This window comes from Chanodichthys erythropterus, chromosome 8 (genome assembly GCF_024489055.1).
Source record: "Chanodichthys erythropterus isolate Z2021 chromosome 8, ASM2448905v1, whole genome shotgun sequence".
Lineage (NCBI taxonomy): Eukaryota > Metazoa > Chordata > Actinopteri > Cypriniformes > Xenocyprididae > Chanodichthys > Chanodichthys erythropterus.
This window is the reverse complement of record NC_090228.1, coordinates 35,558,334-35,630,422: the sequence shown is the minus strand read 5'-3', so window position 1 is coordinate 35,630,422 and position 72,089 is coordinate 35,558,334. Positions and strand designations below refer to the sequence as shown.

At 37.6% G+C, this 72,089-nt stretch overlaps 1 protein-coding gene across 17 annotated transcripts; it reads left to right on the top strand.

Annotated features, from left to right (window-relative positions):
* Positions 1-32,922: 32,922 nt before the first annotated feature.
* Positions 32,923-51,242, top strand: LOC137024830 (adhesion G-protein coupled receptor F1-like). Of its 17 annotated transcripts, none has more exons than XM_067392739.1 (15): positions 32,923-32,960; positions 33,108-33,336; positions 36,026-36,084; positions 36,253-36,304; positions 38,876-38,926; positions 42,385-42,560; positions 42,992-43,162; positions 43,248-44,564; positions 44,731-44,772; positions 45,819-45,861; positions 47,706-47,785; positions 48,563-48,705; positions 49,417-49,566; positions 49,723-49,849; positions 50,172-51,242. In XM_067392739.1, the coding sequence occupies exons 2-15, from the start codon at positions 33,324-33,326 to the stop codon at positions 50,334-50,336; spliced, it is 2,589 nt and encodes an 862-aa protein (XP_067248840.1). In that variant the 5' UTR covers positions 32,923-32,960; positions 33,108-33,323; the 3' UTR covers positions 50,337-51,242. The 17 variants fall into 17 exon arrangements, 14 of the variants coding, with proteins under 14 accessions (XP_067248840.1, XP_067248850.1, XP_067248836.1 ...); XM_067392749.1 differs by having other exon boundaries at positions 32,924-32,960; positions 33,224-33,336; positions 43,248-43,634; XM_067392735.1 differs by having other exon boundaries at positions 32,924-32,960; positions 33,224-33,336.
* The last annotated feature ends 20,847 nt before the right edge of the window (positions 51,243-72,089 follow it).

The following is a 72,089-nucleotide window of genomic DNA, read 5'->3' as shown; positions in this document are numbered from 1 at the left end:
TCTCTCCATTACGGACGTGACAGATCTGAAATCGGCACTTGCCTGACTGTGGAAAATCAGATAAAATGCTTTAAAAACTTTAACAGAGACCTATTTGTCGGTCTCTGCTGGATATTTAAACCAACAAACTTTTACCTTTGAGACATCAGTACGGTAAGGATCCACAATTAATCAAATTAACACTGAAATCACTGTGTTATAGATTAGCCTATGTTCACGCGGATCTCTCGTGCTGTTAAATGCGTGTGCATGTTCAAAACTCAATTCGGACATGATACTGCTTGCTAATGTGGTGTTTACTTTAGACCCCGGAACATATAAAATTTCTAAGATACATCAGCAGCTATTAAATATCATATCATTAAGTTCCGGAGATCGCCGGTTTCCTCTCAGTCCACGGTTAGATGAATTGAGACATTGTCCGATTGTATAAGTGTGTAGGCCTGTGTCTATATAGGACAAACCGTGTGGAGAATGGTATGCAAAACACAAACGTGTGTCACAATGATCACAATATTATGTTTTATGTCAAAATGATCGTACTGTTTATACCCATTTTGTGTGGCTGAATGCGCAATCTTGAGTAAAAGCTGCGTTATGTTTGTAAAAATAATTGCAATATTAGCCAATGCATTGTAAGAATAACCGACATGTTCTACATTGTCTCAAAATCAAAATTAATACTTCATTTCATTTATGCATGATTTACCGAGTTTAATAATGGCTGGCATTTGGATGTTATGAAGATTAAGAAGAAGCAGTAAAACTATGTGTGAAGTCCAAAAAAAGGTGAGCATAAAGTGCACTGCACAGAATATTTTAATTTATTGTTTACTGTGAACGTGTTTAATAAATAATTGAAAAAAATAAAATTGACTTTTTTTTTTCTACAAAGGTCAACATTTCTAACTGAATATTACTGACCATTCTGTAGCAACAAGAGCTCTGTAAAACAGATGTCCAGGAAAGGTAAGCATACAGTATATATTAATTGCTTATTATGAACATGAATCATTATGAATAAGATTTATTAAAAAATATGTAAATTAATTGTTTTTCTTTACTTTTTACATGTTACTAAATATTGTAAAGATGTTTAAATTATCAAATATGAATGCAGTTTAAAACATGAATCAAGGGAAAACAACAAACAATGCAAAATATCAAATTAACGAGAACAAATGTGATTAATTAGATGACTTCTGTTTGTTTTTTTTCCTCTCTATTCTGCAAAGACTGCCTCTTCAAAGTGATACCTCCCTCTGTTGTCTACTTTTGGGTTGAAAGTATTAATCACTTGGTCAGGCGTCACCCAAGCTTTATCTTCCATCACAGGTAAGATGTAGACAAATCCAGCACTGTTGTTCCTTCTTAAGAACCTTATTTCCACTGCCTCCTGGTCCCGGTTGTTAACAAGTCCGACAAACTGTCTGAATGATTTGTTTGCCTTGAACTGGACCAAGACACAGTCTCCAGTTTTAATTGATCTCCAGTTGTTCTTTGCAGCTGCTGACTGGAGCTCAGAGGACTGGTGTCCAGAACTTTCAGCAGATGTGATTTCTGGAAGCAGAAATGTATGGACACCTGACTGTTCTGCCTCGGAGTAGATTTTATGTCGCACTTCTCCCCATGAGACTGGCTCAATGTGATGGACTGACTGAGTGCCCGAAACAGGTGTGGTACTGGCCCATCTATCAATCTGCCTATGATGCTCTATAAAATCTGTGATTTCAGTGGATGCAATCAGTTTGATTTTAGTGTTTGAGCAACTTTTCCTTGCAGAATCTACAAATGAAGCAGCATCCGTCACAAGGATAGCCTGTCTGCTGAGGACATCAGTGTTAACAGCACGTTTCACTGTTGCTCCCACACCATCCACTGCACCTTTGCCGTGGCTTGTGGCAAAGAAGTGCCACTGTACTCTTAAAGATGGAAACAGCTCCTTGAATGTGGTTGACAGGAAACACCAGATGAACTTGTTTTTAAATTGAGAGGCAGCTCCATCACTAAATCTGTGCATCACTCTCATTGCAGGATGTTTCTCTTGAATGTCTTCCACAATCTTTGTGAGAAATGCTGCCACAGACCTCTTGTCGTGTTCCAGGCTGTCACTCACTATGGCATATGACTCTGGATCTCCATCAGACCACAGTACAGAGGGAAACACTGTGACCTGCCTTTGATGCCAGTGTGCTGACTGGATCTGATCCTGGTAAGCAGCGGTGTAGTTTTCGGCAAAATCTACCTGCAGCACCACAGTTTCCTTGTCTGATTTTGCTTGTAATTTTTTGGCCTGGAAAAATGTGCTTTGTTTTCTCTTAACAAAACAGTGTAGCAGCTGCCTTGAGAAGACCAAGTACATCACCTAGTGTGCCACTCCTCTGGACCTTATTCGGCAGCCCTCCTGTTGCTTGCCTTGTGTACCAGGTCACATTCATTTGTTTTTCTTCCTCTGGGATATTACGGAGGACATTCATTTCCAGCAGCTTGCCATTCATGCATTCAGCACACTGACCTAACATACAGTGGGGACTGTCTGGATTGCAGGCCACAGCTTCAACAAAATTCTGTGTGCTCTGGAATGCTTGCCTTGGAATAATATGTTGTACACAATCCAGGGCCAACTTAATGTTTTCATGGTAACGGCAAAGACAAACATTTCTTGGAGTATCTGAACACCGGAGTACATGAGATGGTCGAAGCTCAGCAAATTTAGATTTCCCAATTATAGACTCTGGATGTTCAATCTTGAAGCAGCGGTAGGCCTCTAGAATAGACATTGTTAAATGCCGTTTCTGGATTTTCTTTTTTGCTCGTCCCCCTCTGACTGTGACCACATCCCTCATCCCTGGTGCTTGCCTTGAGATGTCATCTCTCTCATAGAACTCCCTGACTTTATCATATGTAGTAGTTGTGCTGGTCATACTATTCATTTTCTTTTTTTCTGGAAGAAGGCACAGTGATGTTGCGTTTTTTTTTGTTTTTTTTTTTATTACTGTAAATTTTTTTCGAGGGGCTGCTAGGTAAAGCTTGAAGTGCTCCTTTTACTGCCTTGTCTTGATTTATATGGTGAATTCTGTGGGGACTCCTGGAAAGCAGGAATCTGTGACTTCTTCAGTAAACGCCTTTTTTTCTGTCTTAGTCTTGCAAGCTTCCTGACTCTTTCTGCTTCTTGTTTTGATTGTGTTTCTTTCTTTCTTTGTCTTTCTGCTTTTTTTCTGTTCCTTTCCTGTTCCTTGAAATTTTCATTATCCCTCTTGCTCTCTCGGAATGCCCTTTGTCTTTCAGCATTATTTTTTGCCATTGCGTACTGTAGGATGAGATGTATATATAAATTAATTTTATTGTTGTTTCTTTGTTATTGTATTTGTTATTACTGGTTATTTTTGTTGTTGTATTGTTAATTACTGTTATTAACATTGATATTTTGTAATAAAAAATGGTTAAAACTGACTAAGCTGATTCTTTCATGGCCATAGTGTGTTCGGTGTAACCAGCATTTATTCAGACACCTTGTAGTTTAAAAATGGTAAAATATGACAAGAATCTTTTCTGTGTCAGAAAAAAATTAATCGTAATTATGTCAGATAACACTTAAGCAAAACATAGTCAGGTCAAAGTGTTTGAATAATTTTTGGTCCCAAATGTTTAACAATTTTACTGGTAGTCCACTGTATGAAGAATTTTTTAGGTGTAATGTGTCACAATTTACTTTATTTTGCTATCCTCACTTACATAAATTAACTATAGTGTCCTGCAATAATTATGTGTATATATATATATATATATATATATATATAGTATTTTATACCCTATTCTCTAAATTAAAGTGTATATACATGTAAATATGAAATTACTTACCAAATAAAGTAGAGATTTCTCCAGAAATAGATCTACAATCACCTCAGAAATAACTCCTCTTGGCCACAGAGGGCGCGCGCGGGAAGGAAAGTGAGGGAAACTCGTCATCACGTTTCTCTTTCTCTCTCTCGCTCTCAGATAATCTTTCAGGTAATAATGCTAACATTATGGTATGTATGTTTTCATGATGTTTTCGTTATTAAAAATTTATTTCTAAAATGTTATTAGAATAATTTGTTTTCTGAAATGTTCCAATATACAGTAATAGAGATCAATGTAATATATGTCAGTAAATTTAACAGCAATATCATGGTGAACAAATATGCGCTGGTCATATCACATGCATGGCCTATATTTATTATGAAACATTCGTAACGGTCACGTCCGTAACGCATCAATAAGTTTGTTTAGAGCAAAAAAGTTAAATGAATTGTAAATCATAATTAGCATTGACATATTTTGTCTTTGCTCAGAAAGTTTCAAATTATTTGAATTAATATTTATTATAGAATATAAACTTAATCTGTAAATCGTTACGGACGTGACACAGCACTGAAGGGTTGTGACTTCCTAAATATAGCCCTTATAAATTTAAAAGGCAGTGTTGTTATAACAAAGTAAGAGTATCTCAGTCATGCCCCCATCTTTCTGCAAAATGCTTACTGTTAACTTTAAGTGTAAAAAAGGGAGTCTTTGATTAATCTTTTGAAAGCATGAAATATGTTTGGTTGAAAATGTAATTTTAGTATCTGTGCACACCTCATTTGTGGTGAATAAACAAAGCACTTTCCTTAAAATTCCCATGACAGCACATCAATAAAATATAATACAGACCTAAATGGATAACTTAACAGGTTTTGATATTTTGGTAAAAACTTTTTTTTTTCATGGCAAGGTTGACATTTGCATGGAATTGCTCAAATCAGTGATGACTTGAGGTCATCATATTCATGTGACGGACTGAAGACATCATCATAACAGAATTAATAATTACGAGCTGAAATGTCTGCGCGGAGTGCAAACTAGCGCTGTTTTGTTCCGCATTTTTTGCGGTTTGATGTGGACGCAACAGAAACTGGCAGTGACACCGCACATGCCAATTAAACAGATTTAACTGGCCGGCATGAAATGAGCTCGCAAAATGCTTAGATGCAATCCGTAACGTTAGCCGTTTTAATAGGTAACTTAGGCGCGCTAAATAATAATAATAATAAAAAATTATAATAATAAATTAAAATAAAAACCCTAAACTGTTCTTTCATTGTTTTAGTTCATCATTTTATTTTCACTATTATCATCACCTAACTAACTGCTGTAAATTAATAAGAGAAAGTAAAAAGCATATAGTCTTACCTTGTAAATTGAGCACTCAGAAGCGTGTTTTACAGGGTTTTTTTTTTTTTTTTTTTTGCACCTTGGCGGGCTCTGCAGGGGGGCACACGGTGATGACGTCATAAACGTTGATTGGATGACGCTGTTGTTGTCTCAGGGTCATCATTAAAAATATTGGTCTCAGGAAAACAACCACTTGGCAAAATCATGACGTGCCTGTTTGTCCCATCTTCCCTCTGTCAGTGAAAAATATATTTTTAAGGACAGTCTGCACTTGGTAACAATGCTACATGTCATTATCCATAGCTATAGCTAGACAGCAGTGTTTCTTATCTTATTCTCCAATGTGCAATCCTGCGATGGAGAGTTTTCAAAGACACACCAAAGTGCTTTATATGTCAAGACAGGGCTGAAACTCTGAGATATGTCACCCATTTGGTGAAATAAATGCTCCACCTCATCGAACTTGGCCCAAACCGTGTCTTCCAATTGCTGGCTTATTTTAATTTTTGGTTGAACTAACCCTTCAAACCTACAGCACTTATTAATATTAAGTTTAAGTTTTTGTACAGTTCAGTTTTATTCATAAGCTATGGAGTCAAAAACATACCATACAGTTTTTACATAAAGAATTGAAAAAATCTATGACAGCTGGAAAATAAGCTTGTGAACTTTGATCCTATTTTATCTCCGCGACAGATATTTTCCATGGTCACACTAATTCATTTGCAACACTCAGTATTTCACAATATTACTGTTTTTGCTGTATTTTGGATCAAATAAATTAAGCCTTGTTGAGAAGAAGAGACTTAAAACATTAAAAAATCTTACCGTCTAAAAACTTCCAGTAGTGTGTATAATATATATAATATATAAAAGCACACCACAAGACAGCATAAACAATAAAATTTAAGACATTTTTAATCTTGTCATGGTTTATGTTCACTATAAAAGCAGAAGAAATGGATTATTGTGTGTCTAATCTAAATTTAAAGGGCTGTAAACTATCTGATTACATCGGCTTCTGTCTCAATTCTTGTTGTGTGTGCTGTTTAGTAATTGTACTGTGGAACCGTTTTAAGGAAGTGTAGTAGAGGTTAATGGACAAGGAAGTGTAGATTACTGTAGTAGTAACTTTGCTTTGAACCCATTAGTCTGAATAAATGACCTGTTTATGGATTTTGGATCTTATAGTTGTCTATTGTGCTTTTAATCAAGGAACTACAGTGACTGCACAAAAAATAATAGAAATTGACAGCCAAAATGATAATATCTGTTGTGTGATTCCTTGTATAATATGCCACTGTAGATACAGTTATATATATATAGCTATCGATAAAGCCTGATGTCTGTTTTAATATAATGCTCTCAGACTCAGAGGACGACCGCCCTGGTACTGTACTTCTGACCATGTTCAACGCAGAACTGGTGCTACAGGATCGTTTGGTTTATTAAATATTTTCTATATGTACTCATACTCAGAATTCATTGACATGTCTGTGAAGTTCTCTGATGATGCTGGCTTGTTGGAAGAGGGTCTTGATACAGGTGGACCAAGAAGGGATCTTCTCACTTTACTAATGATCTGCCTGCCCTTTTTTGATGGACCTCCCAATAGACACTACCTGGTATATAAATCAGCTGGTGTGTATTAAATTTGAAAAGTTGTTTATGTTTTATATGTGAATAAAAGCCATAATTCAGTCTGTTCATCATATAAAGCGATCGAGTCTCTTCAGAATAATGTTATATAGTTTGGCCTAAATTATTGTGATATCATATTTGAGTTCATTATTGAGATATGTATCGAATTTTGACATGAGCGTATCGTTATACCCCTAATTTAGCCTGTATATGTTAGCAACAAAGAAAAGATCTTTTTATTTAATTATTACCTACTGCACCTATTAATATTTGAAAGAGTCAGAGAGAATCATTGAAGCTACAAGAGGATCTGCATACTGTAAGTGTTTTGCTGTCCTTTCTAGTTGATTTTAGTGCTGTATAGTTGCTTTAATGCTTGATTACTGAGGTCACGTGGCAAATCGCGTTTGGTCTCGTTTGCTCTGAGTCAGTAAGGCGTGGTCAAAGCCAGCTTAGTATATAAACAGTTGTTATTTAGCATTCATTGCTATGAGCATGTTACTGACATAACTGTGACTTCACTCAGCACTTACATACTGTTGTTCTCATGTTGATTTGATTGATTCTACTACTCTCATTTGTAAGTCGCTTTGGATAAAAGCGTCTGCTAAATGACTAAATGTAATGTAAATGTAAATGTCTTTACAGTTCAGTTTTATTCATAGGCTGTGGAGTCAAAAGCATGCCATATATTTCTGAAAATAAAGTATCGCAAAAGAAAAATTGAGTATTGATAAAAAAACTGTTTTGCAAACAAAAATAAAGAATTGCAAACAGAGTTGAACTATGCAGGAATGGTGCTACATCATACTTGAACTCTAGATATAGAATGATTCACTTCCTTCATCATCTTTATATCACACCATCTAAACTCCATAAGTTTAATAATAAAAAAATAAAAATTCACCTCTGCTTTAGATGTGGAGTGGATGAAGGAACATTTTTACATTCCACATGGACCTGTCCATTAGTTCATTTATTTTGGCAAAATGTATGCAAAATTATCTCTGATATTCATGGAGTCAATTTTCCAATGGATCCAGAAGAATGCCTATTAGGTAACTATAACAATTCTAATCTTCAACAGGTTTACACCATAAAACTTATATAAATTCTCCTAATAAATGCTAAGAAGTGCATTGCAATGAAGTGGAAATCTGATGCTGCTATCCCCATCAGTTTGTGGCTATCTGAGGTTAACCTATGTATACCCTTGGAATAATTAACATACTGGTTAAGGAAAAAAAGTAAAGTGGTTTATCAAATTTAGCAACCCTTTATCAGCTATATCTGGAAGACACTTCAATAGAACAGATAGTCTCTTTTTGATTTAAATATACCCTGTATGTAACATTACCCTGCAACCATCTTAATAGAATTTTTGTATTTTTGCTTTTGTTTATTTGAGGTAATTTATCATTTCTTTTCCCTTTGTTCTCATCTTGTGTCTCATTATGACATATATAATGTGTTTTATGTTACAGTTCAAAAGCAAGAAAAAAAGAAAAGAATTGCAAACATTAAGATATAATTGATTGGTTTCTACAGTCACTTTTAAAAGAACTCAAGTTCAGAGACCAGTGGCGAGGCTACAGAAGGGCCAGGGCGGCACTGGTCCACCCGGATTGATGGCTGGCCCACCCAATCAAAGGTGCCAGAATGTTTAGTTTATTTCCAGACACTACTTTGGTTACTTCTGGTAAGTATCCAAAAACTACATAGCTTTGAAGAGCTCTGCTTTCAACGCAAGTTTTTCCAGTAAAAAGCTACTTTTCCCCAATGATTAGCTATGCAGCACAGCAGTCTCTGTTTTTAATGTTACATTTCTATACTGACGAGCGAGCTGAGGTAAAACAACCAACTGTTGACTCCATCTCATTTTGCATGTTTTTGTGACAGATTGACTTTTAATAGAAATAAATATTACAATTACTTTAGTTACAATAGTGTTAACTAAGGTACCACTTACCAACATTTTGTCAATGTTGAAACATATGAAACAAAAATATGAAACATATAAACCTTGCTTTTCTAAGGCTGGACCACCAAGATTCAAAGTGCCGATTGCTCATTGACGTACAAAACATCTGACTTCTTGAACCAGCTTGGTACTCTCCATGATGATGATGGAGTGTGTCCCATTTTCGGTTCTACAGTCAGTTCATAGTCTTATGCTGCATTCACATCGAATGCGTATCACGCGTCTAGTTGGATGCTTGAACATTTTGAAGTCAGACGCGCGTCAAATTCGCTCTATTCGCGCATCTAAACAAAGTGTGTTCAGATGCAAATTTGTGTCAATGGAGGGGCTTCCATCTCTTTCTGCACAGATCCTCTGAATAAACACATCATCTCATCTTATTCACCTTATTCCGTCACGCCCATTTTTAATTCTCCGCTCTTCCGCATTTTGTCATCCGACTTCCGCTAAACTGACTCGGCACATCCGGTAGCTAGATCAGTAGTTAAAAGATTGTTTATAGCGAGCTATAACTTTAGAGAAATGACAAATAATGTTAATGCAGTAAATGTTTCAAATTGGGAGCACGGAGAAAACTTTATACAACGATCAGATAGTCTCATATCGTCACTGTTAACAGCCGTAACTGGTAGACGATATGAAGAAGTGGCCAGAGTAAACCATGGGACTGTCAGGAGTTGATGGAGCAGCATGTAGAGGGTGTAGGTGAAGACGACTGGACGACAGTTTTGTTAAAGATATCTTTGATTTGTATTTTAGAAAATGTGTAATTTAATAAGTTGTGATAAAATCAGTCGTAAGAGTGTTTGTTGTTATCGGGAAGCTAGACACCTTTTACTGACCTTCATGTAGAGATAATGTTTCACCATTTAATTTTCATATGCATAAACCAAGATAGAATTAATTTGCAAACTTGACATGACTTATTCTATTTAAATCAGAATACTTCATCCCTTTAAATTGTAAGAGCTCACATTATATGGTTTTATTAAAAAGATACTGACAGCAAACATCCGGCCACATTGTAAAGATAAAAAGAAACCCCATCACATATGGTAAAGGTTTATAGAAATAATTTTAAGATGGACAACATTTGGTCATATTGTAAAGGTTCATAAAAATATCTACATACACTATTTACACTGATTAGTTTAAGTAAAACCACAGCACAGACAAACATACCTAAAATCAACATTTATTCATCCTCTACATCAGTAATCATGTTGCTCAGAAGGGGAAAAATGGGCAAATTCTCTAAATGACCAATTTTAGGGGTGAGGTTAATTTGAACTGTTGTAAGAAAGGATTTTGAAGATTTTCAGTCATATGACCCATGAACATTAGCGATGCGCCTGGTGTTGGTGGTGTCTTCTTCAGAGAGTTGCGTGCGTCTCTTGGTGAATGCTGGAATGACAAGTTTCACCTTCCTTTGATATTCAACAGTGTTTTGATCTGTCTGCATTGACAACATTGTATGCGAACTGAACTTAGCTGGATGATGACATCACTGTTTACTCCAGTGCTGATATAGATAAATTATCATCCTGATATGACCACCCTATACCACCCTAATGATCACCCTGCAATAAATTACCACGCAGCTCCATCAGAGTCGTCAAGAGCTGATCCCAAGTGTGTAGCTGGAAACTGTTGGTGTATATATTGGTAAGGTGCTCCGCGTCTGAATGAATGGTGGTTGTTTCTCAGCAGAGTTGTGTACAATGGCGCCAGCTCAACGCATTGTGTTCCCATGTCAGATGTCATATCAGGCTTCAGATTGAGATGTGATTTTGAAGTGTAGGTGTGGTCAGAGACGGATCCTCCCAGTGTGTTTCTGCATCACAGTTCAGGGTATGTGGATGTGATCATCCTCACAGTTGATCACGCTCATCGATGCATCTGTGGAAATAATATAGCCATACACATTTATTTTACATTAGTAATTATTGTTCATGAGAATTAATATAAGATTGCACTCATACTTTAACAGAACAGTGTGAGAGATGCATTAAAAACTAGACAGTATATACACAATCTCTAACTCTAGTGTTAATAGTTACAGTAGGTCAATATCAATATGAGAGATGTAGCTAGCTGGCCTGCTATCACCTGCAATCTCTGTAACTTACAGGAATAATGTAAGTAACTTAAGCTATTATTAAACTATAATGTACCACAACCCTATCTTAAATATGTACCATTGTACTATCTTACATATGAAATATATAGGTGGCAATTGTAATAATGCAAGATTTGTTGTATTTTGTGAACTGCTCTTTACTGATCTTAACTGTATTCATAGAAGGGACTTCACAAATCTAACGTTAGGTTAACATGTACATGGCTAGCTAAGTTAGCTTACCTGAATCTGACAACCTGTTCAGCATCCACCGTGACTTATTTACCGGAACATCGTTGCCGAGCCATTTCTCGGGGAAAGGGTGTTTATCAGTCGGCCTCCCGTCCATGAAATGGTACAAACACACATAAGGGCACTTGGGTGTTCACTTCAAGTTTAGCGCCTTCAGCCATTGCCTCAGGTGCTCCTCGTCTTAAGGTGGTGGGTGTAAATTGTAAAGTGCACCACAACACTCGGACCGCTTCACATTGTATTCGTAACATCGTTGATGCCGTTTCAACTGTTCTCTCTTCTTAATCTAATTGTTATGACAGCCCCTAACTGAGCATATAATACTCATCTACCGTTACAGCTATGGGATTACCGCTAGCGACTACTAGCTTATGTCCCTCAACCGGAAGTAACATTACAAAACGAACGTAATGGCGCCACCCTTGTTGTCGCGGAAAATAAGGTGAATAAGAGCGGCAATTTAACTCGGTTATGCCGGTCGGCTTTTGCTAGCTAGCAGGTGGGCTAGTATCAATGGCTAAAATCATGCAAAGCGTTTTACAATTTACCAGATTGTCCGTTTTCTTCGCTTATCCTCTTCCAGGCAAGGTCCTTTTTATTCCTGTCTCGATAAAAATATGATGACACATTATACAGCTCAGGGTCCCCGATTGGTTAACGTGCCGCGAACATTTGCCAAAGTTCAGATTTTTCAACTCGGGCATCATTCACGCATCAACGGCCAATTCGCGCCATGCCATTCGCGCCATGCTAGACGCTTTATTCGCGCCGCAGGACGTCTAGACGCGCGTTTACATTGACTTAACATGTAAATCAGACGCTCCAGACACGTTCAGTGTGAACGCAGCATCAGTGGTACAATGCCAAGGCATTGTAAACAGGACGTAAAGTTGAATGCAATAACAGCAGGGTTATTGTTAGTGGGCCCACAAGTTTAGAAAGTTTAGAAAGACCATCAATACATCCGAATATGCTGAACACATGGCTTTAGTTTATCATATCCATCAACATGCCATAGATAGTTTGGTCACATGGGGTGGTAGGTACATTGAACAAATCTACCAAGCATCCTCTGTTTTGTCCCTTGTGGGTTAAGATCTTGCAGCAACCACAGAACATCATCCCGTTTAACATGCAACTTGTTTCTCTGCACAAGTGCTAACCACATCTGTCCTGGTCCACACAGCTCTGCTCTTATTGCATTCCTTACATAGTTTATCAGTGAATAGTTTTTTCACTTTTTAACAGCATATCCACAGTCACGGCTTCACAGTCACAGTTCATATGTACATGAAACAAAAGTTGATCACTCAATTTCTTACTTCCTGTTTAGCTTGAATGACAGATGTCTCGTCCAATCAGTGGTAAGTATATCATTCTCAAATTATGCCTACCTTTTCCATTATTATGACTTTTCATTGTTTTCTGACTTGCTATTTTGTTTTCAGATTTGTCATTGTGTTTTCTAACTTATTTTGTCTTTAGACTTGCCATTGTGTTTATAATTTGTTGTTTTGTTTTTTGGATTTGTTATTTTGTTTTCATAATTAGGCCCCCCTATTTGTTCTCCTAAGGAGATTGATTCTTCTTCTTACAATTATTTATTTTAGTCAAGGTTTTGGGGGCTTCTGGGGCCCTTAATGTGCTCAAAAACTCAGAATCCATGGCCATTAGGGCCGGGCCAAAGCCGGTACATAGGCGTGGCAGGGGGGCTCTACGGCACCACCTTGAATGCAATCTGAAATCATGGGTACATACTAGCACATATATAAACTTGGTACACATCTCATCAGGCCAAACACCTTTCACACTCTATGTCTTCAGCTCCACCTAACAGGAAGTCGGCTATTTAGGGTGCATTGGAAAACGAAAGCTCTGGAATTTTATATACTCCTCCTAGGGGATACATCTGATCACCTCCAAACTTTGTCAGCATTGTTTCATTCTATCCTCTATTGTCAATAGAATGGATGGTTAACGCCAATATAGTTGCGTACACTTTATTGAACACAACAAAACCCGGTCTATACTCTCAGATGCAAACAACATAAGACGACTGGTGTCACACTGATTACAGTCCGTGCTGCAACAACAACTATCCCAACATCCTTTCTTTTTTTTTTCTTCTTTTTTTCTAAGTCACTTAAAACCTGAAAGACAGTTTTATCACAACTCAGATCAGCATGTATACATTCACATATGCTTTGCATTGACTAAAAAAAATACACAATATGAAATTCTTAATGTATTAACATTGCAGTTTCAGTAAGACAGTATTTGTAATGTCTCCTTAATGCATTCTAATACATATTCATTTCAATCAATAAACTCTTGTAACAAAATAAAGCGTTGTCTTTACCTGTTTATCTTTTTTTTTTTTTTTTTTTTTTATAGTTGGCACATATGAATACAAACTGTAACAGCAGGTGAACAACTATACCGACTACTTTCCCGGAGCATGGAGGTAAGTATTAGTGGGTTACTGTGCATAATCTTTAAGGTAGTGAGGTCTAATTACTTTTCTTCCAGACTTTGTGATAGAAACAACAGGACTGTCTGTGTTTGGTTTTGAGCCTGTCACACTGTCTCTATTCACCTCTGCAGGCTGACAAGTCTCTGTTTTTTCCACGACTGTGGTTCTGTCCTTCCTGAGGTGTCGGCGGTTTCTCCTCAGAATGTTCCCTGAGTCGAGCTGGACGTCATAAGACCTATAGTCCACAGGTTTCACAACTGTCGCTTTTCTCCATGTTTTGTTATGTTCCTCAGGCTGGACACGGACTCTGTCTCCTTGTTTTAGAGGATCTAGATCTTTTGCATGTTTGTTATAATATGCAGCCTGACGGCTCTTGTTTTCAATCTGTCCTTGTCGTGTGTGAATTACCTTTGGTTGCAGCAGGTTGTCATGCATGGGTATCAGAGTTCTGGTTCTCCTACTGAACAATCGCTGTGCTGGGCTTGCTTTGATCCCTTGCGATGATGTGTTTCTCTGATCAAGCATAGAAAGGTATGGATTCTTCCCATCAGCTTTTGCTTTTCTCAACAACCGTTTTGCCGTCTTTACAGCTGATTCTGCCATCCCGTTGCTTTGTGGGTAGGCCGGTGATGATGTCTTGTGTTTAAATTCCCACTGTCTGCTGAACCTTTTGAAATCTTCTGATGCATATTGTGGCCCATTATCCGAGATAACAACATCTGGGATACCGTGTCTTGCGAAATGGGATTTCAGCTTATGGATGACAGTGGTGGATCGTGTGTCGGGTAAGTAGTCCATCTCCCAGAAATTAGAGAGGTAATCAACAGTGATCAGGTAGTTTCTGTTGTCTAAAGTGAATATATCTGTCCCCACCTTAGACCATGGGTTACTCGGTAGTTTGTGAGACCACAAAGTCTCCTTCTGCTGTTTCACATCCATAGACCTGCAGATGTCACATTTCTCTATGAATGTCTTTATCTGATTGTTCATCCCCAACCAATAAACACATTCTCTTGCCCTTCTTAGGCATCCCTCTATACCTAATGTGAGGAGTGAATGCGCTGAACAATGTCATCTCTGAGTGTGTCGGGGATTACAACTCTCTCCCCCCTGAAGACAATTCCACTCTGTGCACTCAGTTCCTCCTGAAAAGAGTGGTAATGTGCAATGTCATGTGACAAGTCTTTTTTGTTAATTGGCCAACCTTCTTGGATGAATCTGATCAGTGTCTGCAATTTTCTGTCTTTACTTGTTTCCTCTCTGATGGCTTGGAGTCTTTCTTCTGCTATATGTACATGCTGGACCATGTTTATGCTTTCAATCTCCATTTCTACTGAACTCTCTGATGCATGTTCAGGTAAGTATGAGCAGCTCAGCGTGTCAGCTAGCAACATGTCCTTCCCAGGGATGTAAATGACGTCGATGTGATATCTCTGTAGTCTAAGTAACATTCTTTGCAGGCGTTTTGGGGTGTTCAGCAGGGGTTTTCTTACTATGTTTTCCAGTGACTTATGGTCAGAGTGTACAGTAACTTTTCGCCCATATGTATACTGATGGAATTTTTCCATACTGAAGACAATGGCCAGACATTCTTTCTCTATCTGGGCATAACCCCTCTCTGTCTGAGTCAATGCCCGACTTCCATAAGCAACTGGTGCCCCTTCTTGAAGTAAAGCGGCCCCCAACCCAGTCTCCGACGCATCACACTGGAGTGTCAGTGGTTCATCTGGGTTGTAGTATTTGAGAATTGGGGCTTTTGTGATGGCGTCTTTGAGCCGTGTGAACGCTTGCTCATGCAAATCTGACCATTCCCAGATACTGTCTTTATGAGTTAGCTGCCTCAGTATCTCACAGCCATCTGACAGGTGGTCACAAAATTTCGAGAGATAGTTCACCATGCCCAACAGCCTTTGGACACCCTTGACATCTGTTGGACGTGGCATGTCTCTGACCACTCTTGCCTTTTCAGGATCCACTCTGAGCCCCTCTGCGGTAAGTAAATGTATGGATGTATGGAACCTCGCTTTTTCTCAGTTGGAACTTCTCTACATTCAGTTTGATGTTCTTTTCTCTACATCTAGTCAACAGTGCTCTCAATTTGTCATCATGGTCTTGATTTGCTAATTCGAATGTCTCACCCTCTCCTGTGATGAGAATGTCATCAGCTATGACATATATACCTCGTAATCCTTCCAAAGCTTGGCTGAGTTTTCTTTGAAACACCTCTGGTGCCGGGCTGATGCCCATTGGCATCCTCAGCCATCTATATCTGCCATATGGTGTGGCAAATGTGGTCAAGTAACTCGATTCCTCATCCAGGGTCACATGCCAAAATCCATTTTTGATGTCACACACAGTGAAAACTTTTGCCCTTGACAAATCTGGCAGTATCTCGTCTATTGTCGGTAGAGGAAAATGGCATCTTTTCAGGGCTCTGTTGAGTGGTCTCGGGTCAATGCATATCCTGAGGTTTCCTGATGGCTTCTTAACAATAACGAGACTGCTAATCCACTCTGTGCTACAGTCCACTGGTGTGATGATCCCTCTTCGTTGAAGATCGCTCAGCTCTGCTTTAAGTGGTGACATCATCGCCACAGGGACCCGTCTCTTTGGCAGTTTCACTGGAGTTACTGTGGGGTCTGCTTCTATCTTATATGCACCCTCCAGACATCCATCTCCCTGGAACACATCAGCATAGTCTTTTCTGATATTATCCATGCTCCACATTTCATTTTTCCCGGTCTCCTTGGTGACAATGCTATCCACAGCCATGATGTTTTCATACTGGACTTTCACTAGATTCATGGCTTGTACTGCCCTGCTGCCCAGTAGTGGCACTGCGGAGCCCTCATCTACAACCATGAACTCTAATCGGTACAGTTTCTCGTTTCTGGGATTTCTCAATTTAACTTTACATTTCCCCAATGGCTGCAGTGTGCTTTTATTGTACATCACCAGCACTTGCTCAGTCTTTTCAATTTGTGTGGCTGGGTTTAACAGGTTGACAGGTATAATGTTACAGCTGGCTCCACAATCTAACTGAAACTTTACCTGTTCTTTCCCCAGGAGCATGGCAGCAAAAAGTTTTGTGGGCGGCCTCAGTTTATCATTCGTCACAGTGTTCACTGTCTCTACTGTTACACACAAGATGTCCTCATAACTTTCATCATCTGACTCAGTTATAGTATGCACCGTTTTTTCTTTCTGCATTTTAGTTCTGCACATTGTGGCAAAATGATTGTCTTTCCCACATTTTTTGCACTTTTTCCCATATGCAGGACATTTTTGTTTATTTCTCTCATGAATTTTCCCGCAAAACTTGCAGTTTACAGTGCTCTTACTTTTCTCTTTCCTCACAGCCTGTTTTACAGTGTGCACTTCCTCTGTCACTCATCCTTCAATCGTTCTTTTGTTTTCCTGCGACAGCTCTGTTGCCCTGCAGATTTGCACACATTTTTCCAAAGTCAAATCTTGCTCTCTTAAAAGGCTCTCTCTGAAAACAGAGCTAGATATGCCACAAACAATTCTATCGCGGATCAGAGAGTCTTTGATCTGGCCGAAATTGCACGTACTGGTGGGCATTCTTAAGTCCGTCACATATTTGTCGATGTTCTCATCAGAGCCCTGATTTCTGACAAAAAAAAACGATACCTTTCAACTGTCTCGTTCACTTTCGGACTGCAGTGGTCATCCAATGCACTTATTAATCTGCTTACTGTCCGATCCGGCGACGAGGTGGGGATCAGGGTCTCGCACAGCTCTCTTCCCGTCTCCCCAATGAGATAACTGAAAACTTTCAGTTTCACGGCTTCGGCAGCGTCCGCCAAAGTAAGGTCCATATACAGCGTGAACTCTTCTTTCCACAATTTCCATGATTTCGCCAGATTAGTTGAGTCTAGGCAAAGGGCTTGTGGCGGCCTCAGTCCCAGTGCATTCTCCATCCGCGCTGCACCTGAGCTCTCCGCTCTCTCTACCATACTCAGCCAGTGTCTTTCGTTGTGTCTGCTAATTTGTGTGCTTTTACTGTTCACAAAGCACCGCTGCCACCATGTTTCATTCTATCCTCTATTGTCAATAGAATGGACGGTTAACGCCAATATAGTTGCGTACACTTAACTTTATTGAACACAACAAAACCCGGTCTGTACTCTCAGATGCAAACAACATAAGACGACTGGTGTCACACTGATTACAGTCCGTGCTGCAACAACAACTATCCCAACAAGCATGAAGCCAAGTAATAAAGGATGCTAAATTGCGAGCAAATTTTGATATCTCGAAAGGTTTGGCTGTGCCATTGAAACAAATATATATTTAGTTTAATACTGAGACTTGCTACTGCCAATACATTCACAGACATTGCTGTGAGCATGTAAGACATGCTGCTGCTGCTGCTCATGTAACATGCATGAATTAACCCCCCAACAATGCAGGAAACAGAAAAGAGCAAGGCCTTCTTCAACACAAACATCTAAACAGATCACAACAGGTGTACAGTTAATTCCAATAAAGCTGTGGTGCTATTGTAGAAACCACATCACTATACACTTGTAAAGCACTTTTTACCCTCCACAGGGTAATGGGAATTTAGACAAAAGGTACTATACATGTTCTTTTGAGTGAGAAACAAGCTGCTGCATCGACAGATATGCATGAATCTATACATGATGACAGACAGGAAGGGATAGAACAAACACCCCCCAAAACAAGCAGATCTATCGCCAAAATATGTACTGCGTTTTTTTTTTCATGGAACCATGTTTACTATCTATGTGCACCTTGGCTACCTTGCTGACTAGCTTAACACTTGTGATCTAAGGCTACGTGCCTTAATTATAAGTAATAATTAACAAAGGTAAAAACAGCTCACATTATGGTACAATGAAACAAGTTATTGTAAACTTTATCATAAGTGCAAATCCACTTTCACAAAGTCCAGGGCAGTCTTGCTTGTGAAAAGTTGTAAATCAGGTTAATAATTAATAGTAGTAATAATTAGTACTATTAATAATTAATAATTACAAAATACAAAAATGTATTTTGGTTGAATATTTTAAAGTTGACAAGTTTTGTGCATTTATTCAGTTTTACATCTGCTGATGCAGGATGTTGTTGCATGTGGTGGTGGGGTGGATTCAACACAAGTAAATCAATCATCACAGAAATAAATGTCAACTGGCTCTTAAGTTAAATAAATTGTCGGGCACTTGCAATCAATGTAAATGGGGCAAGCAGTAAACATTAAAATACACACTGTTTCAATAGTATAGCCACAAGGCTTAAACATTATATGTGTACATATCACTTACTAATTTTGTCTGATTTTGTATATTTACATCCAATGTTCTCTCTTTTTTTGTCACAACATAAAGCTGGTAAACCTGATAACTTTTGTAAGATATGAACATTGATACCAGAGAGTGGTGTGACCATCTATAGCAGAGGTCAAAAATATGATTATGATAAACAATTAACTACTTATTTACCTGAAGCAATATAAATCAAGTACAAAGGACAGTAAATCAGGACACTATAAAAGGAACATGTGAGGTTGTGAGGATGACAGAGCAAGAGCTGGAAACAAACATCAGTGAAGAATGAAGGCTTTAGTATGTATACTGCTGCTGTTGGAAACCTTTGTGTTTGTCGTCCAGCAGCAGGTAGATGGAGGACTTAATGAGAATGAGATCAGTCAACAGATCAGCTCTGAAGACGGAAGACAGAATCCACCTCAAACAGACACTTTGAGAGCTGAAGCTTCAACTGACAGCCAACAACACTACAATCTGTGCTTCCCTGACATCTATACAACACTGAGAGAACTGACCGCCACCATTAATGAGCAGCAAGCAAACATGAGAGCTTTAGAGACGCAACTGAGGGACGAGATGAAAAAGAAAGATGAAGGTATCTCATCAGAACATTCACTCTTTTATCAATGATCCTCAAAGTAAAACTCCAATGCAATACATTCTATAGTGTAAATGTTAGTGTAAAGTTGAGTGTATACTGTGTAAATTGTGTTATCTATTACAATAATCAGTGTAAATGTCATTTAACAGAATCTTTATTCCTTCACAGAAATTTCAAGTCAAGTGGAGGAGTTGAGAAAGGAAAATAGAGGTGAAAGTGTGCTTGAATGATGTTAAATTCAGTGTATTCATTCTCAGTGTAATACAGTAATATATCACAATATTGATTATGTTTTTCAATAACAGACAGAGAAATAGCTTTTTCAGCTGGACTGCTGGAATCTGGCAGTGGATATATTGGTCCTTTTACCACTACGACCACGCTAACCTACAAGAACGTCTTCACAAACATAGGGAACGCCTACAACCCAATTACAGGTAATTATCAATGAAATGGAGTCATAAACTCAGTTTATAGTAATGAAAACCTTCTGCTCCATTCAGACCTCTCTGCAGTTGTGTAATGTGTGTAAGAGAATTAAATGATCTGCCATCTTTCAAAACAATTACAGTGTGTTTGGTAATTGAGCAATCATACAGGAAACAGCTGATTCTGTATCTCTTGTTATTTGATTTAGGTATTTTCACAGCCCCACTGAAAGGAGCGTACATGTTCAGAGTCTCTGTATATGGTTTTGGCCCAACTGCAGCATCTGCAGACATTGTTAAGAATGGAAAGATTGTGATTGCAGCATATAATAATCAGGCTAAGAATACGTTAAACTCCTCAAATGGAGTCGTGTTTATTCTGGAGGTTGGAGATGTTGTCTATGTGAGACTTTGGACTGGCAGGAGGATACATGATAGCGAGAATAACCACAACACTTTCAGTGGTTATCTACTGTTTCCCTTAAAATAACAGGAGCTTTGAAGAATGTGATTCCAATAATTCTGAACCTTCAGTGTATGATTTAAGGTTATTTCCAGATTTAAGTAATCATGAAGAATGATTAACATATGAACCTGTATTAATGAGGACTAATATGTGTTTGAAATGTGCAAAAGATTACTGTATAGTCAGTATAATACACTATCATAAGTTCTGATCTGTCTATACATGTAAGTTTGTATAAAGAGTTTCAGCACTGAGGGGGTACTCACACTAGGCTCTCTGAACCGTGCCCGAGCACATTTGACCCCCAAAGCCTGGTTTGTTTGACTAGTGTGATCGCTCCAACCAGTGCCCGGCTGCAGTTCATTTAGCTGGCCCTGGCCCGCTTGGAAGAGGTGTGCCAGAGCGCAGTTCGCATGTAGTGTGAGCACTAACCATGCTGGAGCACGGAACAGCTATTACTTTTGTGTGTACTACTGTCATTATTATGACGGCAAACATCTTTTTTACTACACTGATAGTACACTAAACAATTTGTGTAATTAATTTGAGTGTATTTGGGTTTATAACAGGTCTGCAAATTCCTCCATTAACATCAGCTGGCTTTGTAATCCTCTGATACATGCAAGTGAAAATCGATGCGCGGCATAAATGATAATTAGGCAGTACCTTAGCGAAAGCACATTTCTTCCTGTTTTCTTCCATTCAAAAAGTTGCATCGTATATATCGTAAATGTGCTCCGGCCTGGAACATTAAGTGCAGTGTGAGTGCAGGCCAGCGGGGGAGGGGGGAAATCGCGCTCAGGCTCGGTTCAAGGCAACCATGCCTTGTGTGAGTACACCCCGAGATAGACAGGACCCATGAATATCATGTGACTCGAAAGTGTTTTGTTAAAGTAGTAAATCTAGAATGTTAAATAATACCTTTTTAAGTGTATCTTGTTATTGATCTTTGATCTGTATCTCTTCATCCTACAGAAATAAATAAGAGAATAAAGCTACATTGTGGCATTTTCTTTTCCTCTTATTTTCATGAATATTTGCCCAACAATGATTTCTTTGAAGCACTCATGATATCATATTTATCAGTTCCACCTGGATTTTTTTGTGAAGACTGAAATGCCTGACTTTGTGGTGGCAATTTCCAGAATGGTGGGGATAATTTTCTTAAACCAAAACAGGCTCATTAGGCAAGCCGTTTTGATTCTCTGAGTAATGTGATGTCACATTACTCAAGCCCCGCCCAAGACCGCTTTCTGACAGTCCTGTATTACCATTGTACGCTGTCTGCCATTTTCTCCGCGCTCGAGCAGCTGTAGCGAAATCAATGTCTGTTAAGTAAATGAGAGGTTTTGTTGTTGGATGTAAGAGTGAACATAACAGTCTTCATTTACTGACATCTGAGCTGCTGAACGCAGTGGATTCATTTTATTTTTGAAGGGAATGCGCCACAGATCTAATATACACATACGATTTCTGTAACGTTGCCTGCTATTTACGTTCACAGACATAACTGACTGTGTTTATGTGAACCTTGTGTGTATTTGACTGTGTGTGTTTGCTTCAGATAAGTGCGCTCAGAAAACGATCCATTAGATGTTTAAACCGATATAGCTTTAATAAACTTTAATGATGAAAGAAGAACTATGCTATCAGCCAAGCAGATGTTTTGTTAATATTTGGCAGAGAATCCGATGAGGCAGGAACTGTGATCGTAGAGAGGGGGCGGGGCACAGCAGCTCATTTGCATTTAAAGGCACATGCATGAAAACAGCCTGTTCTTGACTGTAGTCAGAAATGGGTATTTACAACATGGGTTTATAAATGATCTGTGAGGTATTTCAAGCTGAAACTTCACAGACACATTCTGGGGACACATGAGACTTAAATTACATCTTAAAAAATGGACATAATATGGGACCTTTAAAATGGACAATATGACCAAAATCCTATAGACCAATGTTACTCGTTGCGTGGCTCGCCAAGCTTTAATTTGTGTCTCACATGGCAGTAATTAATAGGGTGATATGACCTAACATGAAAATGAGCATGGCAGACAGAATGAGAGCATGCTGCAATTCCATTTTTCACCACAGATTTACGTTGGAGATATGTGGGGCGCTGTAGAGCTAGAGAGGGCTTCACACACCCTCCAAGAGACCGGCTGCCCCACTTAGTATCATGAATACATGCCTGCCGAATCCATGCACTAAATTTGACCATATCCTGCTCACTTTACGAATTAAAATATTCTAGAAAATCCAAAAAAAAAAATCTCAACCATGAACACTATAAAGAGGAAACAAAGAAACCACCTCTCCAATGAACATAATGCCTAACAAGAATTGTTGTTTTTTGTCTTCAAAATTTGAGCAGCCATTCCCAACCATTATAAACCTTGGAGGACTCAGGATATTTTTAAATATAAAAGTATGTGAAGTTCGCGGCTCCATTGTTGCAGTAAACTTGCACAACATTCTTGAAGTAATAATTTATAGATGTATACCGGTCTGTTATTGTAGAGACATCGACTTTACATTTTCACGCCTCTAAACATGACACAAACAAAACAAACAGTGATCGGTTTCGTTACATGTCAGTCAAACGTCCTCTTTGGTGGTCCTTGACCAATGAAAGCTGTGATAGAGTCCAGACCTTCTGCCATCAGTCTGAAGGTCTGGCTACGCGAGACTAGTTTTAAAGTAATCAACAGTTTAATGTTTAACAGTTTGCGAATGACTCATAATTGTATCCTAATTTAGTTTCTTGGTGTTTGGTAACGAAGGGCCTACTTTGCATCAGCAACACTGACTTAATGACAAATTTAATTTATAAGAAGACAACTGATGGCACCTGTATTCATAGCAACTAGTTTATAACTAATTAATCATTTGATTTTTAATCATAAATATAAATGCTGCTGTTTTTAAGAACATTATGTAAATTGGTAAACTATTTAGCCTAAGGTTCTAAAACGAATATCAAAACTTAACATGAACTGTTAAAAATTTATGCAAAAACTGATTTTGTACCTTTTTCTATAAGGATCAATTTTTTCTGTTCTGTTTTCAAGAACAAACTATTGAGGCAAACTATTCTGGGCAAACTATTGAGTACGCACCAATCAGAGGCTGCATTTTTATGATGTCATCATGTAGACTTCTTACAAAGTATTTTACAATATTTTAAAACTACAAAAAAAAAATACAAACACTTAAGTATTTTGATACAAAATATGAAGCCATTTTCATCTACCCTATCAAATACAAATTACAAAATACTATTTTATATTTGAAATACATATTTGAAATACATGTATCATAAATACTGCCCATCCCTGGTCCTCTGCTGTTTTTTTCAACAACTTGTTGCAATCCTTGTTAGGCATTATGTTCATTGGTGAGGCGGTTTCTCTGTTTTCTTCTGCTACCTTGCCTCACTTCAGAGTCATTTTCTATCACGTTCATCGTCATACTACTTCTAGTAGTAACCCCTTTCTCCATTTTTATGCAAATTATTCACTAGGTTTCACAAAACTGAGTTTTTTGGGGGTTATTTCACAAAACTTTTGGGGAGCTCAAAAATTAGGCTGTCATACTCTTGGTGGCATAAACGAAAACCTGCCATTAGAAGTCTTATTAAAATATTAAAAATAAAAAGACAGGTTAATAATAGATCATGACAGAATGTTTACGACCATCTCCGTCAAAATGACGGACAATGAGAAACTCTAACGTGACCTCTGATCATTATTTGTTTTCTACTTCTCTGTATTTTGTTCATTTGACTTGCAACAACTGGACATTAAAGGGCACCTATTATGCCCCTTTTTACAAGATGTAATATTGGTCTTGGGTGTCCCCAGAATGTATTTGTGAAGTTTCAGCACAAAATACCCCACAGTTAATTTATTATAACCATTTGAAAATGTCATTTTTGGGGCCTGTTTTAAAAAGAGCTGTTTTGGTGTGTACCACCTTAAATATAAATGAGCTGCATATCCCCGCCCTGCCTTTGGATGAGGGCGTAACTTGCATACCTATGGCAATAAACAGTCGGTAGAAGCAGAATGGCTGAGAGTGAGAGACCCGCTGTTTTGTATGGCATTCAGCCGTACATGTTTGAACCGGAATCAGACCCAGATGATGAAGAGATTCCGGCAGAAGAAACACAATTGAGAATGGAGCAGGACGTCTCTGAATGGTTATTTGATACATTTATGTACTTATAGAGTTTTAATCGCGTCCCCTTTGCAATTATGGATGTGCAACACACACACACTGTGATAACGTTCGCGCAATTTTTTGAAACTACAAACACAAATACTGTGATAACGTTTGCTAAGTACAAACGAAATTATATTTATGCGAGGGAACGGTTGCGTCATGTTGACATTACTTGTCGTACAGGTGCTTATGTGGCCTTTGTATAAACATAGCAATTTTGATGTCTTGTCTTTACAGAAAACATACACAGTTTTTAATACAATATCTTTAACAAATATATATATACGTGTGGATACACACTATACAAACAAGGTTTAAATTATAGACAGACATTCTACAACGACGACAACAACTTTAGACGCATTTGTTATTGAATTGGCTGACATCGACTGAAATGACTATTTGCTCAAAAAACATTAAATACACTTACTTCTTCTGGAGGTGACGTTGGATCGCAAACAGTAGGCAACGATCCACACTTGAGGATTAACTTTGAAGCAAGACCTGCTTTGAATTGGCCCTCGTTCTCAAAACAGTCAGTCAAAAAATGATTCGCGCAAACATAAACGTATTTTGGAATTTTGAGTGGCGCCTTTCCTTCGTAAATAAAATCCATCCACTGCGTTTTCAGTGGCTCTGATGTCGGAAGTAAGTGAAAACTACTATGTTCGTTATTACATCCCACAACAGAACACTTATGTTTCTTAGGAGACATTACCGGCTGTCGTTGAAACAATGGAGGATGGTTGACAGATCACCGAGGGCGGGGTCTATGCCAAAACCAGATTGTCAATCAAACCACGTGGGTGGGGCTTAGCGCAATTCTACGTCACAGTGAGAGCAATCTTAGAACAGGGCGTTCTGAGACAGTGCTTATGAATTATTGAGATTGTAAAAAAAACACTGGGTGCATTTTCCTCATTCTAGGGTGGTTTTGCTCACACACTGCCAACACACATTTATGGTCAAACACCATGTAAAAGTGAATTTTGCATAATAGGTGCCCTTTAAGAGGAAATGCACAACTCCGCTTCTCTCTCTTGCTTTTGACAGCACAGCGACTGCAGGGTGCTGCCTGTGGGCCTGCCCTGCCCACAACCATGTGCTTGACTAGGAGAGAAAGAACTCTTTCCTACTACAAGAGTCAAATTAATAGCTTAAGTATTTCATATTTCTTCATCCAACGCAGAAGATATTGATTACGACTCTAGACCAAACCATCAAGGATTTCTTCTCAGCCTGCTGATCTGATGCTCCTCACAGCTATAGGCATTTTGCAAGTATCGTACATTTGAACACTAAACAGTGATTTAGTATTGACCTGCATGTATGTTATGTGTTTGTTAGTTTAGTAGAGATGTATAAAGTACTAGAGACCCAGACTTGAGTAAAAGTACAAGTGCTCTATCAAAAAAGTGACTTGAGTAGAAGTACTAAAGTATTCAACATTTTTTGTACTTGAGTATTGCAAGTAGTTTATTTTAAAATTTACTACTCAAGTACTGAAAGTAAAAGTACAAGTATTGTGTTATGTAGTTATTAAAGAAAGTAGTCAAAAGTTTGAACATCATATTGTTTTTATTATTTCAAATGATTAACCTAAAGCACAATCACAATTCCTTTGGCTGTAACTTTTTGTAAACAAAAACAGATACAACCAACCATGCATCATGAGAAACGGGAGTGTGTGAAGACCACTTGAGATGCAGACAAGTTGAGATGCTGTTTGTTGTCAGCACTTTGATTTCATTACCAAAAAGTTTATTTTGACTAATAGTCTAATTTTCTACCATATACAATTGAATAAAATTAACAGCTAGCTAACAACTTGCTTTGCACTTTTTTTCTGTTTTCACCTCACTCCAGTCAGGAGTGAAGAGTCAAGAGGTGTTCTGAGTAAATGATTTGTTTGTTAACTTTACATTAATGTAGCCTATTATACCCCTTTTCCACCAAGGCAGTTTGAGTGCTGGTTTGGAGCCAGAGCCTAGTTTCAAATCAGTTCTTTGTCTTTCGACACACAAAGCACCAGCTCCGAACCAGAAAAAGTGGTTTGTAAGTAGCACCAAAACATTGCTGGGCTAGAAGTAAGAACCGCTTGCGTCAGGAGCTGGGGGCGGGGTTACCGTGACCAACAAGAAACTTGTGACCGCCATTTTTTAAATAGCAGCTAATCGAGCAGCTCGATTGCAATCTCCGTCTATATACAAATTACGGTGAGCCGTGTTTGGATGCCGATGTAGGTTCGCAAAGCCATGAGCATCAACGGTAGTGAAACATCCGTGATTGTTGATAGAAGGCTTGTTCGAGATGCATCGGAGCAGCGCGGACCGATTCGGCGGGTGCCGCGGATCCACGGGAGCGTTTGTAGAGCATACGACTCCTTGTGCTTTCGGATCGTTCTCGTGAAGCTTTGATGTCATGCGCCAATCGCTATGCGAGAAGCCGATGCATCTCAAACAAGCTTGGTGTGTTTGTGTTTGGCGCTGCAGCGCTAGCTTTGCTGTGAAATATGAGACGTATACAGTGCCGTAACACCTGGCTCTGTGCTGGCTCTCAAGCCCGTGGAAAGGCAAACCGGTTCTTAGAAGGCTCGTCAGTTGAACCAACTCCGAACTGGCACTAGCACTAGCTCTGAACTAGCACCTGGTTCGTGCTGGTGGAAAGGGGGTATTAGACTAATAACCAACATGAACTAACCATGATCAATACATTTGTTACTGTATTTATTAATCTTTGTTAATCTTAGTTAATAAAAATACAGCTGTTCATTGTTTGTATATGTTACTTCACAGTGCACATTAACTATGTAAACAAATAGAGAGCAATTTGAGAGCAAGACAGCGCTTGTGTGGTTTTAAAGGCCCTTTCACACAGGACGCGGTATGCGCTGCACTATGAAACCCATTTGTTTCAATGGCTTGCGCCACACGAGGACTGCGTTGACCAAAGCGCACACGCAGCAGAGCGAAGCTTGCGCGCTTTCCTGTGTGAAAGGGCCTGAGACGGTGAATGCGCGCGTGCGGTCAGGTCTCTCTCTCTCTTTCTCTCTCTCTCTCTGCAGCAGTCATTCTATTCTACATCACTCACCAAATAAGGCTTTGGCGGCCGCCTAAAACATTTCAATGCAGGAAAACTCCTGCATTAGTTATGTCATTGTAAATCTATACTACCAATAACCTATAAAACACTACTACACTATAAAAACGGGCGTGTGATTAAGCAGCACCAAAGGAGACATGCTCTACGATTTATTTTTGGCAACAGTAGGCTGTCATAAAATAAGAGAAAGTTGACATTAGTGATGGGTCAGAAATGTCATTCAACGCGCTGCGTGACAGCCTTTATGATAGCCAGCTAGTTAACGTTAAGTGAACACCGCAGTATGTCGCTAGTTAGCAAAAGGGCTTACTGATAGCTCAAGCTGGTGTGATTTGTGATGATATTTGTAACTTACCTTGATATGTTTCTTCAAATTCGACGGTGATTTTTTGAAGGCCATTATTTCACAACCTGTTGGGGATAAACAGTTTAGGACCCTTGAAACCAGATATGTTGAATAAAAGACCCGGAGTCAAAGTTTTAAAAAAAATTAATAAATTGAAGAAAAATTTAATGAAGAATAGTTTGCAGTTTCATCAGCAGAAGCCAGCTTCAAGTCTCACAAGGAGTTCGTAGGCCGCTCTGCGTACATTCACATTTTCACAATAATTATACTCTAATAGAGTCAACTAACTACGTCATTACTTTAGGTTGAATGATTCTGATTGGCTAAGAAAAATAGACAAGATTAGAAATTTTCCACACGTGGACAGATAGTAAGAAGCATATCTCCCTTCGTCACGGTGATGACGAGGGGGACCCTGGATTTAGGTACCGGATGTCCTTTTGGGGTCATGATGTGGCGTCTGCTGGTCTCAAGCAGAATGCCAGTTGTCCAGTACAAAGGGACCTGCACAGAACACTTAGCGCACATACACAGATACATGATTCACAGCTTCTTCAAGGCTGAAGTTGATCTGAGCTCTGCTCCGAGCAGGAAACTTTCCCCAAAACATACTGATAACATGTTCTTTTCTCTCAGTGAGAGGTACAGAGGAAAATAGATGCTTTAACATACATTGAAAAAGTCATTCAATTAATTTAACAGAAATATAAATGTTGATCAATAACTTAAAAGATATATATTGAAGCGGCAGTGGATTCCAGAATCCAATCCTTCAAACCTTTCGGGCGGCAGAGTAAGCACTTCATTCTATATGAATTATCTTTCACTCCGACATATAAGAACATGTACTCTAATTAGGGCCAGGGGTGGTCTACTTCCTCACTCTCACAGCCATGATCACTTGAAGTTGAAGGGGTGGAAGGTGGTGTTTTTGGTTCGTCCATCTTTTTAGCTGATCAAAAGGCAGAACGGGAGCATGCGCAGTCTTCTTAATCGCTTGATTCACTCAATGATGTGCCAGCTTCATCAAACCTGCCATCTACCGTTCTGGCAGTGGTAATGTGGGTTTGGAATGGAATGATTCGTAACATTTTTATAATTGAGTAATGATGCAGCACATAAAAAAAAATATCGGAGTAAAAGTATTAAACAAAATATGTATTGAAGTAAAAGTGGAAGTAGGAGAAAAAAATAATACTCTAGTTAAGTACAGATACCGCCTTTTAGTACTTAAGTACAGTAGTGAAGTAGTTCTACTTCGTTATCTCTGTAGTTTAGTTATGTGTTTGCGATTTAGTTAATAAAGCTTGTGCACAATACATGTTTGGTTATGACTCTCTGTCTGCAATAGATTGTCTCTTAAATGATCAGATCTGAAATGATTTACAAGCTCTGTAAATGCTTATTAAAAAGCACTGTAAATGCTAAGAAAGAATTATTTTTCTGTGGCCATGAAAAATACCATTCTCTTAGAATTAATTTATAATCAATACTGAGTGTTCAGGGGAAGCACAGATTTATTGATTGTAATTTTAATGTAGCTACTTCAAGTTAATCTGAGTGATTCAATATATTCATAATTAATAATGAGTTATGGATAATTATTAGTATGTCCCCTTTGAGTTTGAAAATGATTAACAGTTGAAAAGATTTGTTAAAAATTTAGAAAAGTAATCAAATGTAATCAGTTACATTAGTTCACTTTCAAATTAAATTTTCCTGATAATTTACTCACCCCCATGTCATCCAAGATGTTCATGTCCTTCTCTCTTCAGTCGAAAAGAAATGAAGGTTTTTGATGAAAACATTCCAGGATTTTTCTCCATATAGTGGACTTCAATGGAGTTCAAATGGTTGAAGGTCAAAATGACAGTTTCAGTGCAGCTTCAAAGGGCTTTAAACGATACCAGACGAGGAATAAGAGTCTAATCTAGAGAAACCATCACTCATTTTCTAAAAAAAAATAAAAGAAAAAATAATATATGTATAACCATAAATGCTCCTCTACTAGCTCCTGAACTAGCTCTCTTCTTCTTCTTCTCTATTAGAATTCCAGCAGTGTAGACACTACTAAGTGTATTACTGCCCTCCACAGGTCAAAGTTTGAACTAATTGTTATATACTTGCACTAGCATATTGTATATGACCATTTAGTTCAATTTAATTTCTTTTCGACTGAAGAAAGAAAGACATGAACATCTTGGATGACATGGGGGTGAGTAAATTATCAGGATATTTTCATTTGAAAGTGAACTAATCCTTTAATACAGTAATTGAAATAGTTACACTTCTTATCACATTTTAAATAGGATAATTTGTAATCTGTAATCCCAACACTGATTGCAAGAAGGAGGAAAAGTTATTTTAATTCAAGATTATGAGGGCACATGGATGTTAAATGTGATGTGCATTGATAAATCATTTCCAGAAAAAATAAGAATTGTTGATTTTGATTTCATAGTGACTTATACTAATACTTATTCCGTTGTAATAGTCTGTGGAGAACTTACCGGTTTGCTGGACAAACTGATAGTTTCTCTACATAATTATTAAACCAGAACTAATCATATATGTGATTGATTATAATTTGTTGTAATTAATTCCCCATATATGGTTAATTCCCCCTTGGGTCGGTATGTGCATAATAATTATTCATAAAGCTTTATGAATTATTATATTCATATTCCACCCATAAATTGATTAATAACTGTACAACCGCTACAATGTTTAGAACCATCTGAAAAGTAAATCTATGAAATTCCATAAAAAATTACCATAAAGTATTTAAGCAATACAGATATTTTGATTTTAAACTGTATAATTATAATAACCACCTCACTTTACCACTATATTGTGCAGGTGGGCATGTGAGTGTAAACTGAATGCAAAAATGTATTTATAAAAGTTGTGTACAGAATCTATAGAAACACTGAATAATTTGAAAGATGCTCATACACATTCACCGAATGATGAAGTCAGTCTCATATGCTAGATCAGTGGTCACCAACCTTTTTAAGCCCAAGATCCCTGACCTCGACCTTTATGAAAGACAAGATCTACTTGATAGAAAAAGACAGCCCAGATTGTATTTAGTTTTTTTTTCGTGGCCAATTTAGATTCTGATTTATTTATTTATTTTTACAAGCAAATTGGCCAATTCTCATACTGGTTGCAGATATTTATTATTATTATTATTATTATTATTATTATTATAAACAAAAATACATAGCCATTTCAAATTAGAGGGAACCACTGCTTTTTAATCACAATCCAAACAAAGATGCTATCACATTGCATGAGCAGTTTTTTTTTTTATTTGAATTAATTGAGATTTAATTTCAAGATTTAAAGCAAAAACACAACGGTCTGACTTTATCTTTGTGAAATTATATGCTACACAAAAAAGCTTGAAACAAAAACAGCAGACAGGCTGAATCAGACGCAAATTCACTCTCTGACAGCAGGTGGCGCTTATGGAGCAGCAGTGATGCAGTGTTTCCTTGGTTACCGCTGTGTAAACAAAGCTGAACTGCGCCAAAGTGTTATTCTATAGTCTTTGACTGCGCTAATAATTAGCTACTTTATTCGGAGGTAAGAGGAAAATAAAATGCCATTACCATCGATTTTTTTTTTCTGAAGACAGTAATTCCTTTTAGAGATTTCATTCACATTCATGTAACCCTTCACCCCTAATTCAATATTTATATTTTCTTCCTATATTTCGAGCATCGTGAACAGTGAGCTGCTCTGCCTGTTACTAAGTTACAGAATTTTCTCCTCTTCGCGTCCGTCTTCAGCGTCTCTGGCCTCTTGTTTACGGCCGTTTACAGACTCGGACATGATGTGGGCTATTTACCTTTATCACTGTCCCAGTAGCTCCAGAAAAAAAACAGAAAAATAAATACAAAATACAGTACAAAGACTGGAGAAATGTAATGTATTTTTGCACTCATATTTCTGTTGTTTTCGCGAGCTACTGGAACAGTGATAAAGATCGACCGGTCGATCGCGATCGACGGGTTGGCGACCACTGTGCTAGATGAACAGCAAACACATTGCAACTGTTCTGCAGCTTCCTGAAGTCACTTCCTGAACACGTCAGACTTGATGTTCAGTATGTCTCTGTTCACACAACACAGGACAGATAATTGCAATTTAAGTAGTAAATTACGGCCTTTAAACTATAACCAAAAGATCCAACTTATCTATTGCTAATGTTCAAGGACAATATTAGATGCAGAGAAACATAGAAACGTAGAAACGCCCTAACTAAACTACTCTGTCTAACCCAAAAAGAAGAATCTTTTTCATTCCCACCTGTTGCTTTGTCTGTAGTCGTAGTAGTGTAAAAGTTTTACTGTAGATATTACAATGGATTAAATATGTAGGGTTTCAAATGAATTATGAAATAAAAAATTGTGTACTTTAAGTGACCAAAGCTGTAGAAAATGTTTAACTTCCTTAAGGAACTCGCCATTTAGTTTCACTTCAGCAATTCTGTTTTTCCAATGATAGTGTATTTCTTTATAATAGTATTTTCTGCTGCATAGAGAGGTGTCTAAAGAAGTGTAACAAGTGTAAAATCAGCATTTTGTCACTCAAAATCCTCCTTTTTCTTATTGTATTAAAAACTGATTCTTTTATTTCGAATATATTGTTTGATTTCATTATATTGTCTTTAGTTTTGGAGTTTATACACAATTGGGAATGAAGTGTACTGGCCCTTTAAGAGACGCTTAACTTTAGGCACGTTCTCTTCTCTTTCAGTTCACTTTAAACTGAGCCGAGATGAGGAAGTCTCGTGGGTCATTGAGTTAAAGGTAATAATATTTCTACATATTAGTTGATGTTTATGTTAAAAACTGTTCTTTGGGGTGTTTTAACATGGAATTGCACCATGTCCCATGTTTTTAAAGTTTATATTGAATGTCTGCTCGCTTGGTTTATGTGATGTTGTTCTCCAACAGATGAAGTTATTGAGAGAAGCCACAGAATACACGTTTATTAATATTCATTCGTTTGTCCAGAGAATAAAGAGCCAGCCATAGACCAGTCTTAGAAGTTTGGTGTCCATTTGTTCTAGGCACACACAACGAGTCAACATCCGTTTACATAAGCCACATTTCCTCTTCTGAAACTGAAAGTGAGTGAAGTTATGTTGACTTCGTCCTTGAAGGCAAAACATGGCGAGTAAAGGTACAATAAACTACACTGTTTTTGGTTTTTCTACAGCTATGTTTGTTGCAAATGCAGCACTTTTTGGGGATGTTTTTCTAACCATTGAACCTTTAATATATCTTAGTTTAAATAGTTCTCTCTTCTCTCTAAGGTCATTCTACAGAAATGTCCACTTTTCAGTATGGCAAGATGTCTTAAAATGTATTTCTCTAACATTTAAACTTAGACCACATTATTAAATTACCCATTGATTTTATGATACAGAAATGACAGCTTTATTATTTTTTTTTTATCTTTTATGTGCATTTATTTAAAGACTGCATGTACCATGTCACTGGTGTTACCTTCTTTGGCAATATTAAAGGTTTTTTTTATGAAATATTGTTTCTCAATTTTTTCAGCACATGTAGTCAGAGTTACAGACAGCTATCCATGTCTGTAATTTATAAAGTAAAAATTCCCAAGCAAATGACCTGCCAGATTTCGCCGAACACTGAGTTCCTGTGATAATATTAGTCACGTGTGAATCCCAACCTGGTCTCATTAGAAAAACGTACCCGTGGGCACGTTTTCGCGAGTCGCAAAATATGTAACGATGCGTACGTCTCGCTGCAGTTTCAATGTGAAATGTCCACTGAGCGGCGCTAAAAGCGTGTTCATTTTTTTTTTTTTTTTTTTTTTTTTTCCGGAGCAGATACTAGGGTGAATATGGTGCGTTTTTATGACGTTGCTTTTTAGACGAATAACCGCGGTTCTGATTTGAAATTTTTGCACTCCGTTGCGTTTTAAAATAACTACGCCTAAACCTACCTGATAGTGTTAACAAAAGAAAACATGACATTATAAAAAGCGTCGACGAACGTGCCATTTCAGCTCGTTTAGATCTCTCTTTGAGCTCTCTTTACCGTGATTCACCCTTTCGCGGGATTCGTACCCAGGGACTCCTCGTCGTAAGTCCAACTCCATATCAGCTGAGCTACCAAGCAAGCTGGTTATGGCCAAAAAAAGTGAAACATACCGAGCCGGTCAAGCGATGCAAAGTCAAAAACATATTCGTTTACAAAGCGTGCACTCTGGTAAAAAGTGTTTAAGTCATAACATCATATTGTGCGAGGAGACATGATAAAACGAGTCGATATTAATCCATAATCCGACCCCCGTAATATCAACCGTGTATGAAAACAATCAAAAGCACTTATTGACGTTTTACCGCCTCTAGCGTTCGTTTCTGTTGGAAACTGCAGCGATACGTATGCATCGTTACGTATTTTGGCGACTCGCGAAAACATGCCCACAGGTACGTCTTTGCCATGAGACCAGGTTGGTGAATCCGCATCTCTGTGAGTTGGCGGCATTGTATATAAAAAATTTTTTTTTCAAGTTTTTTGTTTCCTGTGCACCTTTTTATCCATCTTTTGCAAATAGCAGGCGTTGGAGTGCTTTGATAGTATTTTGGGTGCTGGGTCATATACATAATATACACATGGGTTTATACACTGTACAACTATACAATTAGCAGAAAGAGAAAGCTGAAAACCCTGAGAAGAGTGAAAACAAAAAGAATGATTAGATGGAGATGGATGACATGTATAACACCATGCAGTAAGGAACATTCTTCTGTTTATGAAATATCATACAGCTAGACCTATAACATCCTGTGCTTTATCCCGTGTGAAATTTAGATGTGGGGGGTGATTTCTAAATCACACGAGGTCCCCAGATAATACTAATCCCAAGCAAATGGGGCTAAAGAGAAATCTTCGAACTGTCCCCATTTTACATTTCATGGTGCCATTTTTTTACTAAATGAATAACTTTGAATAAAGTGTATCTATAAATGGTGCCACTGGTGTTACTGATCTTCACTGGTTTTGCCCATAAGGAAGGTGACACCTTTGACCAGTGACAATTTTCATGAAAAATGCATTTTACAAAAAATGGCTGCTGCAAGCTATCAAACCACATGTTGTCACTCATGGTATACTCACTAAATTAAATTAAGTAGTTTAATCCATTTGTATTCTAGTTTTTTACAATTCCCAGACAGTAAAGCAGGTCATACGAGTGAGTTCAACTAAAAGCTATGAAAATCATGACATAAATGATAGAATTTCTAATAACTGAAAAGTGACTTTCCATGGGCCTTTCTTCACTGATCTTCAAGAAATAGGAAGAAGAAAGTCAAGTGATGTCATCACTGTGACTTTTTTATTTTTTTTTTATTACAAAATAAGAGATTTTTTTTGTTAAAGGTAACACCAGTGACAACTCCAGGGGACCACTACTTTCATTATATATTTTATAACATTTGGCATTTACATATCATTTACATCATATGTTTGATAGTTAAGTATACATTATTGTATTTGAAATGGTAGAAAAACCTGTTTCTGAGCTCAAAATAAAGCACTTTCCCTCTGGTGCTTGGAATTTTTATAATTAATTAAAAAACAAATATTGCCACATTGATGGCTCAAGAAAGGTTTAATTGTTCAAATAACATTGTTTCATTGTAAAATATAAAGAAATTGTAATCAATGTTTTTCAATATTTCTGTAAAGGCTAGGGACAGAAAACATGGAGTGTTTATATATAATTATATGTATATAATTATTTCCTTATACGGTCAGAATCTGGTAAATATTTTATTTGTTTGACAATGAAATCTAAATATATAATGCAAAATAATATCTTCTTAATTTCTCAGATGCTTGGACAGCATTGAAATACCTCCTAGGACTCCACATAGCTATTCTCCTTACTCACGTAAGATGAAAATGGTTTGAAAAGGCACATTTAGAAATATGATTTTCACTCTGCCATCATAAGACATTTTTATAGTATCCAACAATGAATAATTTTGTTTGGGATAATGAAATACCTCTGACATGGCCATAAGGCATGCAATAAAATGTATACATTATTTTATTCCAGTTCAGCTACAAAGATGGGCCGCTGGATCACTGGATAAGACAAAAAAGCACAGGTCTGATTTGCTCTTTTGCTAATATTCTGTATTTTAACACAATGACATTGACATTCATACTTAAGTGACTTAAAGGGGCTCTATGTAAGAATGTTTATGTATTAAACTACAGTCTCACATAGCCAGATCTGTGTATAGTTTCACATATAGTTTATAATTAAACTTTCATAACAGTGTAATTTTAATTACCTGATCTGTTGACATGATGTCGGTGAATTGCAGAGCTGTTGTCCATGTCACTTTGTTCAGATGCTTTCTGAATCCTTTGGGGTCTAACTGTTTTTTGGGGGGCCCTAGAGAAAGTGCCCTGACTAGATTTCAGATTTTTCACTGCATTGTTAACATGGCCAAAAGAATTCACAATATATTCACAATAACAATGTATTGATTTAAATTTTTGTTACTAAAGGATCTGAAAATCATCCTGCTGACACGTTCACATAAAACAATATATTGATTTAAATTTTGTAAGACACTTTTGGTTTACAAAGGCCATATACAAGGAGGCCTGAATGATCATAATTAATGCTGTGATTCCTATCTAATCTAATCAAATCAAATTAATCGCACATCAAATAGCTTTAAAATCTCTCCGTCTCTTTCTTTTTCCCCTCAGTCTCCTTATTTTTTTTCTCCTTATTTACGGAGCCGTATCGGCGTCCACTTGCACGCAGTGACAGATCCGCAACGAAGGCAGATCGCGGACCCGCCGTGGCTCCGCGCTGCATCCACTCCGCATCCGCGTTTAAAACCTTACCTCCGTTTGGGACCCGCAAATTGATACAACCGCTACAGTAAAGGCGCCTGCGCGTCCGCGGATCCGACATGGGGTCTGCTCAGAATCAGCTGATTGACAGTGGAATTTACAGCGCCGCCCGGAGGCGGAGATGATCCTCTGGGCGGCGCCAAAACGAATGTGAAGGTCACGTGGGTTTGGCGACTTGAATGCGGATCCGCCTAGGAGTCTCCTGCTGTGTGGGAAAGTTCATAGAAACCTTTCTCATGTAGGTCCCAGTACAGAAAGTAGCACATTTGTTCCTTTTTTTTTCTCGCTTGGCTTCTTCCTCCTTTTGTTCCTCTTGTCCTTTTTCAGTCTTTCCACTGATGAATCTTAAGAAGGAATCTTACAAAGTGACATTTCCAACTCTTGGCCTGGCATACATAACATAGTAATGTTTTTTGTAGTTTTTAGTCATTTTTGCTGCACCATGAACAGGGATGGTTTTAACAATGTTGTCATCTGTATGGGAAAACACAAAGGAAAAATGTTCCTTTTTTACCATTTTTAGTACATCATTTTCATGTAAATGTACCCTCAATCTCTGAGCAGAGCTTATTTAACACAGGGGTTTTTGCTGTGTATATCACTGCAGAGGTATTTCCAACATATTCTTTTACTTCTAAATGAAGAACAAACAAGAATTTTCCTGTGAGTACATCGGGGCATTGAATCACGTTCAGTCACTTACGTTATCTGTGCACGAGTGTGAGCACGAGTAATACGTTTCTACCTGCAGTTCACTTAACCAGTGTTGTTAATATCATGGATTTCTGAATTCTACATATAGTCCCTTTAAAGGGATAGTTCACCCAAAAATGAAAATTTGATGTTTATCTGCTTACCCCCAGGGCATCCAAGATGTAGGTGACTTTTTTTCTTCAGTCGAACGCAAATTATGATTTTTAACTGCAACCGCTGCCGTCTGTCAGTCAAATAATAGCAGTGATTGGGAACTTGAACAATAAGAGTCGAAAAAACTTCCATAGACAAATCCAAATTAAACCCTGCGGCTCGTGACGGCACATTGATGTCCTAAGACACGAAACGATCGGTTTGTGCAAGAAACCGAACAGTATTTATATCATTTTTTACCTCTAATACACCACTATGTCCAACTCCGTTCAGCTTCCAGTTGGTGAGGTCTAATCGCGCTCTGACAACGGAAGTGTTGTCTCGCGCTCATTGAAGTATATGGGCGAGACATCACTTCCGTCAGCAGAGCGGGTTTTTTGACCTCACTAACAGGATGCTGAACGAAGTTGGACATAGTGGTGTATTAGAGGTAAAAAATGATATAAATACTGTTCGTTTTCTCACACAAACCGATCGTTTCGTCTCTTAGGACATTAATGTGTCGTCACGAGCCGCAGGGTTTAATTTGGATTTGTCTGTGGAAGTTTTTTCGACTCTTATTGTTCAAGTTCCCAATCACTCCTATTATTTGACTGACAGACGGCAGCGGTTGCAGTTAAAAATCATAATTTGCGTTCGACTGAAGAAACAAATTCACCTACATCTTGGATGTACTGGGGGTAAGCAGATAAACATCAAATTTTCATTTTTGGGTGAACTATCCCTTTAAATGTCTAAATACTTTTAGAGGTCAGTACATGAAAATACATACATCCATTAATTTCAGTATTTGGCTATTGGACAAAGCCTTTTGTTAGACTTTTTATCTAGGACAAAATGTAATATAGTCAATTCATAATATAAACAATTCCTACATACTATTTTCTTTTTTATTTTATCAGCTGTAACATTTAACTTTATCAGTTATTTTACTTTAGGTGTTAATGAATCTATTGTGCTGCGGAGTGATTACTTTTATATTTACAAAGGTGAGTGTTTTTGATTATAAAAGTTGGATAATAACACTATTTTCAGATATTAATTGTTGTGTAATTGTTCAGAATTTATTCCTGACTATAAAGTGAAATTTTCAATGTTTTTGTAATTTCATGCAATCTTGGTTTCTGTTCAAGGGAACTCGACTCCGAATTTAATGTTGACACTATGGGTTCAGCCCAGTGTCTGCTGAGGCATTGTGGTGGTTATGATTATGGGGATCACAGGCAGAGGATCTTGAAGGGGTTTCTGTTTCTTGGGCTTCTCCTGCTAGCTCCATAGCTCTCATGTTCGATCCCAAAGCCCACTCTGGCCTATTCCGGCTTGGCTGAGTGCATGATGTTGATGTCTAATTTTGAGGTACTAGATGTGGAGGGAGTTGACGCGTATGTTATCAGTGAGATTGAATTTGAACAGGTGTAGCGTTAGTCAGGGATTTGCACACAGTCATTTATATGAGTGATTCCTTGCAAGTCATACATGCTCCCCACTGGTGAGCCTTTTAATTTTTCCAGACAGACTTCCACACTGAAGTGACAGGGTTGTGGAGAAACCCAATTTCTGCTTGTATAGTTACTAACGCACAGAAAAATCATTTGAACGTAGAGGGACTGTGCAGACAGAGATACGTGAGGATGCCTTAGGTAGAAAAGACTCTTGCTAGCATTGCTAGCTATCTCTCCCCTCGGTTGTATTCCTCACTGAAGGGGCCCTGGACACCATGGCAGTGTTGCAGGCCTACCAAACTGATCTATTGAAAGACTTGGGCTAGGGCGATGGGTTGTCTCAAGAAACTGCATACAGCAACAGATTTAGCCGTTACCGGCACTAAGCAGACAGCCAGTGATATTAGCAGCTTTACGGCTGCAATTGAGGTGACGGAGAGGCATCTGTGACTGAATCTGTAGGGCATCACAACATTTCTCCTTGATGCCCAAGTCTTGCCCTCTGGACTTTTCGGACTCTTTGCCGTTCTGCAACAAATGAACTGTGATTTGTTGCTTTACATGTCAGTCAAACATCCTCTTGGCCAATGAAAGCTGCCATAGAGTCCAGAGCTTCTGCCGTCAGTCTGAAGGTCTGGCTACGCAAGACTAGGGGTTCGCAAGGGCAGTGTTTGGGCCAGTAGTGGACTGTGATTTTACTGTCCAACTTGTTGCCCCTTCCAGTGAATCAAGGTCGGCAAGCTAGCAGAGCCAAAGTAGTTTTGTAGTAGTTTGTACGTTGGTAGCAGTAGTATAGACATGTCATCTGGTGGACTTCCTAAAAAGTTCCTTGACTATGTTTGAGCAGAAAGTCACAAACACAGTATTTCACAGTAAACACTGGTTTAAACATTCTGCAATATTCATCATGTTAGTGTAAACACTCTTATACTTTTATATTCTACTCTGTATTACGTTATATTATAGAGCATGAAACATCCTTGTGTCATTTAGATTTATTTAGACATTTAGCAATGAAATGTTCCCTACCTGCCTATAATATTTCATATTTCACACATTTAAGTCTGACAGTATAGCTTGAGAGGTCAAACTAGTAAAATAGGTACAAGTTTATGTAACGATAACATTGTTGCATTACATTCTATTTCTTCTGAAGTAAATTCAAGGCTTATTCCTCACAACGTGTCTTTCAAAAAATCTGAGAAGGCTTGATGCTTTGTTTGAGATGATGGGGGTGCTTACAGGTTTAAGTGGATAATTATCGCATAAATGGCTTGCGTTGCATGGACCACATTACAGATAATGGGCTCAGATGAGAATGATTATAACCTTCATTGGTTTTACATAAGCAGAGAATATTTATTTTAAAAAAGCACAAAGTTTGTATACGTAAATACATTTTCCAGCTGAGACCCTTGGTTGCAAATGGAATAACCATGGCAGTAACTTTTTACTAGTATCTCATTTTACAGAATATTACTAAACATAAAAATGCAGTAATCAGCAATATTAAATTCTCCATTGTTGTTCAGAGTTGTCGTATGAATAGGATGTTTGGTCTGTGAATTGTTGTGATTAGATGGCTGGGTAAAAAGTGACAGGCTGATGGGTCCTTAATGCAGCTGATAATATTTACTGCATTATCTACTTGGCACAAGCTGATTGGTTCATGTTGCAGTTGCAGCCAATGAGCTTGCTGCTAAACATTTAAATGGCTGGTTAACATTCAGAGTTTCAGGATTCCTCTGAAACCTTCCACTGTCCCCAGCTCCACTTGTTTAGATCTGCTATAGGTAAATGATATTTGCTGTTTGTGTCTTAAATACTCACAGAATTGTATTGACAGCAGCAGCGTAGCAGATCTGTTCCACCAAGACCAAATATATTAAAGGGTTAATTCACCCAAAAATGAAAATTCTGTCATTTATTACTCACCCTCATGTCGTTCCACACCCGTAAGACTTTCGTTAATCTTCGGAACACAAATTAAGATATTTTAGTTGAAATCCGATGGCTCAGTGAGGCCTGCATAGGGAGCAATGTCACTTCCTCTCTCAAGATCCATTAATGTACTAAAAACATATTTAAATCAGTTCATGTGAGTACAGTGGTTCAATATTAATATTATAAAGTGACAAGAATATTTTTGGTGTGCCAAAAAAAAAAAAAAAAAAAAATACTGACTTATATAGTGATGGCCGATTTCAAAACACTGCTTCATGAAGCATCGGAGCACAAATGAATCAATGTATCGAATCATGATTTGGATCGCGTGTCAAACTGCCAACGGCTGAAATCACGTGACTTTGATGCTCCGAACAGCAGATTCGATACACTGATTCATAACGCTCCGAATCTTCCTGAAGCAGTGTTTTAAAAATCGTTCATCACTAAATAAGTCGTTATTTTGTTTTTTTGGCACACCAAAAATATTCTCGTCACTTTATAATATTAATATTGAACCACTGTACTCACATGAACTGATTTAAATATGTTTTTAGTACCTTTATGGATCTTGACAGAGGAAATGTCATTGCTCCCTATGGAGGCCTCACGGAGCTATCGGATTTCAACTAAAATATCTTAATTTGTGTTCTGTAGATGAATGAAGGTCTTATAGGTGTGAAACGGCATGAGGGTGAGTAATAAATGACATAATTTTTTTTTATTTTTGGGTGAACTAACCCTTTAACATTGTCATATCCATTACTATGCTAAAAATCTTCATAAATCTTCTCATTTGTAACAATATTAACAAATGAGACCTAATTGTAGTGTTATGTGCATACATCTGTTAAACAAAACAAAATGTTACATGACCCCTAGCATGACTTTGGAAGCAGAGATCACTAATACACAAATATTTTTACTAACTGGATTTCATTGACGACAGTCTAACTATTATTAATGATGTCGTTTCAAAAATTATAAGGCAACAAAGCACTAGATGAAATTGTTAATTTTACCTGTATCTTTTTTCCTGACTCTTATTTTTTCAAATCCAGGATTTGACACTGAAGATGGAATGCCTGGAAATGGACAGAAATGTGAAGAGATGGACAGACCATGTGAAAAATACAATGAAGGAAGACTATCCTATCAATACAGATCAGGTGACTGGAAGCCAATACTAGATGATTGTGTTCTGCAAGTTATAAAAGACCTTGAAAGGAGAGCAAAGGTAAACTACTGATCATCTATTTTATATTGTACACTAAAAGGGTGCTTGAAAACTGATACATTAATGGTGCATATCATTTAGGTAAATTGTGTTTAGATAATTTTAAGTAAACTGAACTAGAATTTATTTTTTTAATAAATATCTTTAAGATATTCAATACACCAGATGTTTGTAAAAGATAGTATATGAATTACATTTTATCAGTAGATATTAAAGAATACAACAGACATTGTAGTAATAGAGCTATATACAGTAATTTACACAGTTACCAGCTTACATAATACAACTTATGTTTATATTTTATGGTTGTTGAACCAGCAACATTTTTTGTTCAGTTTATGTATCATGTATGTGTAATGTTTGTGGGAAAAGTATCCATTTTAAATGTTGCTATTTTTTTTAATTATATCTTTTGTTGCTTTGTAATTTAGGCCTCGGTTGAGCAGGACATACCAGTGTTTGTGGCTCAGCTGAGTAATGCTACAGTTCAGCATAATCAGGAGATAACACAGTCTCCTGTGACTGTCCGAACTATTGTTGGGATACTTGTACACATCACTGATATCTCACAAAACATTACCATCAATAAACCTGTGATGGAGGTGTGTGTAGTTATTTTCAATGTTGCTCTTATGCAAATTTAATGTTTACTGGATCATGCTTGTTACTTCTCCATTTCATTTACAGAATTTCCTTAAAACAGTGGACATACTTGTGTCCGATAAATCAAGAGAAACATGGAGGAAACTAAACACTGGCAACACGACATCAAACACCAGCACTGAACTTCTGAGCGCTATTGAGGATATTAGTAGCCGTCTGACAGATGACAGTTTCACGATCAATGAAACATCTATAGAGTTGATTAGAACTGTAATAGAAAACTCATATCGTGCAAACTCAAAACTGCCAAACTCAACTACTAAGATCCTGATACCGCAGGTTCATAAACCAACCTCCTTAACCATCATAGTCTTCACAACTCTTTACAACGTCCTTCCTACTCGTGACACTAGAAATAACAACTCTAGGAAATCAGATGTGCAGATCAATGGAGATGTGGTCGTTATAAAGGTTAATGAAACACTTAACAACATTTCTTTCACCTTTGACATGACTGATCCATCTTTGGGAAATGCTCAGTGTGTCTTTTGGAACTTCAATCATGAAACATGGGATTCCACTGGATGTGAAGTAAAGCCCTATATAAGTGAAGGGAATGAAACGGGCAAGATTATATGTGAATGCAACCACACAACCTCTTTTTCAATCTTGATGTCACCATTTTTCATTGATGATAAGGCCTTAGACTATATAACTTTTGCAGGTCTAGGTATTTCAGTGGCCAGCTTGATTTTACTCCTCATTATTTACAGAAGGATCGGATGGAGATTTAATGTGTGTTTAGTCAACATTGCCGTGTGTCTCATAATTGCAAACATCAGTTTTATCGTTGGAGCCACGATTGTTCAGCCAGGGGAACCCAGTCCTGTGGTTCCATGCAGTGTAGTGGCTTTCTTCATGCATGTTTTTTACCTGGCTTATTTCTTCTGGATGTTATTCTCAGCATTGGACTTGCATATGATCATCTTTAATATTTTCACATCCAGGCCCTTAATGTTAAGGCCCAAAATGATGGCCTTAGTCAGTTATGGTGTACCTTTGCTCATAGTGGTCATTACTCTTGCTGGAGCTGGAGCTGGAAAATATATTTTGGAATCAGATGTATGCTGGCTAAACTGGGATGAAACTAAGGCAATGCAAATTTTTGTAAGTTTGGCTTTAATTATTGTAGCCTTTGATATTTTGATTTTACTTAAGTTTTTACGCTATATGTGGGGTCATTGGCGGGGTTACCCCGATTCTAATAGATTGTGGGTCATATCCCGCACTACGATCAGTTACACTTCACTATTTGGTCTAACATGGGTATTTGGAATTGGAACCATGCTGTCACCTTCCTATGGGATCCATCTGGTGTTTACAGTCCTCAATTCACTGCAGGTACAGCTTTCTGACTATTGTTCTGTATAATTGTGTTGCATTTATGCAAAACATATTTACAGTCCATTATAATGCACACAATGCAATTCTGCTTTGGTTTTATGAATATGAAATCATAGTATTATTGTACCATTTTTCTTTATATATTTGTATAACTGTTTAACAGGGATTCTTCATTTTGGTAATGAAATTACTGACAGTACCAAAGGTATGATTAATTTTTTGTTATTTGAGTGGCCTAACCGACATGTCTGATAGCAAGGCTGTTGTCATGGTTTCCCCTGTGTGTGTTGTCTTAGGACTCTTGTATTGTTTCTGTATTCATGTTTAATGTTCTTCTTAGTTTCCTGTGTCAGTTTTGTAGTCCTTTTGTTCATTGGTTCTTCTTGACTGTCTCCCCAGATGTGTTTTGTGATGCTTGTTAGCCTGTCTGTCTGTCTGCACATATGTATAAGAGAGAGCCACAGTATAATTATCTCTTACTGAAATATGATGATTTGCTGCTCAAAAAACATTTCTTCTTATTATTATTATCAATGTTGAAAACAGTTTTTGTAGAATCAAACAATGATACTATCCAAGCATTTGTGGTAAGATTAAAAAAAGAGAGACAGAAATAAATCATTCTTTTAATTTGTAATAATATTTTGCGTTATTGCAGTTTTTGCTGTATTTTTTTATCAAATAAATGCAGCCTTGGTGAGCAGAAGAGACATTTTTCAAAAACATTAAAAATTTTAATGTTTCCAAACTTTTGACAGGTACTCTCTCTCTGTGTGTGTATATATATATATGTGTGTGTGTGTGTGTGTGTGTGTGTGTGTGTGTGTGATATGTGATCATATAAATGATTGAACGTTGAAATTTTTAATTCTGTTAAATCTCTCAGGGCTGTCTATTATTATAGATAATTTGCTATTTTATGATTGATTAGAAAAGACATTATAAAAGTGTTGAAGGTTGAAATGAATCATACTTCTTTTTTTTTTACTTGTTTCATGAAAATCCATTCAAGTTAACAAGCCTCCTTTTTTTTCTCCAATAATGCTTGTTTTCATTAACAAATAATAATAATAATAATACAACATTGCATAAACTATCATAGATAAAATTAAGATTTAACCTAAAAGATGAATATACATTGTAACTATCACATCAAACCGTAACCACCAGATCTAAGCAGTTTATAATTTATGTTAAAATGATCAGAGGCTTTGTACACAACTTTAAGCCATGTCATCTCTGTTTTTGCAGGTCAGAGAGACACTGAGTAATGTTTTCAGAATGCTGAGAAAAAGTAAGCAAATACATAAAATCTGCTAACATGGCATCTATCTTCATATACAGTGGGTACAGAAAGTATTCAGACCCCCTTAAATTGTTCACTCTTTGTTATATTGCAGCCATTTGCTAAAATCATTTAAGTTCATTTTTTCCCCCTCATTTATGTACACACAGCACCCCATATTGACAGAAAAACACAGAATTGTTGACATTTTTGCAGATTTATTAAAAAAGAAAAACTGAAATATCACATGGTCCTAAGTATTCAGACCCTTTGCTGTGACACTCATATATTTAACTCAGGTGCTGTCCATTTCTTCTGATCATCCTTGAGATGGTTATACACCTTCATTTGAGTCCAGCTGTGTTTGATTATACTGATTGGACTTGATTAGGAAAGCCACACACCTGTCTATATAAGACCTTACAGCTCACAGTGCATGTCAGAGCAAATGAGAATCATGAGGTCAAAGGAACTGCCTGAAGAGCTCAGAGACAGAATTGTGGCAAGGCACAGATCTGGCCAAGGTTACAGAAAAATTTCTGCTGCACTTAAGGTTCCTAAGAGCACAGTGGCCTCCATAATCCTTAAATGGAAGACGTTTGGGACGACCAGAACCCTTCCTAGAGCTGGCCGTCCGTATTAGGGGAGAAGAGCCTTGGTGAGAGAGGTAAAGAAGAACCCAAAGATCACTGTGGCTGAGCTCCAGAGATGCAGTCGGGAGATGGGAGAAAGTTGTAGAAAGTCAACCATCACTGCAGCCCTTCACCAGTCGGGGCTTTATGGCAGAGTGGCCCGACGGAAGCCTCTCCTCAGTGCAAGACACATGAAAGCCTGCATGGAGTTTGCCAAAAAACACCTGAAGGACTCCAAGATGGTGAGAAATAAGATTCTCTGGTCTGAATATAGAACTTTTTGGCCTTAATTCTAAGCGGTATGTGTGGAGAAAACCAGGCACTGCTCATCACCTGTCCAATACAGTCCCAACAGTTAAGCATGGTGGTGGCAGCATCATGCTGTGGGGGTGTTTTTCAGCTGCAGGGACAGGACGACTGGTTGCAATCGAGGGAAAGATGAATGCGGCCAAGTACAGGGATATCCTGGACGAAAACCTTCTCCACAGTGCTCAGGACCTCAGACTGGGCCAAAGGTTTACCTTCCAACAAGACAATGACCCTCAGCACACAGCTAAAATAACGAAGGAGTGGCTTCACAACAACTCCGTGACTGTTCTTGAATGGTCCAGCCAGAGCCCTGACTTAAACCCAATTGAGCATCTCTGGAGAGACCTAAAAATGTCTGTCCACCAACGTTTACCATCCAACCTGACAGAACTGGAGAGGATCTGCAAGGAGGAATGGCAGAGGATTTCCAAATCCAGGTGTGAAAAACTTGTTGCATCTTACCCAAAAAGACTCATGGCTGTATTAGATCAAAAGGGTGTTTCTACTAAATACTGAGCAAAGGGTCTGAATACTTAGGACCATGTGATATTTCAGTTTTTCTTTTTTAATAAATCTGCAAAAATGTCAACAATTCTGGGTTTTTTCACGCTGTGTGTACATTAATGAGGAAAAAAAATGAACTTAAATGATTTTAGCAAATGGCTGCAATATAACAAAGAGTGAAAAATTTAAGGTGGTCTGAATACTTTCCGTACCCACTGTATATGCATATGTAAAATTGTACTTTATATTTGATAAAATGGTTTCATGTTTCATGTTTATGGTCAGTGTAAATTTAGAATTATAACATCAATTATAATTTGACTTGATTTGAATATACCAAGTAAATAGGATGAAAGCAGTGACAGCTGACGGTAATACTGTGGGTAACTTACAATTAACTGCTTTTAGGAGAGAACAACATACCTGAAGTCATCATTCCTGAGGACAATAAAAGGGCTCCAGAACAAATATCATTACCAGTGATTCAGGTGACACTTCAGAATACTGTTCTGTCATTAATGAATAACTGCACAAGAACAAATGAGTAACGCACTATTGACATGCTAATAACTACTATTAAAGGCACACTATGTAAGTTTCACTTTCTACAAAAGTAGAACTGGAATTCGAGGGTAACGCGGATATGATGTCATTAACTTTGATTTCGGTAAGCTGTTAATAATTACCAGCCTACACCTTAAGGGTCAGTGTACACTGTGCCCATTTGTTTTTTTTTTTTTTATTCAAAATTCGAGAACAAAATTATTATTGTTCTCTTCTGAAATCCTTATCTCATGTTTCTATGTGTATAAATTATGTGTGAATATTCCTGAACTCTCTGACGGTGCGATCTCTATGAAATAATAGTTTACTTAATTCTAAAAAAAAAAAAATTAAAAAAATGAAATATCTGTATTAAAGTAAAAATGAATTGACGCACGGCTTTCCGGTGAAATTAAATACCATTTCAAAAGCAACAAGATAGTGGGAGGATGACATGTCCAATGAGAAAATGAGCAGGATTTTTCAGGTGCTGCTAGTTCAGAAACTTATTCCTGCAGCTCAGATGTTAAACATTGAGTTAGTGTCGATAGAGTATGATGAGATTGAATGTTGAGTAAAAAAGCTTTAAGCAATGATAATAATAATAACAACAATAATTGAGTAATGATGATTTTGTCATATAGGCTAATTATGGTATTAAAAAAAGACAAATCAACAAACGAACAAAAAATTAAGAAATGCTGGGTGTGTGTACTTTGCAGGTCTCCAACCAAAATGTGCATTTGAATGACAATGATGAACATGCTGATGTGAATGATTCAACGGGTCATCATGAAGCCCACAGCAACACTGAGTCACATGACCTGCCAGAATCAGACTGCCTGCTGCCACCAAACACTGACAGGTGATGTATATACACTGACAGGGAGTGTGTGTGTGTGTGTGTGTGTGTGTGTGTGTATATATATATTAATGTTGTGAGCCTATTTTTCTGCTGGAGGTCCTGGACATCTTGTTCAGATACATGGTATCATGGATCCTATCAAATACCAACAGATAAAAATCCAAAAATCCAATAATATACTGTGATTGGATCATCCATCAGGACAATGATCCAAAACAAACATCAAAACCAACAAAAAATTGTGTCACTGAGCCCAAAATGAAGCTTCTGCCATGGCCGTCCCAGTCCCCTGACCTGAACCCTAAAGAAATGAGTGGAGTGAACTGAAGAGATGAAGCACCAACATGGAGCTGGAATCTGAAGGATCTGGAGAGATTCTGCATGAAGGAACGATCTCTGATCTCGTCAGGTGTTCTCCAAACTCATCATTATAGAAGAAGAGTGAGAGCTGTTTTCTTGGGAAAAGGAGGTTGCAATAATTGGGTGCCAATGTGAACTAGAGAAAAACATTTATTTCATAATCCCCCATTTTCAATTGTTCTACTTCAATGAAACGTTAGAATTTTGTGAATTTTTTGAATGAAAGATCAAAAGGATAAAAAATGCAGATTTATTTTCACATCTGCCATTGCTCATAATTACTAAAGGTGGAGGGCACTGTATATGTGTGTGTGTGTGTAATGTTGATCATCTTTTGTGTCTTAATTTCAGTCATAAAGATGACAGCAAAAATGTGCATTTGAATGACAATGATGAACATGGTGATGTGAATGATTCAACGGGTCATCATGAAGTCAACAGCGACAGTGAGTCACGTGACCTGTCAGAATCAGACTGCCTGCTGCCACCAAACACTGACAGGTGATTCCATTTATGTGTGTGTGTGTGTGTATGTATGTATGTATGTATGTATGTATGTATGTATGTATGTATATATATATATATATATATATATATATATATATTATAATATATGTGTGTGTGTGTGTATTGTTACCTTTTGTGTCTTAATTTCAGTCATAAAGACGTTGACAGCAGTGGCTTGCAGGATGAGATTGAACAAAATGAATTAGTTGTGCCGACTGCCCAAAACCAACAAGAAGTCCCGCTCTCTGACTGCAGTAACATGAGAAGCGCACTGATGGTGACAGACTCTCAAGCATAAAGTTACATGTGTGTGGAGCATCATGTAAAAGCACTAGCATTCAGATACTGTTGGCATTGTGGAAATAAGTTGTTTGCAGTTTGCCATGAATGAAGTATCCAATAAGTGGATGTTACAGAAATAAAGAGCCAGTATACTTGTCTGATCGTTCGATATCCTCATGTTGGCCTTCATAACATGACATACCATGAAAATATACTTTTTTCTTTCTGCTAGACTGAACTTTTAGTAAAAACTTTTATCCAGACAAAATGACTAAAGACAAATTCAAACTTTTATTTGAATATCTCTTGTTTTACAGGACCCTTCCAGCAGCCAATGTATGCACTCTGTTCCCAGAGCCTTGTGGGATGTAAAGTATGTGTGCTGCGATGGCGGGAAACTTCTAGCCAGAGTCCTAAATGTGGAGAAGAGGACAACAATGTCAATGAAGTCACTGGCCTTACTGATGCATTTACTGTTCTGAGAGACATGATTTCTGTTGAATAATTCATTAATGTTGTTTGATCTGCCTTATTTTGGTCCATGTTGAGCAAATCTTTTTGTTATTTTGATGAGATCTAACAGCAAGTTTGAAATACAAGTCAATGTTCACTGTATAGTTAGCATACAGTAACATCTGCGTATAGTCAAAGTCCCTTTCAAGGAAAGTCTGTTCACTCAGTGGCCATATTTGCAATGGCTCCGGGGGAAAAATATTTTGGGCAAAATCAGCAATAAAATTAGCCAAGAAATGACTCAAATGTTGGGTTTTTTATGCTCAAATAGTGTTATAAAAAATTCTTTTTTTTCAGGCGAGACCAAGCAATGCGCATGTGCAGTCCTGAGTGCTTCTCCGTCACGATCACTAGTGAGATTACCACCAGAGGGCACTCCAACCTGGACTATTACCACAATATCACTCCATTCCCCATAATCCTTAATCCTACAGGATTGTCCCTCTAATACAAGCTCCGTTTGGATCTTCACTCAGCATCGTAGCAGTATGTAACAGTCTCAAAACACGTTCATCAGGTGTTGTTGGAGCTCATAAATCAAATTGACAGTTCTGAACTCTTGCTTTAATACAAAATACATTGAATGGACCCCCTGACTGACCAGAGCCCTTCAAATCGTCCCAATCTCTCTGCAGGAAACAACACACAGTATTGAGATTCAAGTAAATGTACACCTTTGAATGGGTTAATTTTGTGTAAATTCATCAATTATTGTGTCTTGTGGACTATATGTAAACATCTGTGATGTGAAATATCTTGTTCAGGGAAACACTAAATAGAAACGCAATTTTTCCCCTATTATTTTGTTAAAATTATTAACATTCTGCAAGGTTTATGTAAACTTGACCTCAACTGTACCGCTAGATTATATGAACAAAGCATTTGTGATTATCCTTAATATTTGTAATAAAAATATAAATATTCAGAATATCAATAATAATCATTCTCAATTTTTCTGTGGCCAGGAAAAATATTCTTTCTGAAAGTTGATAGATGATCAATACTGAGTGTTCGCTGGATGAACAGATTAATTGATTGTAATATTAATTCAGCTACATCAAGTTATTATATTAACTGATCCAAACATTTATAATTAATTATTCATATTTCCCTTTTGAGCTCATTTGCTACACATGCATTGTTTAAAACAAGAAGGGCATAACCTTATGAAAAGAAAAAAACATGAACCTCGTGGTTGTGGCAGTTGCTTGGATTCGTCAGCGGTTGGCTTGTCATTATCATGATATTACAATACTGCAGTTATCATGACAGTCCTAACCACAGGCTTCCTCTCTTGCTCGGGCCCTGAAAAATGTCATGGCCAAACTTTCCAAAAACACTGTAATTTGTAGCCATGTAGACATAACTAAATTACATGGGAAATACTCTGAAGATGTAGGGGTGAAATAGTAACTAATCACATGAAATTCCTGTCAAATCACACATTGTAGCAAAGATTAAAGTCATACACACTTTTATATCTGATTTCTGAAATCAATGATGAATTTTGATTTGACATATATGAGTACATAAAAGTTGTTGTGATAATTCAATTTTAAAGCTTTAATATTACATTTAGTTTATTACAGAAGAGCATAATAAAGAAAAGTGCCTTTCAAACAGTAACATGAATTTGTTAAGTCAATAATTGTGATTTAGGAGTTGTATCAACTCATAATGTAATAAAGCATAATGTAATAAATGCACATAATGTAACAAGTATTGCATCATGTAATAAATTCTTCATAAATGTAGTCATTTTCTAAAAAATAATCTTGAGCTCATGTAATGATTTTTCAATGTAATAATTATTTCACAGAATAATCAGGTTTTTGTAGGAGAAATTTATTATATTATGAACACACTATAGCAACTTTTAATGTAATGACAGTTCATAAAGTAATAAATTTGATATTAATACATTTCAGCACAAATGTAATAATAGTTTAATGTAAAACTAGCAGTAATACTTTATTTTACAGTACTATAACAATAAATTGTGCATAATTAAATTATACATGAAACTAACCCTAAACCAAACTCTATTCCTAATCATATAGTAAGTACATGTTGTTATTGATATTACTCAGAACTTAAATGTATAATTTCACTGTAAGACGTAATCACATGTAAGAGTTATCAAACTATTAAAGAAAAGTTGACTTATTAGGCTGCATTGTGAACTCAACAATTTCATAAAGACTTTATTAACTTTGTGATTATGATGTGCTCCATCATTTTGAGTTGATTTGACCCAGAAACACATTTTGGTTTCACAGACAGGGTTTAGTCTAAACCAGGATTAAGCTTTAGTTTAATTAAGGCATTTAAGTAGCTTTTATAATCTTTCACTAGAAAAACACATTACTGGTGTTCATCTTGAGACAAAACAATGACACTGAAATATTTTAAGATCTGTCAGTACAAGTTACTTTCAGTTAAAACAGATCAAACATGCATTTTAGTCTGAGACTAGCTTAAGCCTTGTCTGTGAAACTGGGGGTTTAAGTTTTATGCACTAAATTAATAAAATAAAGCGTCTGCTTTCTAACTATGTAATTATGCATTTGTAATAATTTTTGAGAAATAAAAATTATAATGATTGTCATAAAAATGTAAATTTTCTGCAAAACTATTTATAATTTTAGTGATATGATTCTCTGTAGAGATGCTTTTCATTTTTTTTCTAGATGAATAGTTTTTTATGTTTTAAGTTATTAGTAATGTCATACTCATTACATTTTGTGCAATGATTATATTTTGCTTTATTACATTATTATGAGCTGCTTGTGTGTTCATAATGCATTCTGCTCACATATTTATTGAAATGTGTCATTTAAATATATTCTTCTCACAGATCCATCTAAATGCATCATTACATGGATTATCAAACCATCCTGTTGGATAAGTAAAAGCACAGTCTTCATCACCACTGTAACAATTAGGCTGTCCAGACTCCCAGAACCTGAAAGAACAGATCAGCATTAGATGTTCAGTGCTGCTTCCTGTGTGATATGATACTGACTGTGAGATATGATCATTTATTAGAGAATAATCAGTTTAATATAGTGATTTCTTACCCAGAGGTCATGTTGGTGCCATCAACCCATTTCCATCTGCCCTCCACATCACTGTCAGTCAGACCAATCCAGAAACTAGCAAAACTGTTACTGACAAATCCCTAAGAATAAAAACACAGATAAATTTCATCATTTACGGGTAGATGCTAAACACACACACACACACACACACACACACACACACACACACACACACACACACACTTTCACTCACTTGTTCCTCTCTGTTGTTTATGATGATCAGATCTGCTCCTCTCTCTGTACAGTATCTTCTGCTCTCAGCCCAGTTCTTCTTCTCAGTGGAAATGAAGTAAAGACTGGATTGATAGTAAATCCATTCATCTGTAAACCAGTTTAACTATTAGCACCTTTTTCAGTCTTTTTATCTTGTCTCATTCATCTGTGAGCTTTAGTGTTAGTGGGTAGTAACTCTCTCTTTTAAAATAAGTCACTTAACCCTAAAGCCCCGTTCACACCGCCAGTGACTTTTTCGCTACACGTCGCTAGTCTCTGTACTGTGAAGTCACTTGTGGGCGTTTCTAGTGCTGTCGCACTAATGTCATTGGTAAACTGCACATCTGGCCATATCTATAGAAAGTGCGATCACAAATGATCTATAAAACTAAGAAATCATTCTAATTTGACTAGAAATTAGGTTTAAAATAATTAAAAGTAGCATTAAAAGTAGCATTCTGCTGTTGTGTGTTGTGCCTGCAGTGCAATAAATCATTAACTAGATTAACGATCGGTCTATCAACTAATTAAACTCACTCATACTAAAACGTCATCCGAATTTGACAAATAATCAATTTTCTTGTCCCTAATAATCAACACAATGCAGGGGAAACTGTAATATGAACTGCAGCAGTCATATGTGGAGAGTGACTCTAAGGTAAAGCTAGATGTGAATCAATAGAATAGAACATAGAATCAATGTCATGAAATAGTTACATGACACCTATCAGCAACCTATACACATAACATAAATATAAAAAAATGTGATCTTCAAATTCTGAATGAATTAGGCCTATGGAAGCCTGTTTTCACCACTAAATAAAATATGAAAAACAGTAATTACGAGAAAAAAAGTCTGAATGACTATATCACGCAATTGTGAATTTATAACTTGCAACTGTGAGAAAAAAAGTCAGAATTCTGAGATAAAGTCACAATTACTGTTTTTAATTTTTTATTAAGTGACGGAAACAAGCTTCCATACTGTAAAGCCTATAAATCATGCATAAAAGTGCTTCCTTTATAACCACTAAACTGTCACTAATCTTAATTCATTGCGATCTCACAAAGTTCTGCTAATAGATTAAGCTGTCTGAACAATGAATATCTTATTTGGCCTACATAATAACTATTCACTAACTGTTCAATTATAACAAGAAGATTTGAGTGTGCAGATCTCAGCACTGGACAAAAACTCATGCCTTTAAGAAATCCTCAAGTAAGTTTGTAATTGGCTACATTGCTCAAAAATACGTTGTAAACAGAAAACCTGTTTATATTAGTTCTCAACACAATCGTGTGTGATTGGTTATAGGGCACAACACTCTATAACGCAACATGAGCAGATCTATATTAAATGCCACAATCAACTCTTTTTATTTAATTTCCATTTTCACTTTATTACTAAATTTAGTTTAAATGTGCAGATGCATTTTTGGCCCCTTCTAATTTTTGACCCATTGTCAGGGGAAGGCTAAAGGAGAGTTCAGACTCCACGATTTTAGCCCGACAGGTTTTGAGAAATCGCCGACAAATGCCCGAAATCACAGGCAAATCGGTGCTCGTTCACGCGAGTGACAATCATGCAGTGTGAATGAGCAAAGACGCGATCTGAGAGACGCCCGTGAGATATTTGGCATGCTAAAAATCTGGACCTATCAGCGATTCAAAATCCTGCTGTGTGAAAAGTGTTCTGACTGAAAACTACATCGGCGATGACCGACAGCCAATGAGAGAGCAAGATACAGAGCAGCGAGGAGTTCGGGGAGGAGTTATAGACCACATTATCAGCAAGCATGGCTTCGTTTCAATAAAAGGCTTCTTCTCTGTCTATTTGGACCCAAGAAATGGAAGAAAAATTAGTAGAAATTTGGCAGGAGCACCCGTGTCTGTTTGATGTTTCATCTGAGCTTTAATAATAATCCCAGTCTCACGTGAGAACTCTGGTCTTGCATGTGTGATATCGCGTTGTTTCCTTGTCACATCTCCTGTGTGTTTGGTTGTGAAACGTAGTTTGCGTGCCAGACAGAGTTGTCGGCAATTCTTCCTATTTTAAGTTGGGCTGTGTGTGTGTGTGTGTGTGTGTGTGTATGTGTGTGTGCTGCGCTAACCAACAGGGACAGGTCACTCTGTCACAATTGTAGTCAGTAGAATGTGTAAAGTGGACAATTGAAATAAAGCGTTAAAGGTGCCCTAGAATTGAAAATTGAATTTGCCTTGGCATAGTTAACCAGCACCCCCGCTTTTGGAAAATCCCAAGAAATGACATACCCAAACTAAAACAGATACAGTTTATGAATCATTTGCACTAAAAGCATAAGTATGGTCTCATTTGAAAGCAGACACTTTGCAGTTTATTGTAAAGTCATAATTAATTATTGTCACAATGAAGAAAATAGTTAAATAGCTCCAAAGTTTTGAAAAGTTAGAAATATATTTTTATGAAATATCTTCATGGAAATAAAAGTGAAGTTGGCCTTTTTTCAATCTAGAAATGCACTGCAGTTAAAGCCACATGTCTGACCATGTTACATTTCAAATCTGAAGATGATACAGTTTAAAACTCTAAGTTTTATTAAATGTTTTTCAAGACCATTTCATGAGACTTTATTTTGAAAAGACTCTAAAGTGCTAACTGATGTTTATTGTCATCTATTCAAGTGTATTGTCTATATTGTTTTGTGGTGCTAACTGCCCCATTCAGTTTCAGTCTCCCCTGTGTAGGAACTGTGGATGAACTAGACAAATGAATCATTCAGATGATTCTTTCAAAACATATTTCTAATTCAGAATCAAGGTTCCGGCTCCGGCCCGTCTGCAGATAAAACCAGAACTGAATTGCTTTTACGACACACTATGCTTCCTGATAGCAGGAGAAGTGACAAACCAAAGGGTCACCCAAGAAGATAAAGTTTCTTTGATCACCAGAGCAAAGAAACAGAGAGACAATGCAGACCCTTTTGCTTCCTTACTTCACAGAAAAACCAAAGAGACTGTTCTACAATAAAACTGCATCAAAATTGTTCCAACAATTTTAATGGACTTATCAAACATCTTTTAACTACATACATTTTGCATTATGTGTCCACAAGTACTACCTGTAAAAAGTTATGCTTTAGAACACACACAATTCATGTAAATGTGTTAACTCTTGACTGAATGACTGAAAGTATGCCTTATTTGGACTTTGGACTTGGACTTGGACTTTGGATCTATTTCTTTTCATCTTTCTTAAATTATGGCTTGAATGAAATCTGTTTAAAATGTATCATATTCCAGTTAATAGAAATTATGTTAAAATGGCAGAGACAGACCGGGATGTAACACCTATGTTTTATTGGGGGCAGAGGAAGGCCCTTTTGAAACAGGAAGATGTCAGATTGGCCTAGACTCCTCTGAGGTGTGACAAACAACTAAGTTTAAATGGTTATATTGCAAGATAGTGAACGAGTTGGTTAGTTCTGGGAAAAGAAGCCAAGACAAGTACCAAGAACAATGGAGTAACAAGAAGAACAGACAAGCAGCTCATTCAAGCCATCCAACCTTCACTCACTTTTCTTTTCTTTACTTAATTTTCCTTTACCGCTGAAAGTCTTGTGTCCTAAGTTTCGCCGCAAAGTTCTACCAACTTTTGCCGCTTCAACTCCAGCGACAAAGAGACTTCCTTTCATTGTTCCACACGGACCTGATCTGGACCAATCATCGACTTGGGAAACCCCTCTCTGCACGATGAGGGAAATTCACCTTTAAAGTCAACGCAAGCAAGTACCTCCAGATGAAAACTGAACTGGTGCATTTAAATTAATGATTCATGGTTCGTTCTGGTCTTTGAAATGCATTGATAGGAATTCTGTTAATCAGATCACTCTCTCTCTCTCTCTCTTTCAAAACTCTTTCTCTCTCATTTCCTTCTTACTGCAACGCGTATGAATGTATGTGTGTGTGTGTGTGTGTGTGTGTGTGCGTGCCTTTGTGTTAGATTAGTTTGTGTTAGAATAAATAAAATCTCTTGTAGATTTTAAAAAGAAAGATCTTGAATTGGGGTCTTGTATTATGTGATTCTAAAATTTAATGTCTTAAACTATCTAACTATTTAGTTACCACGCTCTAATCAGTGTTTTCACGATTGTTGGATATTTATATCCGTTACAAGAGCTTATTACGGCTCGAGCAAATGAACGCTGGATGAATCTAAACTACGTAATCTAAACAACTCTTTATAATTCCCTATAAATATTTAATTTGAGCTAATTTTACTTCCTAGGGTTTTCCCTACACCTGAACACATTCACACCTCTCCGGCCTGCTTATGGCTCTAATTATTCTTTTCTTTTGTCTATATTATAATTACTGATGTTCTATTCAAGATGATTTAATCCCTCATTTCTTTCACAAAACTTCTCACTTCACCTTCTTTGAAACTGTATTTAATGCCCGTCTTGAAAAAAAAAAAAAAAAAAATCAGTGAGCTGTACAATTCAAAATGATCTATTTCCATTAGCTCAGAACAGGTGCATCTCCTGGCTAGTTAGCATAATAGCTTAGCACACCAACAAAACACAACAATTTATAAGATTAAAACCATGTTTTTGCTACAAACGTACAAGTCGAGTTTTTTTAAATAACCTTCTGTGATGTGATGTGGCTTCGGATCAAAAATCAGACAGAAAATATATCATTTTAGGCTATTCTGCACTATGAGAAAAGCTATTTCGGTTAGCATTGCATTATAAATATAATCTACTATTATGAATACCTGACATGGCGTGAAGAACACAGATAAACCACATATCGCCACAATCGTGTATTTATTACTTTCAAAAGTGTTGATGTGCACTAGTGATGTGTCATTCTTGAACGATTCGTTCATTTTGAACAAATCTTTAATGTGACTCGGGAAGAACGAGTAGTCTCGGGGGGTGATTCGTTTAGTCGCACATGCGCAATATTCTATAGGTTCTGTACTGCTAGTAGTAGTGCACCTGTTTCAGTCAATGCAGTCTGAGCCGGAAAGAGAATTGATTAGTTCATTTCATGAGTCTTTTGGGTTTTTGAGTCGTTCCTTAATGACGTGACAGACCCATACGCTAAACCAATGCAGTCAATACAGTCAGGCTGTGTGACCCAAGCACATTATATTTCGAAGTAAATAACTTTAACTCTCCAGTTTTATTTCAGTTTGGGTTACAACTGTTAAAGCTTAAGTTATCATAACCTTAATGTTTTAAACTAACATTAATAATTCAAATTCAAAATGTTATTTGCTTTTAATTTATGTCATTATGTCCTTTTTGAGCAATCTTCTTATACATATATTAGACCAATATTTCAAGTCTGCCTATAGGAAAAGCAATTATTATAACAGCAAACTCAAAATTGGAGTAAAATGAACAAACTAGGATATAAATACTTTGTATTGTAGGCTTGGATTATTATATTATTATATAGCCTAGTGTTTATTTACAGATAGACAGTCAAAAAGTTAAATTAATCAATATTTTATTTATAACAGGGCTTTATTTATTTATAAAATAATTTCACACCACAGATCCTCAAGAAACAGTAACAAAAACATAGTGACAGAAATGTCAGAAATAGCGTATGGGTCTGTCACGTGATTAAGGAACGACTCAAAACCCGAAAGACTCATGAAGAGAACTAATCAATTCTCTTTCCGGCTCAGACTGCATTGGTTTAGCGTATGGGTCTGTCACGTGATTAAGGAACGACTCAAAAACCCGAAAGACTCATGAAATGAACTAATCAATTCTCTTTGCGGCTCAGAATGCATTGGTTTAGCATGGGACTGCCTGTCACGTCATTAAGGAATTACTTAAACCCGAAGACTTGTCAGACAAGAGGTGAGGTGAGCTTAATCAGCTTATCATAAACTGAAGACCCAGGTAATGAATTAATCATTTCTGAATCTTATAGCATTGTAGTTTTGTATTGTTTGTAGTGGGATCAACGTTTGCATAAGTAGTAGATGTGTTGGGGAAGTAACATGTAACATTTTAATTACATTTTGCTAAAATGAACGAAATGACACGAAAAAAGATTCGTTCATTTTGCTGAACGAGACTCAAAAGTCTGAATCGGTAAAAGGATCCGAACTTCCCATCACTAGTGTGCACGTAACATTCATGGTTATAGCATAGGATTATAGCAAACTCTGGAAGCCTGTTAGTTCCTGGAAGGTCACATGATGCCTCTCCTTCATCATGTGCCATTTGTGGACTAGTGTGCACAGAGCGCCCTCCGGCTGCATGTATGAGTTGAAAACACAGTAGATCAGTGTATACAGCATTAATATGATGACAAACATCGAATAAATATTACTCTGTATAGAAAATTGACATAAACGTATGAGAATCCATCAATATTTCTCCAAATGTGCATGCCTTTTAGCTAAAAGCCCTGAGGGATGTTATTTTGTCGAGTTTTTTCTCAATGGCTGAGGCTGACGCTCATATTTCAATGAAAAGGTAATGACTCCGTTTCTCATATTCATAACTCCTGATGCATATTAACAAATAACGGTCACTATACAATGTTGAGAGTAAAATAAAGATTAAAATTTGAAGATCGAGTCTTAAATATTTTTAATGATGTATAGTTTGTCAAGGTAATTACATTACATTTAACAATAAATTTGAGCTAATTTCAACAAAGAACCTTCGGTGCGTCAGCGCACCAGTGACGGTTAAAAGGTTAAATAATTAGAGTTCTGTACATGGAAATGACATACAGTGAGTCTCAAACACCAATGTTTCCACCTTCTTATGTAAATTTGATTTGTGCAAAAGACCTCTGAAGAACAGGTGAATCTCAACATAACACCGACTGTGACGCAACAGTCGGGATCATTAATATGTACGCCCCCAATATTTGCATATGCCAGCCCATGTTCAAGGCATTAGACAAGCCAGTATTAATGTCTGGAGCAGCACAGCCGAATCAACGGACTTTATGCAGTTAAGCAAGCAAGAACAATAGCGAAAAATGGCAGATGGAGCAATAATAATTGACATGATCCATGATATATTTAGTGATATTTGTAAACTGTCTTTCTAAATGTTTTGTTAGCATGTTGTTAATGTACTGTTAAATGTGGTTAAAGTTACCTTTGTTTCTTACTGTATTCACGGAAACAAGAGCCATGTCGTTATTTTCATCTTTAAACACTTGCAGTCTGTATAATTCATAAACACAACTTCATTCTTTATAAATCTCTCCAACAGTGTGTAATGTTAGCTTTAGAATCAAATGTATACATCCTAATAAATACCATACTTGCGCGATTAGACATTGCATGACAAACACTTTGTAAAGATCCATTTTATTAGCTGTGTGAACTTTGTTTATGCAATGTATTATAGAGTCGCGAGCTCGGGGGCGGGGAGCATGAGAATTTAAAGGGGACACGTACAGAATTGGCACATTTTTAATTATGCACCAAAATAGGCAGTTAAAAAACTGAATAAAAAAAAAAATCTATGGGGTATTTTGAGCTGGAACTTCACAGACACATTCAGGGGACACCTTAGACTTATATTACATCTGGTGAAAAAGCGTTCTAGGGCACCTTTAACAAATTTATTTTGTTCTAGACTCTTTCCATGCTGTGAATATGTGCACTAGAATTACACTTGACATTCAAACAGGCTGAGACATTTTTGTTCACATGATGGTAGCTATATGTGTTTCTACTCTGTAGTCCTCTGCTATTTGAGACTCTACTTTTAGAAGTTGAGGCCAATAAGTGGCAAAGTATGTCACAGTACAAGAGCTTGTGACATCTTGTCTGTTAAAGCCAATATATTTGCATAATAAAAAGCTCTTCCTAAAGGGCACTATTGTAATATTGTGGTTAGATGTATCAGCCGGGTTCAAATTAGCACAGTACAGTTATACATGAGAGAAAAGTCACTTTACTTACTCCAGTGAAATCAGAATTGATGAGAAAATGTAACTTAATTGTGCTTGAACATTAATGAACCCCAGGTCATATGGTCATATTTTATGATACTTTCAATAGTGCTTTTGTGTTCTTTTAAGCTTTTTCCTCAAGTTCCTATGTGAAATCTTCAAAACATCTTAATTTTTTTTCCACAGAACGATTGTAACTAACAGCACTATGCCTGTAAAGTCAAGCCTGCGGTTTCTCTGTTTCTACACCAACACAAAGATAGAGCAGCATTCTCATCAACATTATTATGAAGGACTCAGGTACGGTGTACATTTTAGGACATCCTCAGACTTCAGTCATTGGACAAAACCGCATCATGCCTCAGACAGAAAGGCTTCAGGTCTCAGGAAAAACAGCATCAGTGTCAGATCTTGTAGGATTAGGCATCGGATGAAACAGACTGACCATCCTAACTGAAACACACAGGCCGAGTAAACATTTTAATCATTTTTCTCTCTCTCCAAAATCATATACAAATGGTTAGTTATTAAATCCTACAATAGCATCAGAAGAACACAAAGCTGAACCAAACACACTGTAGCTTCTTCTGATCTTCACACAATCACTTCTGAACAGCACAGGTCTGACATTAGATGACTGAACATGTGCAGACTCTGATGATTTGATCAAAGTAATGAATGTGATTACCTGTACGCTGAAGTGGTTGGTGTGTGTTTGTCTCTGTCCTGAAGTCATGATCTCTCACACATTCTGCACTCTCATAGATTACCACTGTCATCTCCATTATGTCTGTGTTCATTCCCTCAGACTCAATCCTGATCACGTCTTCATAAATACCATCAGACATTTCTGCTCTTTAACTGTCAAACATTAAATGATCTTGTTCGTTGTTTGTTGTAGATGTAGTCAGCACTCGTCTTCTTTTTAAAGCCAGTGACAAATAAACTTGTGGTCAATGTGTGAAAACAAAAACGTGACAGACTCTTAAAGTTGACATGAAACAGAAGTTGTGAAAGTCTTTTCATCCCTTTTTTGATGTATATTCGAGTGAAACTCGGCCATTGCTATTGCTGTGATGTCATTTGATTGACAGGTTACACCAGTAAACACATCATCAGAGAAGAGAAGAGAAGAGAAGAGAAGAGAAGAGAAGAGAAGAGAAGAGAAGAGAAGTCATTGCAATAGGGAGGGGAAGTTATTTTAATTAAAGATTATGAGGACACATGGATTTTAAATGTGATGTGCATTGATAAATCATTTATAAATACTGCAATATTCCATAAAAAATAATAATTGTTGATTTTAATTTCAGTGACTTATTCGTTGTTGTGGAAAAGTTCTTTATTATTTCAGTGGTGAGAATGTAATGAGACAAACACTCAGGAAATGTCTTTGTTGATTTTATTCTTGTAAGAAAGTTGTTTAAAGAAGATTTCTACACAGTTCTAGAGAGAAGAACACCCTCACCCAGAGCGGCTGTCTTATATACACCTCTTATTGTTCCTTGTTACCCCAAACCAATCATAACACGTTACCATATTAGGATCATAAAAACTGAAAAAAGAGAGGGGTCTAAAACTTATCAGATGCCCTATTGAAGTCCAAGCTGTCCAGACACACATTTGCACCTTTGCTCACTTCCTTTGTTAGTTTCAGAAGTGTTTCTTAAAAGAGAACAGCATTAAAAGTAATTTTCCACTGAACAAGCTGTTGTAAATTCCCCCTGTAGTCAATTATTTTATCACTTAAAACTCATCTTTGATCACCAAAATGACATATTTAAATATTTTTTTCCAAAAAAAAAATCTTCATGCCTTCAAAATAGCTTGAATGTAACTCTACACCCTTGCCTAATTTCAAATTCGCAGATCAATGAATATGTAAATTCATTAGCCCCGCCCCCACTAGCTCATGGCAGCTCAAAGAATCTACTGTTGCTGACGAGCAATATATGCATATATATTGTTATATATGCTTATATATATATATATATATATATATATATATATATATATATATATATATACACATGCTCATATATTGCAAAATCAGCTATATATGCTTATTTAACTTTATAACGTTAAATAAAAAACCCTTTGTGCGTAACGTTACCTTCTGAAATCCTGCAGGCACATGCCTTTTCAGTAGCCAACATGCAATAAATACACAGCCTTGAATGAGCCCAGATTTCTAGCGTATTTACTTGAACTTATCAGGTAAGCTAATATCTATGGTTTGATCCATTCCAGACCTTGTCATAATAATAATAATTTAAAATGGACAGCATAAAGCTTTCTCAGAACGTGACGTGTGATGCCACACTGACAGACATATACACTCCGAGAGCAATATTGTTTTAACTATGTTTTATAGTATTCAAATATTTAGAAGGTCAAAAACATGAGCTTTATTGGCTTTAATTCAAGTCAGCTGTCACTTTACTTTGCCGTGATATGCGCTCGCACACTTGGCACAGCCCTTGCGACGGTTCTGTCGGACACACAACAGTAGCCTAGCTAATAAAAATTATTGGCCTTTTGCTTGACTACATAATCAAACAGCTAATAATAAATACATCTCAGAGTCAGACAGCTGCCTTGTAACAATCAGTATTCTTAACGCTTTGAACAACTCAGAACGTCAGTGGAGAAAGGCTTATACTTCATCATAACATCGTAATAGACTCGCTATATTGATAAATCTACACAATTTTTCAAATCAACAGAAAATATACCGGTATAACTTGGCTTCTCTCAAGACTTTCCTGCTTCAGAGCAGTCATAGTTAATGATATGCTAAAGCCTGCCGGCACGTTGTTGTGATTGGTTACAAGGTAGCCTGTGACATCACAAACACCACCGATGTCAAGCCGCGGGTTTTTGGTTACTGCAGTTTCAAACATAAAATACTCAGCAATGGTGCTGACTTATAGTGATGGGAAGTTCGGTTCTTTTCCGCGAACCGGTTCTTTCGGACAGTTCGATTCAATAAACCCGTTGAAAAAACTGGTTCACCGGTTCTTTTACGCGATGACGTTGTCTATCGCTGGCCGGGATGAAAAAACTTAACACATTCAAATATATATAGTCAGTAATCATAACATCAGTCAACTAAAACATTATAATCTGAAGCGTTTCTTACAATTTAGTTTTGCATCTAAAGCATCCAAACACATGACATATACAGGCAGTGATGTGCAAACAAAGTTTTACAGTTATAAAGTGAATAAATTTGTCTTCATCAGAGCAGTAACCATGATCCTCTTACATTACGATTTATTTGTAATTGAATAAACTTACGTTTCGCCAGATTGGCCCCTCATTTGAGTCCTCTCATAGCATCAGTTGTTTTAGTTAACCGGTGCTGTGATGTTACTGTTCGGTAGCTTCAGATCACACGCTGAATCACGCATGCGCAGTATCATCAGCTCACCGGTTCTCAAATCGGACACGTCCGAAAGAAGCGGTTCTCGGTTGTGTACTGATGATCCGAAAACCGTTGCAACCAGTTCTACCCGAGAACGAGATTGAGATTCGAGAACCGCGAGAGCGATTCAAAAGAGTCGCTTGTTTGCTCTCGCTGTAGTTTGATTACATAATTTTTTATCTTTATATCACCTTGTTTAGAAATTAAATAAGCTGTCCATGGATTATTTATGAAACAAATAAATGTTTCCAATCTTTAAAAAAATTAACTTAAAAGCACAATTGCACAACTTTCACTATATTGCTTTTTAAATAACATTAATATAGAAAAATAAATTTGTAGAACTATTTCTGAACATTAGTTTGATCTGTGTACAAAATATTATGTTCATGTTGGCATGTAGTTTATTATGTACAGTATTATGTACAGTATTATATGCTATCAATCTGCTATGGTGTATTTGGAAAAGCACAATAAACTTTTTGTATTTATTAAGTCATAAACATATTTCCAGTACGTTTCATATTATCACACTGTCCGATGTTCAACAAAACTTGACTAACGTGCTTTTCGTTCTCTTGTATCATCAGCTCACTCATTTCATCAGTATCATCAGCTCACCGGTTCTCAAATCGGACACGTTCATAAATCAGGAGAATAAAGGATAAAAATTTCTCTACAATGTTTAGACAGGGTATCCGCGGGACATTAAAAAGCATTAAAAGTCATTAAATGGATTTTGCGAAAGTTAAGGCCTAAAATTAAGGCCTTGAGGCCTTAAAAAACATTAAAATTAATTTCTACAGGCATTCAATTTTTTAGATAGTTTTGAAGAAAAATAATACTACCAATTTATTTTGAATAAAGTCTAAATATTTAATAACTTTGATTTGCTGTCGCAAAATGTACATTGGTATGATACGCACACAGAACCAGTTTGGTAACAGAACCTTCAGCCGGTGCAAAATTGCCGTAATGCCGTTTTGGACAGCGGCGGGCTGGGACCTGGAGACAGAAGGCTGCATCAGTGTTGCCAACTTAGCGCCTTTTCAGGCCCCTTTTGTGACTTTTTTCCAAGAAAGCACGTTGTGACGAATATAGCAAATTATTAACCTGATTCCGAGACCCCCGGTACTACCGCACGAGCGCAAGGTCTTGCTTTCCTGCCGCAGGCGCACCTCTCTGGTCCAGCAGTGCATTCAGCTGAGAATGTGCACTCTGTCAGAGAACAAATAAAATAGATACTATTGCTTCTAACCTGAGTGATCATTTTACGTGTACATATAACCAAAATCACTGCAAATGTCTGTCTTATGTATATGGTGATTTTGTCAGACAACGTCCCAATTGTAAATCAGGATTTTAGTGCTGGTTTAACATGTCAGAGCTCGAACTTTACTTTCCCGACCGGACATGGACCTGATTAAAACGTCAATACCAAAAAAAAAAAAAAAAAAAAACCAACAACAGCAACTTGGGAATCACCAAAACGTGAGTATGACTGATTTTATTACATTTAGTTTTAGTGTCGATCAATAGTGGATAATAATAGGCTGTATTATGGACTGACAATAACAAGGTTGCGCTGTTGAGGCTCGCGCACCATCTCAAAGAGAAATGGAAACATGAGAGAAGCACACACAACCAAGAATGCTGTTTTCCTAAATAGGCTACCATCACGATTAAAAACGTGACACTTATTTCATACAACAGTTCAGTTAACAAGTAGCCTAGTTAATATCAAGCCACTTACATTTTTAGAAGGAACATTGACTGTTTTTGTTCTATTTTAGAACAAACACTCAGCCTTGTTTTCATTACTGAATGATTCAGCGTTTTGAACGAATCGGTTGAGTCAGATTAAATGACCCATTCATAAACAACTGCCTCATTCTTGAATGAATCAGCCATTGGAATGAATCGTTTGAATGAACAAATCAATGACCCACTCATTAAGACAGTTACCTGACGCCACCTACTGGTGGTTTAGTTTCCTTTTTTAAAGTATAATTTCCCCCCAACATTTCTTATTTGTATTTTCAAAAAAATATTTAAAGCAATCCCATAACATTAATTAAAGCAGTTGTAATCAATCAAAAATATGCAGATTTACATATGTCAAAGCTGCAATGAACAGAAATATTCAGAACAAATTTATTTTTCCACCACCACCACAAAAAAAAACTTTTTTTTCCAGACAAACAAGCAAGTTCGAACAAGTGAATGACCGATTTACTCTTGTCCACGTGACAAGGCTTAAAGGTGCCATCGAACGTTTTTTTACAAGATGTAATATAAGTCTAAGGTGTCCCCTGAATGTGTCTGTGAAGTTGCAGCTCAAAATACCCTATAGATTTTTTTCTAATTAATTTTTTTAACTACCTATTTTGAGGCATAATTAGAAATGCGCCGATTCATGCTGGGGCCCCTTTAAATTGCGCGCTCTCTGCCCCCTCCCGAGCTCTCGACTCTATCACTGCATCAGGGTTGCCAACTCTCACGCATCTGGCGTGACACTCACGCTTTCAGCATCAATCTCACGCTCTCACGCACACGCAAGAAATGTCACGCCAAAATCCATTTTTCTCCCCTCTCAATCCGTTAATTTTCTGTTGATGACTAGACCACAGCGTATTAATGACAGGAGAGGAGTTTAAGGCCCACAGCTGTTACATCTCCCTACAACGTTCTCCCTGCAGTATTCTCTGATCGTTGATTGGTTGAAAACCTTGCACCTGATACGTCAGTTGCGTGTGAGAAGTTCAGAGAGAGTTCGGAGCATAGGTTCGGAGTCGGAGTCGGCACGTGTGAAAGTTTGAAAGACAATCAAGGTAAGCAAATAATAAAATGGTGAGCCTTGTCACAACACACGTAGCCTTGCCTAATCAGTATGTGTGCCGAGACTAAGTTACAGACTTCAACTATAGTTGCAAATGTTGTCTGACGTGCGTTATGATGTGGGCTAATAAGAATTGTTGATTTTGATTTCAGCGTTGTTGTGGAAAATTTCTCTATTCCTTCAGTGGTGAGAATGTAATGAAACAATCACTCAGGAAATGTCTTTGTTGATTTTATTCTTGTAAGAAGGTTGTTTAAAGAAGATTTCTACACAGTTCTAGAGAGAAGAACACCCTCACCCAGAGCGACTGTCTTATATACACCTCTTATTGTTCCTTGTTACCCCAAACCAATCATAACACGTTACTATATTAGGTTCATAAAAACTGAAAAAAGAGAGGGGTCTAAAACTTAGCAGATGCCCTACTGAAGTCCAAGCTGTCCAGACACACACATTTGCACCTTTGCCTCACTTCCTTTGTTAGTTTCAGAAGCGTTTCTTAAAATACAACAGCATTAAAAGTAATTTTCCACTGAACAAGCTGTTTTAAATAATACACAAGTGATAAGCATGATAAGCAATGAAAATTCCTCTACAATGTTTAGAACAAGCACTGGACTGTGGCAGGTTACTGGGGAAATGCACATTTGGAAAGGAAATATATTTACAGGAACATTTCAGCAGGTTCAAGATGAGATGAGATGTAAACATCCTCAGTTTAGAAACACATACTGCACACAAACACACTCCCACACATTTTTTTTAAACAAGGACCTTCATCTCGCCGTATCAGTCTCACCCATTCTTTTCTGTTTTTTTTTTTTGTATGTGTGTGTTGGGAAATAACAAAGAGGCAAAACAAACCAATTTAGTAAGGCAGGATGGGGGGTGAAAACTTTTGAACAGGATGAAGACGTCCAAATTGTTCTTATTTTGTTTAATTTTTTTTTTTTTTTAGTACTGCCCTTTGGAAGCAACAGAAGATACTTACATGTTTCCCTGAAGACAAATTAAGTACAATTTACCTTGATCTTCAAATTCAAAAAGTTTTCACCCCCTGCTCTTAAAGCATCGTGTTTCCTTCTGGAGCATCAGTGAATGTTTGAACCTTTTTTAATAGTTTCTTTTTTAATGTTTGAGTCCCTCAATTGCCTTCAGTGTGAAAAGATGGATCTCAAAATCATTCAGTCACTGCTGGAAAGGGTTCAAATATGCAAAAAAATGCTTGAAAACAGAAGAATCTACAAGGATTTTTCTGAAGAACAGAGCTCAGTTTAACTGCTCAGGACAAACAAGGGACTTAACTAGGTGATTAAGAGGACACAGGTGGTGGGCATGACTAATTAACTGAATGGGGAAAACTAGGCCACAAACAGACGATACGTAACAGTTTGGCCCCTCCCAGATAGGCGAGGGTAGGGGTTCTGGAGGAGGGCGAAGTAAAACAAAAACACACAAGTAAAGAGTCCAGGGAACAGAAACCATAGTCCAAGGGGGCGTGGAGGGTGGGAGGAGCCAGGGGAAGACCAGGAGCAGGATGAGTAGATGGAAGTTCCAGAGTTCAGCCAGGATGGTGCTCCACGGCAGAGTCGAGGGAGGGAGGTGCCATGGTGTTATAGTCCTTGACGAAACCATGGGGATGACTGATGGAGACAGAGCTGGTGGAGAAGGAGTCCTGAGCGCAGATGGATGGCCGATGACTAGGCATGACACCGCAGGTTTCGGAGGCCGCCAGGGAGGCGTGGCGATGATCCCATAAGGAGGAGGCGGGGTGCCAGAGGTGTGAGGTGGAACCGGAGCGACAGAGGGCCGAGGCGGAACCGGAGGGAGGGCGGAGCCAGATGGAGCCGTAGGGGTGGAGAGACATCACCCAGCAGACAACTCGTAAGTCCGTGGTGAAGGTGTGGTGACATCCGACCAAGGTGTAGCCGTAGGTTCGAGAGAGCCCAGTGTAGTCGAATGGCTGGTGGTCCCAGGCGGAGCCGAGGGGGAGAGGGAGCCATGGCGGAGGAGTCTTGACAACGAGCCGAGGTAGAGAGACTGGGTCGGAGGCAAGAGGCAGAGCTAAGGGGTCCAGGCATCTAGACGGCGCTGTTGAATGGCTGGCCCGAGGTGGATCCACACACCAGAGGGCTGGTAGAGGAGAAACTGAGGTGCCAGCATGAGACAGCGGCGACTGGGCAGAGGAACTGGCTGGCAGCAGGAGAGGAGGTGGGGGAGGGAGGCTGGGAGGGAACTCAGGAGACACAGAGCTGGACGAACCAGCGGGGAAACGGACAGTACTAGGCTGAGTGGAACCAGCAGGGAGACGGACAGTTCTGGGCTGGACGGAACCAGCGGGGGAAAGGAGACACAGGGAATCCTCCTCTACAATACAGTCCTCGTAAAAAAACAAACAAACTGTCCAGCGCTTGCTCACCCTCTGTGTTGGGAATGTGGGCGGGGCTCCACTCCATCCCCTCGAACTCCACGAGGACTCCCACAATGGCTCACATTGTTGCCGGTTCACATTGTTGCCGACTCACACACCTGATCAGACGTCCGCCTTCAGGACTCCAGTTCAGAGGCGATGGAAAGCTCGGCCCCATTTGTCTCCGCTCCGGCTCGTTCCTCGCGGCAGGTTGATTACCTCCATCTGCGGTGGGCTCTGGCTTGTTGTCCGTGTTGCTAGGTGAAGGCAGGCTGAACTCTGGATGAGGAGCGGGCTGGTGACTTCTTCAGCGATGTCGATGGTGAATGGAGAATCACAGTTCACCAGCACCCACTCCACGTACTCGGCGAAATACCCCCGAGGACCCACACCGGGCAGACGAGCCCTTATTTTAGCGTTGAGGCCTGTGTAGAAAAAAACACTCAGCGTTTCGTCCCGGAAGTTGGTAAGGCACACCAGATCTAAAAATCTTTGGCTGTGGGTCTCGAGGGACTGCTGCTCCTGGTCTAAGTATAACAGCTGGATAGCCGGTAAGTCCATTTCGGTATTGGTCCGTTCTTCTGTCACAATAGGTATCAAACACCAGGCAAACGAAGAAGATGAGATGAATGCAGGCTTTAATGATAACACGTAAGGGTTACACACACTATACAAGGACGAGAACGGACGAGGAATGAGGGTGAACACAGGGTTTAAATACAAGAAGCAAACAACAGACCTTAACAAGGTGATTAACAGGACACAGGTTATGGGCATGACTAATTAACTGAATGGGGAAAACTAGGTCACAAACAGACAATACGTAACAAATGCATTCTGCTCACATATTTATTGAAATGTCATTTAAAAATAGACTTCTCACAGATCAATCTAAATGTTCTATTACATGGATAATCATTCCATCCTGGTGAATAAGTTAAATAAGCACAGTTTGAGTCTGTGATCTCTTTTCCAATTTTACCTTTTATAACATCATCATCATTTTCATAGATATTAGTGGTTTGTCCATCTTTTCGGTGCATTTTTTCAGGTTGTACTCCTCTCTATATATCTCATTTACACTTCCAGTTTTAGTGTCTTCAAGATGCCAACAAACTAGTACTAGTTTCTCCTCTGGAGTGAACTGTGTTTTGTTCCTCATCTGTGTTTGTGTTTATTGGTTGTATTTATGCAATAGGAACTGTTCTGTGGAAATGTTTCAAGTATTTATGCATTAAGGAACTTCAAGAGTAACTGAAAATATTTTTTAACAATACAGATTGTGTACATTTAAATGCATTTATTATCACAGAATCACTCAGTGTTTTATATGTAAAGTCTGAAGTACAAAGTATATAATATATATTTATGTAAGTTTTATATATATATATATATATATATATATATATATATATATATAATTATTATTATATATATATTTTTTTTAATTATGCTACAAATTCTGTCAATTGAATTTGAGCTAAACTAGTTTTGACCCCAGAATATTCCTTTAATTGGAAGATAGTCTTGAGGGTTTTCGATCTGGTTTCTAGAGTATTTTTGCTGGTTTCTTGACATTGAGTGCACCGTCTTTCTGTAAATAAAGTGTTTGGTTCAGTTCAGTAAAGTGTTGTTCCACACATGCTCTGATCTGAGCCGAAAATGGACTGTCTGGATAGTGACGCGCCTAAAGACCAATTCACACCACAGACAGACGCCGACAAACAATGATAGACATGTTCATCAGGTGTTGTTGGACCAACACAATGTATGCACTCTGTTCCCAGAGCCTTGTGGGATGTA

Bases quoted from the DNA above. Each gene is read 5' to 3' on its own strand.
- LOC137024830 (XM_067392739.1), top strand. The intron at 45,862-47,705 runs GTAAGCAAATAC...AACTGCTTTTAG, and splicing joins TTTCAGAATGCTGAGAAAAA to GAGAGAACAACATACCTGAA. The intron at 49,567-49,722 runs GTGATTCCATTT...TCTTAATTTCAG, and splicing joins CTGCCACCAAACACTGACAG to TCATAAAGACGTTGACAGCA.